Source organism: Bicyclus anynana, chromosome 25 (genome assembly GCF_947172395.1).
Source record: "Bicyclus anynana chromosome 25, ilBicAnyn1.1, whole genome shotgun sequence".
Classification (NCBI taxonomy): domain Eukaryota; kingdom Metazoa; phylum Arthropoda; class Insecta; order Lepidoptera; family Nymphalidae; genus Bicyclus; species Bicyclus anynana.
In genome coordinates this window covers 9,703,846-9,775,934 of record NC_069107.1, presented here as the reverse complement: position 1 = coordinate 9,775,934, position 72,089 = coordinate 9,703,846, and the positions used below count along the sequence as shown (strand labels likewise).

At 38.0% G+C, this 72,089-nt stretch overlaps 1 protein-coding gene across 1 annotated transcript; it reads left to right on the top strand.

The window, feature by feature from the left end:
* Positions 1-16,891: 16,891 nt before the first annotated feature.
* LOC112054229 (zinc finger protein ZFPM1-like) lies at positions 16,892-70,393 on the top strand. Its single transcript, XM_052889306.1, has 3 exons — positions 16,892-17,262; positions 67,297-67,357; positions 67,418-70,393. The coding sequence occupies exons 2-3, from the start codon at positions 67,313-67,315 to the stop codon at positions 69,083-69,085; spliced, it is 1,713 nt and encodes a 570-aa protein (XP_052745266.1). The 5' UTR covers positions 16,892-17,262; positions 67,297-67,312; the 3' UTR covers positions 69,086-70,393.
* Positions 70,394-72,089: the final 1,696 nt, after the last annotated feature.

Sequence of the window (72,089 nt, the reverse complement as noted above, 5' to 3'; positions counted from 1 at the left end):
TCTCATACATCTATCATTTTATACAAACGTACTTATAATAATGGATTTTAAAAAGAAATCGGCCTGTATGGATTCTTCGCCGTTGGTTCTTTATAAGGTTCTGTGTTGTCGAGTTACGAGTTACCTAAATAGTTCGCTTTTCGCCAATTTTTCTTAAAATTATATTTCCACGAGTTTCCTTGAGGCTCTGAAACACGTGCTACTTTACAGTTTGTAAAGCGGACGCCACACTGCCTCCAACTTGCGTCCACTGCGTCCGTGGTCATTATTTAATTTAATTTCATCATCGTTATCATCATTATTAAAAGCCGATGGACGTCCACTGCTGAACGTCCACAGTCCTCATTAACCAAGTGGTTGCAGATAGACGCAGCTTAGGCCAACAATAAGTTAGACGCGTCATTGAGATATAATCACTCTGAAGGACACGTTTTATGTTGTTGTTTAAAGGTGGACGCTATGTGATTGTAAGATGTGTCGGTGACCTACAATGGAGCCAAAGAAACAATTTAATTTGATGGATGCAGGTGAACGCATATCAAACGTGTCTCGAAACTTTGGGACCTGTTCGTTTTTATTCCTTGACGCAAAACGAGGGTGTTCTAAACGTGATGTCGATGTTTGTTTGAGGCATCGTAGCTCTCAAACGGATGGATCGATTTCGATGCGATTTTTTTCATTTGAAAGCCAGTTTCTTTGCGGTGGTTCCTACCTATGTTTGGTTAATATCGGTCTAGCAGTGTAAGAGTATCAGACCTTTTCCAAAACGATGTAAGGCGGATGATTGCCCGATTAAGTGCTTCAATTAAGTTGTTTCTTAAACTTTAAATATTTTTTTGCTTCGAGGGCTTTTTAAATTTTTAATTTAATTTTCACTTTATATACCTATCAAATAGATAATCGAAGTGGCGCAAGGCTGTCAGCTCTTCCAAATATCAAGCGCAAACTTAGCTTAAACAGGAATAGAATGCGGCTTGAAGTGGACGCAAATTAGACGCAAGTCGGTCGCATTTCTGCCTTAGATTAAACGCTTCGATGTGATGAAATACTTAATCATACTTAGACGTGGTTTTATTTGTTCGTGGACGCATGTCTGACGTATGTCGGACGCACCGCGAAGGCGTAGGAGCCGTTCAATTTGTACATATCTTAATATTCGGGCGGATATCAACAGAATGTAGGGCACGGGGAAATATATTTTAAAGCGAGCGAAATAAGCGTCTGGGGACGAGAGGGGTGGCGTTTATAGGGGTTAGTGGCGGTGGCCACGAAACACGCGGTGTTGTCTGTTGTTGACAGTCCGGAAGAAACAGGTTTATCGGGGAAAGGATTTTAACCGTCTTCCTGATAGGAGGTTCTATGTTAAACTGTATGTATGTTTTTTTATTCTTCTTTAAGTGCCTTCTACTATGGAGGTTGGCGTATATCAAATAGTCGTAAAGGTTTACGACTATTTAAAATTTTGAAACAGCAGTTCGGAACACGGATTCGATTCTCGAGATTTTAATACAGAATTACAGATTTCAATTAATTAATTAGCTTTTTTGGGTTACAACTTACAGAAAAGGTAGGTGTTCGATCATTTTACTACAATTAAACACAACGCTCTTTTGAATTAACTTTTATTTACTCACTTCACTTTATATATAGAAACTAATATCAAATATCAACCACGTGGTGGGCTTATTTGTTCAACTTATATGATATCGAAACGGAACAATGGTAGCGTGAGTTAGACGACTACTAACGACATCTATCGGCTGTCATGATAATTTTTATCGATTTAAACAGTAGGTATTGTATAAACTTTGTTCTCAAATAATAGCTGATATCAGGATAGATGAGTTATATACCTTTTTTTTCACCTGTGTGTAGCTATAAAGCTGTTCAATTTAAATTAGCATTATAATATTTAGATAATCTTATTGCTTGGAGCATGACTGTAATGTTAACCTATTATAACCCTATAAGTGGCCAACCATTTAGCATTGATACCTTAAACATATTATTAAAATATTATATACTTAGCTTGTAAGAAATGTAAGGTTGTTGGTTAACCAAATAAATGAAAAAAAAAATATATATACATATTTGAGTTAAGCCTAACCATAGTGCAACGTAAACCACAGTTGGTTTTACTTAGATTATTAAAATTATTCTAGATCCACGTTACGCTACTAAGTGACATAAATCCATATCCATATCCATCCATAATCATTGAGCACATAACTATAAGTATATGACTTACTTATACTCGACGAGACGCAGAGTAATTTTACTGCATTTACGTACAGTACCAAAGTTAACGCTCTCAAATCGCTTGTTTCGTGGCCCCATGCATATTTCCATCGTCTAGGCTCTATAGATCGCAAACATCTTCCCGCGAGGCTATTTTTCGCACTTAAATATCTGTAGTTATGTAATTCATTTCATTTTTGAACTTGCAACCTGCCCCGGCTTCGCGCGGGTTCAATGTACTTGAGAATGTGAAGTTAGTTCGAGAGCGTAGAGTACATAGATGTGTAATTATGGTCTAAGACCCGGCATTAGAAATATATACCCTCATCTATTATTTCTTAGAGAGAAATCATCATCATCATCATCATCATCATCATCATCATCAGCTGATGTACGTCCACTGCTGGACATAGGCCTCTTGCATGGACTTCCAAACACAAAGGTCTCGAGCCGCCAGCATCCAGCGGCTCCCTGCAACCCGTTTGATGTACTCGGCAGAAGACATCGGTTTCTTGCATGCCGTGCGATGTGTTATTCAATTATAAGCCTTGGTTCTTGACCTATCATTACTTGACTGGTTTTTGATACGTAGGCATAGATTATGCTATCCATCTGGTTGACTTAGTGCCATGGATGATAGGAGGTGATGGACCTGCCAATGCATAACGTTAAGCAATGTGTCAAAAAACATTTACTTAGTCGAGGTTACTACACCATTGATGAGTTCCTTGGATGCTTGGAGGCCATTGGATCAGCTTCCACCTTTACACAGGAAGTAAATCTATAGGAAATTGTAATGTTGTCATCAATGGTAAATTATAATATTGTATGATTTTTTTAAAAAGAGCAACTTTTGAGTTTCTTCTCAGCAGAACCTGCCTTCCGAACCGGTGATAGATTCTTTACAAATAGTCAAATGACGTATCAAAAGTGCTTGTAAACTGAGCCTACTTGAAAAAAATTAATTTTGAATTTAGAAGCCATGGTTTTTGACTTAACATCTGGTTAATACAATAATGTTTTGTTCCTTTATTTTAATATGAAAAAAAAAAGATTTAGTTGAAGGTCGAATTATTGTAAACATGGAACACGTGGAATAAGGAAGAAGTACCAATGTCGCGTGGATTATTTTCAGGGGGTGTTTGATAAAGATGAAAATCCGTTAGTACCTTCTCTTCACTGATGTTTTTGTACTTTCCTCTGGTGCGGTATGATGATTTTTGACCTCATACTGAAACTTTATGTGAAGCGGTACGAGGTCGATCGACATCGTAAGTCTTGCAGCAGCTACATGCACGAGGTCAATTGACCTCGTACTGCAGCGAACGTGTTAAACTTAGAGTAAGGCAACTAGACTTTAAGATTTTTAAGCCTAAATAGCTGCATGATTCAAACTAAAATCTGAGAAGTCGGTTTAATTTAAGCCTGCTTTATAACTTATTGTTGTACGTGCTCTTGTGTGAGGTTTTTAGTTTAGTCGACCACAGCAATCCCAATAGTTCCTATTGATCAACCATGAGGACTTCTACAAATGTCCATTGTAAAAATAGGTGCAAAAATAGACCCGGTTTACAATTATATAGTTTATTATATATTATTATATAGTTTACTATCAGCGCTGCGCATTGCTTTCCAGCGATGAACGGCTAATGCTGAGCTGTAAACCCTTTCTGTTTGGTGTCACAGACAGTCATGTGATATCTAAGATAGGATGTACTGTTTGTGACACTAAAACGTGAATAAATTTATTTTCTTTCTTTCTTTCTTCTTTTTATATAGACAACGCGTTAGCTAGTATAATTTTGTACTACATTAGAATAATAATTGATTCACTTGCTATAGACCGGTACATTGAAATGAAAATGCTTTTTATCACTTCTATAATATTCTACTCTATATTATTAATACCCCCATAAAAGTACCCACACCCTCTTAGAGTATTCTTTCAGATAACACAAATCGAATATAATAAATAATAATTAGAGGCTTTAATTCTATATATTTTAGGGTACCGCAGACGGTTGTTTTTTTCGACTCATTGATAATAAAAAAAATAAAAAAGCTGTTAGGATAAAAGATATATTATTTAAAAACCCGATTAGGTACAACCTCAATATTTGAAACAGAATTTAATGACCTCATTGTTATTAAATTCTAATGACTCATATCTTCAGCTCGAATTCGCAAATTCCGGCCGCCATTTTCATATGCCAACAATGGCAGCAGAAAAATATTAATAATTACAAAAGATCCTTGTAGCTCCTAAAGCTTTTTTTAATTGCATATCGAGCAACAGGTTAAAAAAATTAAACTATCTACAAAATCTACAAAGTTCCATAAAAACTTAATATCACAAAACTATAAATTGTTTACAAAAACTAAAGAAATAAGATGTAGTATTTTTAGGGTTCCGAACGTACGTAGTATAAAAAAAGATCTCACTCGCGCACATTTTAAGGTCCGTCTGTTTTCTCCTAATGTACTGGACCAATCCAATTGAAATTTGGTATTTTTTGGTAATAATTATTATTGATTATTATATTATTTTTATGTAATTGTTGTTAGTGTTAAATTTTTAAATACAAATTATGAAAAAAGTGTATATAAACATGTCCATGAGACGCGTGACGGTTATTTTTTATGGGTTTCACCGGATTCACCACGCTGCTTGTAAAGACTCATTCTGGATCATCTTTATTCTGTGAGTATAACATAGTAAGTATCAAAATCAATGTTATAATTTCTTACGTTCTATTAGGGTGTAAAAAGCCTTCCTGTAAACGATTAAGGCAGCATCACTCCAACCGTTGAAGGGGCGGTGAAATTAAATGCACGTCAGACAAAATAACATGCCTTTCTATATTAAAATCTATTTTAAACGAGCAATACTGAGATCAAACAAACGCAATTGTATGAATGAATGAATGATATTATTAATTCTGCTTTATTTATTTCTTTCTTTAATCTTCGGTAATTATTTCATGATAATTATCAGAATGATAGGGACCAGAACTGATGAGTTAACCTCGAAGAGCAGGTACCGGTACTTTAGTAACTATGCTCTGAAAATTCGCACTGAAAATTACTAGAAAGAAAGAATAATCAATATTTTTATTTTTTTCAGGTACTGAACCAGGGATCGAACGATCCAAAGCCACTTTAACTAACCAACGAGACAGTTATTATCACATAATAGTGTTTGTATTATATGTATCTATACTAATATATAAAGCTGAAGGGTTTTTTTGTTTGTTTGGTTGAACGCGCTAATCTCAGCTACTGGTCCGATTTGAAAAATTATTTCAGTATTAGATAGCCCATTTATCGAGGAAGGCTATGAGGCTATCTCCGTATTCTTACAGGAACGAGAACCACGCGGGTGAAACCACGCGGCGTTAGCTAGTAATATTATATTTTTTTGTTAATAATAATTATTATTAATTTAGTAGGCTCAGAGTCACACAGCGGGCGATGGATCGAGCTATGTTTATATCTCTGCGTGATCGAATCAGAAATGAGGAGATTCGCAGAAGATCAAAAGTCACCGACATAGCTCAACGAGTCACAAAGCTGAAGTGGCAATGGGCAGTACATAGTTCGAAGAGACCATGGACGTTGGGGTCCCAAGGTGCTGGGATGGCGACCCCGCACTAGAATGCGCAGTGTTGGCCGACCCCCCACCAGGTGACGACATCAAGCGAGTCGTAGGGATTCGCTGGATGCAGGCGGCTCAGTATCGTGATGTTTGGAAGTCCCTACAAAAGGCCTATGTCCTGCAGTGGACGTCTATCGGCTGATTTGATGAAGTCAAGTTAAAAGAAGTTTTACTTTAAAAGTATATTTTTGACGGCCTCCGTGGCGCAGTGGTATGCGCGGTGGATTTACAAGACGGAGGTCCTGGGTTCGATCCCCGGCTGGGCAGATTGAGATTTTCTTAATTTGTCCAGGTCTGGCTGGTGTGAGGCTTCGGCCGTGGCTAGTTACCACCCTACCGGCAAAGACGTACCGCCAAGCGATTTAGCGTTCCGGTACGAGGCTGTGTAGAAACCGAAAGGGGTGTGGATTTTCATCCTCCTCTTCACAAGTTAGACCGCTTCCATCTTAGACTGCATCATCACTTACCATCAGGTGAGATTGTAGTCAAGGGCTAACTTGTAAAAAATAAAGAAAGAAAGAAAGTATAAAAAAACAATAAAAAAAATGCCAATTAGTATGAATACGGAACCCTACAGACTGCGCGTCAACGCGTTCTTATCCAGTTTTCCTTTTATACATCCACCGTATAGTATCAAAGTCGGCGCGGAATTGCTTAATAACATTTTCAATTTCAATTTTCTACTAAAATAAAGCGAACGAAAACATTTTTGTGCTTAAATAGGAGGAAGATCTCTTACAGCGTTACACGTGTCTGAGTTTAGACGGTTAACTAGTGAGATATCGTGGTAGGGGCTGCTTTTTATCTAACTGACGAGGGAAAGGAAGAAAACAATTTTTATTTTGTCATTTAAACTTAAGACTACAGGTCGTTTCATGAAGAATGGTGTATGTGATAGTTCGCTTATCTCTTGAAAGTTTGCCACGATTCACGATAACCATCGATAAAATCGTTAGATGGGCCCCTCCATACTAAAAAACGCACAATTTTATGTCATTACATACATAAAACATACATACATAAAATAAAAAAACTAAATTTTGAATACGTTACGTTTGAAGGCACTAATATCAGGGATTTTTGGTTTTAATTGAAAATATAATTTATTGGATAATCATTTATCGAGGAAGGCCATAAGTGATCTATTTACACGCTATGAGGACCCAAGCAGCGGTGAAAAACCGATCAAGTGCAGGTCGGACCATTCGCAGTGTAGGGTTCCGTAGATTAAATTTGCACTTTAAATCCTTTATTTAATGCACTCTTGACTCTAACAAAAATTAGCTCTTAAAACCCTAACATTAATATTTTACAGACGGGTTCCTAAACCAGTGGTAGAAGACCCCTCGTATTAAAGACCTATCCAACGATACCCCACACTATGAGAGAATCGAGTAAAAAAAAATCATCCCCAAATTATTAAAAGAATCGCGAAGCTGAAGTGGCAATGGGCGGGGCACATAGTTCGGAGAGCCGATAGACGTTGGGGTCCTAAGATGCTGGAATGGCGACCCCACACTAGAAAGTGCAGTGTTGTTCGACCCCCCACCAGGTGGACTGACGACATCAAGCGAGTCGCAGGGATTCGCTGGATGCAGGTGGCTCAGTATCGTGATGTTTGGAAGTCCCTACAAAAGGCCTATGTCCTATAGAGAATGTCCATCGGCTGATATGATGATGATGATTAAAAAAAGTTATGATTAAAAACACAGTCGTAAACTTAAATTAAAATTATTGTTTAAAATTCACCTTGATCGTTTCTTGTTAGATCGCGTTTGTTGTTGTAATCACCATTTTTAAATCATTTTAAATTAGTTCCTAAACTAACACGTGTATTGTACAATTAATTTAAATATTGGAGCCTTAATATTATATAATAATTAGAACTCCTGATCCCAAACTGTAAGCATGATTGTGTCGGTAAACATTAAAACACGTGTAGTGTATAGGGCTGCCACTCGTCTCAGTATAGCTGTAAAAACTTGAAAATTTTCAAAAACCCTCGAATATCATGAAATTATTAATTACACTCTCGATCAAAGGAATACTGAATAAATATTTGAATAATTAAATACTTAATAAATAATTTGTATGCCAAATAGGGATGATGACAGTTTTTTAAATTGTATATAAATTAAGACTACGCTAATAGTAAAGCAATTTTGTAAAAGGAACAGGGTATCTACGATCATTACTTTCGGATGAAAGGATTTAAAGGGTCAGATTTGCGGCGCTGCCGCGGATCCCTGAAAAACGCCCCATACAAAATGGCACAAACTAATGACGTCGTAGGCATTGTAATGATCGACTAATATCTTTGATATTTGTTCGTTAATGTTTATAGTTCATATATTATAAAATGTCACATTTAATGTAAGGAAGCTAAAACTGTATGAATTTTCATCTAACTACGATAAAAGATTTTTAATAGATTTTGAAATTTTATAATCTCATTTATTTTGCAAATATCTAGATAATCTTTGCTTTTTATATATAAATTAGTTAACAATGACCCTATTTACCCGAATGTATCATAAAAATCAAAATATTCAAACCTAGTCATCATCCCCATTGGCAAGATACATTTACCATCTACATCTACCGACCACCTGTATATATAATGCATGTATCTGCAAATAAATAAATTGATTGATTGATTGATTGATAAATATTATCTTTCAGTGCGTTTTCAATTGAGACCCCACCAGAGTTTATTTGCAGACATTCGGTTGTTTTTCACCACTTTCACCCCCCACAACTTTTGAACGGCTCAGCCGATTTCCATCAAACATGTCTATGAACTCGCATATAAGTCACCTTTAAAAAAAAAAGTAAATTGAAATCGTTTCATCCGTTCGGGAGCTATGGTGCCACAGACAGACAGACAGACTCGTCAAAATTATAACACCCCTTTTTTCCAGCCTCCCTAAAAAGCTGGATATTACCATCACTGGCAACTTGCTGGATCCTATTACAGATCCGAGACTTAGTCGCTAAAGTCGGGCAAGTTATGATATGCGGGCGACAGGGGGAAAGACTGCGCGGATGTGAAATTGTGCGTGCGGGGACGTTACGTGCATCAGTCGTGGGTTTTTCATTCGTCGCTACATGCGTTACGAATGAAGTTGCTAAGCTCTATGAGTTTACTACTCGTATGAAGGCAAGTCACACAAAGTTCGAATGAGTGAGCTATGCTTGTAGTATCCGAGTGATTGATGGACGAATTTTGACGGCCTTCGTGGCGCAGTATTAAGCGTGGTGCATTTACAAGTCGGAGGTCCTGGGTTCGATCCTTGGCTGGGCTGGTTGAGGTTTTCTTAATTGCTCCAGGTCTGGCTGGAGGGAAGTTTCGCCCGCGGCTAGTTACCAGTTACCACCTTATCGGTAAATGACGTAGACGACTTACGTTTCACACAAAAATACTAAAATAGCGATTGCAAATTAGGTATAGGAGTGTGAAAAATTCTTTAAGACCTTTCATAAAATATATACAATTTATAAAATATATTGTTTATTTTTTTAAAATAGTGTAATATTTCGCTGGCAAAATGGTGGCAACCCTAGTTGTATAAGGAAGTGTCCAAATCTGACGGAAAATTAGGCACCGACTGTACCATAATGTATGGCGTTTTCTTATTTGGTCCAGGCCTGGCTGGTAGGAGGCTTCGGCCGTGGCTAGTTACCAGCAAAGATGTACCGTCAATTGATTTAGCGTTCCGGTACGATGTCGTGTAGAAACCGAAAGGTGTGTGGATTTTCATCCTCCTCCTAACAAGTTAGCCCGCTTTCATCTTAGATTGCATTATCACTCATCATCAAGTGAGATAGTAGGTAGTCAAGGGCTAACTTGTAAAATATAATAAAAAAAATTCAAATCTCGCCAAAGTAAAACGCTCTACCAATGAGAATACCTTTGGAAAATAGAACACGCTGTATATAATTTTGCGGGCCGAGGCAGAATTTGGATCCAGGACTTCTCTACAAGTAGTTAAGTCCAAAAAACAAATCAATTAAACCAATAAGGGCCGAGTCAGAATTCGAACTTATAACCTCTCAACATGTAGCTATAACCAATATATAAACCACTAAACCAATAAGGAATGACCTTTGAAAAATAGAACACGCTGTATATAATTTTGCGGGCCGAGGCAGAATTCGAACTTAAAACCTCTCAACATGTCGTCATCAACCCATATTAGGCTCACTGCTGAGCTCGAGTCTCCTCTCAGAATGAGAGGGGTTAGGCCAATAGTCCACCACGCTGGCCCAATGCGGATTGGCAGACTTCACACACGCAGAGAATTAAGATAATTCTCTGGTATGCAGGTTTCCTCACGATGTTTTCCTTCACCGATTGAGACACGTGATATTTAATTTCTTAAAATGCACACAACTGAAAAGTTGGAGGTGCATGCTCCGGACCGGATTCGAACCCACACCCTCCGGAATCGGAGGCAGAGGTCATATCCACTGGGCTATCACGGGTCTCAACATGTAGTTATAACCAATATATAAAGTACTAAATCAATAAGGAATGACCTTTGACACGCTGTATATAATTTTGGTATGATTTCTCTGTTATTTTCGTGAACCAATTCGAGGGAAACACGTGTAACTGTTTTATTATATTCTTCATAATAATACATTTTTTAGAAAGCATTGAAATTGAGATGTTTTTATGAAAGATTTTCTGATACTTTCTAAGGTTGACCTTCTTATTAGTTTCCTAACAGGAGTTCGGTTCGATTCCTTGCTGATAACATTCAATATATCAGTGGCGTTCACAGGGTGTTTAACTATATGTACGATTTGGTTACAAAATGGAAAATTCCTTAATGCTCAGGGAAGGTACTGCATTTCTGTATCTATGAATTGCATGCTTATGCAAAGACGTACCCCCAAGCGATTTAGCGTTCTGGTACGATGACGTGTAGAAACCGAAAGTGGTGTAGATTTTCTTCCTCCTTCTAATAAGTTGGCTCGCTTACATCTTACTCGTAGATTGATTACTCGCATCATTACTTACAATCAGGTGAGATTGTAGTCAAGGGCTAACTTGTAAAGAATTAAAAAAGCATGCGTCAGCTTCGACGCACGGACGGAGATGTACTATACTCTTTCAGATCGACTGTCTAAATAGGTGTATGTTGTCCCGCAGCATACACTATGTACGTCTCAGTACCTACGCCTGGGAAGAGAAAGGTGCGCAACCGAGGAGCAGCGAGCCGCGGCGTGCGCGCTAACAACGTGTACATGCGTGCCCAGCGCACGATGAAAGGTGCGCAGAATAGGTTGCGCACAAAAAACGTGACGCTGTCATTCGTTCATCGAATTTTACTGCCCATATTTTTTTCATACCGAAGCTATATATTATGAAGAATCGATTCTTAAGGAGTAAACTCCAAAGAAAATAAAATAGACTATTAGGTACTTTTTATCCCAAAAAAATCCAGAAGACATTGTGAGAAACTTAATTTCAGGCGGACGAAGTCGCGGGCGACCGCTAGTATGAGATACTCATCATAATTTGCCTATTTTTAATAGCAGGGACCTGGCCAAGTTTTACAAAGTCTATTTAAGTAAACTTGTAACTTTTATTGAAACTTTGAGGGTTCCAAAGCGCCCTGTTCGAAAAATATACAGTCATTTATCACCATCTTACAGAATTGTAGAATACTAAAAAGTATTTTATTCATTTCTTTATTCTTTGCAAGTTAGCCCTTGACTGCAATCTCACCTGATGGTAAGTGATGATGCAATCTAAGATGGAAGCGTAAGCAGGCTAACTTGTAAGGAGTATAGTATGATCAAAATCCACACCCATTTCAGTTTCTATGACATCGTACAGGAACGCTAAATCGCTTGGCGGTGCGTCTTTGTCGGGTAGGGTAGTAACTAGCCACGGTTGAAGCCTCCCACCAGTCAGTCCTGCACCAAATAAGAAAACCTCAATCGGCCTAGCCGGGGATCGAACCCAGGACCACCAGGACCACCACGCCACGGACGCCGTCAAAACAAGTATACAGGTTTACGTGAATATGCAGCATTTTACTCCTACATTTTTGAATCGTTTACGTAATCTTTTGTTTATGCCACTATTTCTTTTTTTTTCATTTTTCACAATTTAGCCCTTGACTATAACCTCACCTGATTGTAAGTGATGATGCAGTCTAAGATGGAAGCGGGCTAACTTGTTAGGAGGAGTTCGGATTAATTACATTACTACACTTACCATGAAGTGTGGATAGCATGAATCCAGTTTGAATTAAAAAAAAATCAATTACACGTGCCTCCTATACAAACCATTCCGAATTCTGAGTTTAAACAATTTAAATATTATATACAGGTTGCTCCAATAATAAACGAATAAATTAAGGGCATGGAGCAGCATAAAAAAAAACAATGAAGTTTTCGTTCAAAAATAAATTCAGACGAGGCGCGGGCGGTTTAAAAATCGAATCAGGCCCGTCCTTGAGCAAGAGAAAAGGAGGCGTTCTTGCCGTCAACATATAAATCATATTTCTGGAGAATTTTTAAAAGTCCTATTGCTTTCGCGTATTTGCCATGTACTCCCCTAGGGGGGTGGGCCGTGTGTACTTACCCCCTCGTTTCCTAGTTCTGTTGGGATATACAGGGTGCGCGCGCTCGTTACTGGTGATTTGTGGCCTTGGGTGGTTGTAGTTCTTATTGTGATTCAATATTATTTTCGACTCATTTTTACGCCACTTAAAAGATGGGATATAGAGTTTAGACCCACCACGCTCCTCTAATGCGGGTAAGCGGAATTAGGAAGATTATTTTGTCTATTTGACGATCATTTTTAGATGCTAGGATTACCGAGTACTTTCGTCACATTGCCAGGTGAGCAGGAGATAACTTAGAGAAATTCGTTGTTATCACTGACAAAGTGAAGAGACCTTGAGGAGGTAGCCCGATGCGTTGGTCAGATCAAATTCGCACCACTCTCGATACAAAAGTAAACGAAGCTATACAAGTCGCAACATCGTGCGGGAAAAAGTCGTGAATAGGTGATAGGGGTCACGACCCTCAGTGATGAGGAACACGACGCGGAGAGAGATTAGATGTTAATGTCAATGAATGAGACCGTCGGCTTTACGTGCTCTCCGAGGCACGAGTAACACCACCAACTTCCTAATTCTGGGCTAAGATTTTTTACTGTAAATTCTTACTTAAAAGAAAACCTTAGTATTTCATAGCTCGACTCAAGATTCGAACATAATACGTCGTAATCCGAAGCTAAGGTATGAGTATTATTGTGATTGGATGTCCCTAATTTGCTTGCTAAACTGAAGTGCCTCATTGCTCTAGTTAAATACTACGCGGCTTCGTTTCGTAGGGACTAGGGTTCTTCAAGTCCTGAGTCCAATTATACCCACATATTGTATGAACACATTAAGCCTTAATCTTAATTATTAAGTCCTGGACCTATAGTCGTGTGGCACGTCGATTTTCTTTTTACGATCCTACCTATCCTATGATGATCAGTCTACTTTTGTATCGCAGAATTAAATAAAATCATATTGGTTTTCAACTCAACTCATAATTATTTGACGTGAGGGAATTCTCATAGACTCTATGAGAATTAGGCAGGTACTCTATGACATAGAGTACCTGGTCGCCTTGGGGATTCACTTATTTTTTTTTGTATATATATATTTTTAATTTAAAATTTTCAAAATTTCAAATAATTAAAGAATTGAACTAAAGTTCAAATAAATCATATTCAGAAATGTTTGTATTGTGTTAAGAGAATTTTAATATTTAAAAAAATATCAATCATCATAACAGAATTTGTGGAATAAAAAATACAATTAAATTAATAACTGGAGCACGCTGTATAGCGGTAAGGCGCTGAGGGGGTGAGGGCGGGCGGCGCCCGCACGCTTCTTGCAGTATGTGCTAACTCAAGAGATAAAACTTATTTAATTTTAATAGTTCGTGGTATGATTTAATACATAACTAAATTAAGATTAAAAATATTATGAATTCTTTATTAAATTTTCGTATATGGTTGTTATTTATACTCTTATTATTTATTATTTCTTTTTTTTTTTAATTTTTAACAATATAAGTATAAAATACAAAACATTATTAAAAATTTATAAAAAAAAATTCACCCTCCCGCTGCGGGACATTTGAGTGTCCAAGCAACCGGTGGTCAGGGCTCCAGAGTGAGGAACCTCCTCACAATACGCGCCGTCTCAAGAATCACTGCCTTTTGTATCCGACTCTTGATCCAACAGTTAAGCTTCTTAAGGTGTTGGTCGAAGCTTTTCGCTATAAGACCATTGACTGAAACAACTATCGGATATTATATTATATTATTGGTGCTGTTGAATTTGGTATTATCTTTTTTATGTCATGTCTTAAAGAGTACCTCCGTCTCTATGGGTTATTATACCAAACAATTGAATCACGTTACCTTGTAGTCGGAGTAAAGAAATCTATTGGATTATTATAAACTAGCAGACACTCGCGGTTTTGCCCGCGTAGTTCCTGTTCCCGTAGGAATAAGGGGATAAAATATAGCCACTCGCAAATAAAGTGGCTTTCTATTGCTAAATTTTTTAATTTTTAATTTTCAAAATCAGTTCAGTAGATATATTAGAGGTTACCCTATACAACTTCACAATTTCTAAGTCTTTATAATAATAGGTACAGATAATTGCAAATCTTGTTTTGAAATACTTAGCCTGTTAACAGAATAAGTACGTAAAATAGTTAGCAACTGGCACATAGTTAGCCCGAGGCATTCGTGTAAAGTCTCTATGTCTCTAATTTTATCAACCGTCTTACTGGAATTTAAAAAAATAATTTAACAGCAGAAATAAGCATATTTCTAGCCTGGTTGTTGTTGTATTTTGTCCCTTTGCGTATAATAACGAAACTACTCGATTATTCACTAGCCCGCATATTACCCGCAGCTTTGTTTCATCTCTAACAGGAATCAATAGATTTTTTTCCGTCACTCGGGAATCATAGATTTCTTCTGTAACTCATGTAACTGTACTGTACTCATGAAAATATGTATGCGAAATGTTTCATGAAAGAATTTCATGAGGTTCATCGATTATGGCGTAAACAGCCAAGCCGTTTTTGCATTTAAAATATTAGTCTGGATTGATCAACTTAATGCGATAAAGATTTAAATGCACTTAATATTTGATACCGGAAATGGAGTTTGTTCTGCAGATTTTACCCGCACTGCCCCGGCACACATGTGGTGGGGCACTAGGAAGAAAGCCGGCGAAGAAAAAATGAGGGAGACGAAAAACTAGAGCGGGACGGAAAAGTGGGCGAAAAACGAAAAATTTTACCCCCCTCCGCCCCCCGCCGCGCCCGCCGACCCCCTCACACGCACACATGCGTGCGATACTCCGACAAGGCAGTCTTGATACTGAAAACTTTCACTTTTTCGTTCTACTTTTTTTACTTTCTTTGACAATTTTTTTTAAATCTTTCGATTAGTTTTAGATAGATTAATAATAATTAGTTGTCGCTTTATGTTTAAACTGTATAATATTTGTTTAAATAATTTAAGGATAAAAAAAAATTAAGTTCTAAATAATTAATTAAGTACCAAATTATTCGTCGAAGTTGAGTTGAGAAATAGTTTCTACAGTTTTTCTTCTGTTAAGACCGATTATTCGGAATTTCTTCGGTGAGCAGGACATGCCGCCGATTCCGGCCGGCATTTATTCCAGTGGATGGTAAGTGCAAAACCTTGCCTATATACATAACTAGCTGACGCCGTGCGGTTTCACCAGCGTGGTTTCCGTTCCCGTAAGAATACGGGGATAATATATAGCATATAGCATTCGTCTATAAATCGGCTATCTAACACTGAAAGAATTTTTCAAATCGGACCAGTAGTTCCTGAGATTAGCGCGTTCAATCGAACAAACTCTTCAGCTTTATAATATTAGTATAGATTATAACAGATTGCTCTGGTATAGGCTATGGTTTTCTACTATGGTATATGACCTTAACGAGGCCCATTAAAGTATTTATTTATGGAGATTCTTTTCCCGTTTGTGCAAGGACGTAGGCTCCTTAATGGGGACTTCAGCGGCGTCACCCCACTTGGGCGAGCGCAGAAGCATCTATCGGCGAGGCTCCGAAGGCAGAAGATGAGAAGTCGAGATGACTCTCTAAAGGCATCTCCGGTTACATCATCGGGTTAGCACCGCCTTCAAACTGATCAGTAGGTAATATGATAATGATAATGTAACATAATATGATGTTATTTTTTGCTTTTTCGGTACTTTTAATGTTTTTTCGGTTGTATTTCTTTATTATTTTTTTTTAGTCTTTCAAGTCTATCACTGAAAAGATTAATAAAAAAATCATATATATCAGTAATAGAAATCTACATTAACGTTGAGTAACATAAGCTCCCGTATTACTCATTATTTTACCCCCATATTCCCATGAGAACGGGAAGTAGGAGGTTGAGGTCCGTTAGTATTTTATATTTAAAAATGAGAAAATGGTGTATTTTTTTTCCTGTTATCAGTAGGTTCTCCGATTCAGCGAATCTCTTGTCTCTCTGGTCTCTGACGTATTATTTGATTTTTCAAAATTCCTTGTAGTACTGCTATTTATACTGTTTGTATATTTCTATTTGAATGAAATAAATTCGATTAAAATTAAAATTGTTGTGAGTGCTGTTCATAATAATGAAAATTCACGTTCATGACTACGGGCCCCGTATAAGTTTGAAACTGGTCGGACATACTACAACAATAATCATGTAAATTTTAGACGTGTTTTAAGTATATAGCATTAGTTTGATTAGATTTGAGGATTTTTCTCAAACAAACGTACATACGACCTCAAAAAAAGGCTCGTTTCCGCACGCGTTAGCGAGGGAGGAAGTGCCCTCCAAGTATCAAGAGGGTTCGCGCCTCCCGTAGGCTATTGTAGCATGTTTTTATACCCAAAAATTTTAAGTCAGTAGGCGCTCGCACTCTGAGCGGAGCGGAATTGACGTTTTTATTATTATTATTATTATTATTAAATATATATTTATATTTCGTTTTAATTTACAAGTTTTTGGCCATCATTAATATAATTTTTTGTAATATTTTTATACCGTTTTATACAACTGTGTTACGTAAATTGACATAAATAGTATTAAAGTAATCTGACGACAACAAGCGCGGGGGGGCGTATTTAAGTTTGATTGAAGTTTTACGGAGTTTGACAGTTCGTGGGTTCGAAATTTGAAATTTGACGTTTCGAGGAAGATGGCGGATTGTGTGTTCGTATGTTTCGCCGGGTTCGTCGACCTCGCTGGGCGGCAGTAGGATGCTCAACTTTCAAAATATTTGACGTTTGCTTTACCCGTGAGTACTATTTAAACACTTGCCATTTTTTTTATTTTGTAAAGTGCACTGGCGTCCAGTCTTTTTGTCTGCTTATAGTTTGATTTTTTTTTCTATTTTGCTAAGGGATTTACGGCCAGTCTTGTTTTTAATAAACCCCGCAAATTCATCCGAATAGTTTCTGTTCTTGTGAGAATACGGGGATAATGTAAAGCCTATTACACTCACAAATAACGTAGCTTATTAATGATAACAAAATTTTCAAAATCGGTTCAGTAGATCCAGAGATTACCTCCTACAATTCCAGAAACTTTACTTCTATATAATATTAGTATGAGTCAGTGATAGCCCAGTGGATATGACCTCTGTCTCCGATTCCGGAGGGCATAGGTTCGAATCCGTTCCGGGACATGCAGCTCTAACTTTTCAGTTGTGTGCATTTTAAGAAATTAAATATCACGTGTCTCAAACGGTAAAGGAAAAACATCGTGAGAAAACCTGCCCACCAGAGAATTTTCTTAGTTCTTTGCGTGTGTGAAGTCTGCCAATCCGCATTGGGCCAGCGTGGAGGACTATTGGCCTAACCCCTCTCATTCTGAGAGGATACACGAGCTCAGCAGTGAGCTGAATATGGATTGATAATAAATAATTACATTAAATATTATTGTGTTTGTTGTCTATGCTTATTATAATACATAGCAAGTAAAATGTTAATTTTATTTCCGTTTCCGTTAATTTTCTACATATTCTTCATATTAGGCGTACAATCACGAAGGATGTTTCGGACCAACTTTTAAAAGAAACATTTTATAGTGGTGAAAGCGGTGAAAACCATAAAAAAAACAAACGTCACGCGTCTTCTTGACATCCGCATATACAAACTTTTTTCATAATTTGCATTTCATAATTTAAATTACGTAAATTAATATAATAATTAATAATTGCCAATAAAAAAACACTCCATCTTATTTCTTTAGTTTTTGTGAACAGTTTTTAAAATATTTTAAAACATAACACGCCATATTTCTTGAATAATATTGAAAGTTACTGATCGACGCTTCGTGTCGTACTGACTCGAGAATGTATTCGTTTTTGAATTTTGTATTCGGAGCGGCTACGACACCGTCGTGTTCCGTTTCCTGCCTATTATTCTTAATCTATGTTTCAAAATACCTATCTAATGTTATCAGCTTCTTTCATCTGCGCAAGCTATTAATATATAAGTCGCTGGCTTAAACGGCGTAAGATCGTGGTTTTCATACTGGAAGCTACGTCCAAGTGAATTTCAACTGACATGTATGCCTTATCAGCCGATAGACGTCCACTGTTGGACATAGACGTCCAAGCACAACGGTCTCGAGCCGCCAGCATCCAGCGGCTCCCTGCAACCCGCTTTATATCCTCGGTCCACCTAGTGGGGGGTCGACAACACTGCGTTTTCCGGTGCGGGGTCGCCATTCCAGCACCTTGGGACCCCAACGTCCATCGGCTCTTCGAACTATGTGCTACCTATTGCCACTTCATCTTCGCGACTCGCTGAGCTATGTCAGTGACTTTGGTTCGTCTGCGGATCTCCTCATTTCTGATTCGATCACGCAGAGAAACTCCAAGCGTAGCTCCATCGCCTGAGTGACTTTGAGCCTTCTAATAAGGCCCATAGTCAGTCATGTATACTTTAATTTTATAAATTTGAAATTCATTTAATTATCAATAAGGCTTAGTTTACAAGCTCTTTTAAAACGTCAAGTTATGTCATGATTTAATGGTGGTAAGTAAAGTCGAAAACTTAAACTTAAAGTTATGAGGGTTCCAAAAGCCTTGGTCCGAGAAGAGTCTGAGGGAATAATAATTTGAAGCCATGGTAAAGGGTCTCTGGTCGTGGGTTCGATTCCCGCTCGTTGGACTATTATCGTACACACTCTTTCCGGCTCTTTGGAGGAAAACGGGAATTATTGATTGTATTTAAAAAATATGGCCAATATTCATCATTAATCTTTTTTACATAAAAATGGAAATGTCTTCAAGGACGTATTTCAGTTATTTTGATTATAACATAAAATTACTGAACCGATTTTCATTAAAATGCCCTTGACTACAATCTCACCTGATGGTAAGTGAAGATGCAATCTAAGATGGAAGCGGGCTAACTTTTAGGAGGAGGATGAAAATCCACACCTCTTTCGGTTTCTACACGACATCGTACCGGAACGCGAAATCGCTTGGCGGTACGTGTTTGTCGGTAGGTTGGTAACTAGCCACAGCCGAAGGTGTCACGAAGTGTGAAATTTCGCCTGTGTCAATAGTTCATTACCAATGATCACACTTTTAGCCTCCATTAAATGATGCATGTATGACCATCACAGGCCCATTTTGCAATATTAACGTATAAAGGTCAGTCCACACTAGCGCATGGAAGCGTAAAGGTGCGTCAACACTGCGGCATTATTTTATCAGGGCAGTAAATGAAGGCGATAGTGGCCGATACTGAGTAGTGGTGGTATTGATTTTTTTCCCTCATTCCGTTAAATTTCATTTATTTGGGGGAGCGACCGGCCAGCGGTGACGTAGGGGCTATAACTCGGCTTGTTTGACCGCAACTTTGTGCTAAGAAACGCACTGTTTGAGATATGTTTATAGTTTTACTTACATTGTCAATTTATACTTTTCGCGGTTATATTATTCGGTTTCCTTTTTATCCTCCGATGTAAAAAGAGGGGTGTTACAAGTTTGACTGTAGCACCATAGCTTCCGAACGGATGAAGCGATTTTGATTTAGTATATTTTTTGTAATAAAGGTGCCGTGATAGCCTAGTGGATATGACCTCTGCCTCCTATTCCGGAGGATGTCGGTTCCAATCCGGTCCGGGGCATGCACCTCCAACTTTACAGTTGTGTGCATTTTAAGAAATTTAATATGACGGTGAAGGAAAAACATCGTGAGGAAAACCAGAGAATTTTCCTAATTCTCTGCGTGCCAATTGGGCCAGCGTGGTAGACTATTGGCCTAACCCCCCTCATTCTGAGAGGAGACTCGAGCTAAGCAGTGAGCCGAATATGGATTGATAATGATGATTAAAGGTGACAAATGGGCGAGGGTTTTTAGAAATGTTTGATGAGAATCGGTTTAGCCGTTTAAAATGTGGGGGTGAAAGTGGGGGAGAATAACCGAATGTCTACAAATATACTCGAATGGGGACTTAAATGAAAGCACACTAAAAGAGAAAGAAGAATTAATATTGATGACTTGATCGAGAGTGTAATTAATAATTTCAAGATAATCGGAGGTTTTCAAAATTATCAATTTTATACTTTACAAGTTAGGCTTTGACCACAATCCCACCTGACGGTAAGTGATGATGCAATCTAAGACGGAAGCGGGCTAACTTATTTAAAGGAGGATGAAAATCCACACCCGTTTCGGCTTCTACACGACATTGTACTGGAACGCTATATCGCTTGGCAGTACGTATTTACCGTTAGGGAAGCCTCCCACCAGCCAGACCTGGGCCAATTAAGAAAACCTTAAAACCCAGCCGGGTATTGAGCCCAGGACCTCCATCTTGTAAATCCACAGCGAATACCACTGCGTCGATGTAATTCCCAAACAAACTAAACGAACACGTAATAGTGTTACTGTGCCGTGGAAGACTAACATTCCGATAGATTAACATTTCGAAGGACCACAGTCACAGAAAACATATGATAAAAGTGAATTAATATACCCAATAAATGAACTAATTCAAAATGGCTATGTGGTTAGTTTGTGCACCATAGAAGTGGGTGCGAGAGGATTACCAGCATATTAACTTAAAGTCCTTGACCTCACTAGAACTGTAACAGGTTCTATATTGGAACGGGTATCTAAAGCTGCTAGTAGAATCTTACTTTGGCTAGACAGAGAGAACAACACGAGTAGAGAAGGGGAGTGTTAGTTAACTGTCAAGGATATCCTTAGCCTTACAACCATTGGTCAAAAGTCCAGGACTTTGCTTGGAGGTTTTCTTTGCCACACGATTGACCTGGTACGGTGAATCCATACGTACTTAAAATTATAGCTTGGCAAGTTCATTGATGACACTCCATGATATGCGGGCGACGTGGGGAAAGACGAAAACGTGCATGCGGGGAAGTGAGGCAGTCGTGGGTATTTCATTCATCGCTACACGCCTCCCAGCCCGCGCGTACTATCGGGAGTGTTACGAACGAACTTGCCTAGCTATAGCGGGATATTGCAGGGATGGCATGGAGGGTTAACAAATTTACAACTTTTTTAGGGTTCCGTGCCCAAATCATAAAATAAGACTCCGCTTTCCATCCGTCAGGCTGTATGTCATGAACCATGTATTTGTTAAATGAAAACAAATATCTATTAGCAAACAGAATAAAATAAATAATGAAAGGCAACGATATTTTATACTATATAATAATATTGACATTGTATAATATATTCTGACAGTTTAATAATTAATGATCTTCTTCTTTTATGTAGTAAGTAACATTAAAACTGAAATTGGTATATTTTTATTGTTGTTGGGAATGCACAATCAAATCATGTTACTTATTCTTTTTAGTTTTTATATTTTTTTTTATTTGCTTAAACCATGTTAGCATAAGCAGTTAGTAATATAACATTATTTTTAATATTCATACACCTGTTAAGGTAGAAAGTATAAGGGCATCTAAAAGAACAAACTGTAAACCTTGCATTTTCAAATGAATAAACGAATTATTATTCTCTCATTTATTTATTACTTCTTTTTTTTTAAATTTTTAACAATATAAGTATAAAAAACAAAACATTATTAAAAATTTATAAAAAAAAATTCACCCTCCCGCTGCGGGACATTTGAGTGCCCAAGCAACCGGTGGTCAGGGCTCCAGAGTGAGGAACCTCCTCACAATACGCGCCGTCTCAAGAATCACTGCCTTTTGTATCCGACTCTTGATCCAACAGTTAAGCGAAAGCTTCTTAAGGTGTTGGTCGAAGCTTTTCGCTATAAGACCATTGACTGAAACAACTATCGGAACAATAATAGTTGACTCAACATTCCACATGGCGGTAATCTCGTGAGCAAGGTCCAAGTATTTTGATACTTTTTCCTTTTCGGCTTTAACCAGATTATCGTCATGTGGAACTGTAATATCAACAATTATTGCACGACGCACTGACCGATCGACTAGCACTATATCAGGTCTATTGGCTACAATATACCTGTCAGTGATAATCGTTCGGTCCCAGTAGAGCAATGCACTGCTATTTTCAAGAACTGACGCTGGGTCGTACCTATAGTAAGGCATCTCAAAATCGATAAGGTCATATTGAAGAGCAAGCTGTTGGTGGATTATCTTGGCTACTTGATTATGTCTGTGCAAGTATTCGCCGTTAGCAAGGTGAGAACACCCGGACACAATATGCCTGAGGGACTCCCCAGGACGATGACACGCTCGACAGATGTCTAGAGTGCCATCTTTCATAATGTGTTTCCGGTAGTTTCTCGTCTTTATAACTTCGTCCATAATTGCACAGACAAAACCCTCGGTTTCCCCAAAGAGGTCACCGAATTGCAACCAAGATACAGATGTTATTTGATCTACATCCGGCCCAGTAAGGGCCTTGTAGAATCGTCCATGCAACTCCTTGCTCTTCCATATTGCCACACGATCTGAGTTACTAATTACTATAGGCTTGCGCCAGTTCTCTTTGCCTAGGGATAGCGGGGTAAGTCCCTTATCCACTGCAACGACATCCTGAAACATACTCACATTCATCTTGAGAAAATGATCTCTGAGATTGCACACCTCACGATTATGGAGGTTCTTGGCGTTTAAGAAGCCACGTCCTCCACACTTGCGTGGGATGTACAATCTCATTACAGATGAACGGGGGTGATGCATCCGGTATGACGTCAGCAGTTTGCGGACTTTACAGTCCAGGGAATCCAGTTCGGTTTGAGTCCACTTTAGAATGCCAAAAGTGTATATGAGTAAGGGCATGACCCAGCTATTGAAGGCACGCACCTTGTTACCGCCTGATAAAAGACTTTTTAGGACTTTTTTCAGGCGGCCAAAGAAGCGTTCCTTCACTACCTGTTTCATATTCCCTGTCTCAATACCAAGTGCTTCTGTCATTCCAAGGTATTTATAGGTCTCGCCTTCAAGGAGTGATCTGAGAATGATAGTTTCTGAAATAACTATATTCTCGGAGCTCACTATCCTTCCTCGCTCTACATTGATGACCGCACACTTGTCTACACCAAATTCCATCCTTATGTCATTGCTAAAGGTTTGAGTAATCTTCAGCAATGACACTAGGTCTGTACGCTTTGATGCATACAGCTTGAGGTCATCCATGTAAAGCAAGTGGGATATGAGCTCACCACCCCTGCGAAGGCGAAAGCCTAGCCCTGAATCCCGCAGTAAAGTACTGAGAGGATTAAGGGCTAGACAAAACCATAAAGGGCTCAAACTATCGCCCTGGAAAATACCTCGCCTAATCCCTATCAGTTCATTCGATTCAGAACACTCAGAAGCGCCTGGATGACGAAGAACTGTCATCCACTGTCTCATACATGACTCAAGAAAAGAGCATAGTGTTGTATCGACCTTGTACAACCGCATGACCTCCATGAGCCATGAATGAGGCACCGAATCATAGGCCTTCTTGTAGTCTATCCAAGCAGCCGTGAGATTTTTTCTGTTTCGCCGAACCTGTTGGCAAATAGCAGTGTCTATGAGGAGAAGTTCCTTTGTACCACGAGACCGGGCCTTACATCCATTCTGTGTTGGGGCCAAAATATGATTTGCATTTATATGCATCGTTAATTTTGATGACAGAATGGATGTAAGGAGCTTATAGATGGTGGGTAAGCATGTTATCGGTCGGTAGTTTTTGGGGTCTGTGGTACTTCCGGATTTGTGTAGCAGGAACGTGACACCAGTTGTTAAAAATGCCGGTAGCGATCCAGTGTCAATGGCATTTTGAAATTGCACTGCCAAGATAGAATGGGCGCTACGAAACCATTTTAACCAGAAGTTGTGCAATCCGTCCGGTCCTGGGCATTTCCAGTTTGACGCCGGACGAATTGCACAACTTACATTTTCTGTAGTAATGGATATCGGAATCATTTGTTCCACCATTGCACACTCTTCCTTGACAGTACTCATCCAATCGCCTTCAGTGTGGCCTACGGGGGCCGACCAGATGCTACGCCAGAAATCTGACATAGCATCAGAAGTCGGAGGTTCCCCATCTGTCACACAGGCACTGGATCGTTCCCAGTTCCTGTACACTTTCCGTTGGTCACTTTGGAAGATTCTATTCTGATTATACCGGTCTATGCGCTCTTTATACGCCTAATGCGTTGTGCCCATGCATAGACTTTCTGCTTCAAGAAGTCAATGCGTTCGGTGACACAAGCCAAGTACTGGAACGGACGTGTGTCAGTCCCAGCAAAAGCCTGATTCACAAATCGCAAAACTCTAGGGCGATTGTTGCCCTCCTTGAAGCAGATTAGCTTAGCTATGAGAGTTCTAGTCAGTGTGATACGCCTTTCGATTCTGGTCCGCCAAGCTGGTGCTTGACCCGTCCTCTGCGGAACCGTGCGTGGTTCAGGGAATTTAACACCCGCAATACGACACGCCGCAACGGCTCCACAGAATAGAATCGAATGCGTATCACTTAGGTCCTCAGATGTTACGAGATATTCACCTAAAATCTGATCTAGAACCCCCACTAACGCCATATTTCGTCTATGTACAGGCAAACGAGGCAATTTTGGTCTTAGAAAATTGGAATTATTATTATTGTTATTATTATTATTATTATAGATATGTTACATGCCTACAAAATCACCGCAAAAGAATGATCCGAATTTAGTTACTCCACTTAGCGCATACATGCACAATTTTGTGTTTACTTACATTATATATTTATGATAGTTTTTACACTTCCTGAACACACAACTCGACATTGTAAACAATATTTAGGTATTATATGTTTAAATAACTTTCATCGTTTACAATGCGACAAAAATTAAGACATTATTAGCCACTTTTGTCCGCCTCAGTTTCGACGGTTGTAACAAATCTATAGAATAAAATCATTGTTTATAGGGGCTCTGATATAACAAAAGTGCAAAATGGATCACATCACGGCTTTGGTAGCTTGTAAAAATAACAACATATAAAATGGGAAACAGTAAAACAAGATATTATAAATAGTTCAATATATTTTTTTTTTAATAAATTATTAAAGCTTCATATGGCTTTCTTATCACATAACTTAAATTATTATTTATAACTTAAATTCATTACAAATTCGTAGCTATAACGAAGTCTTGTTTCTAATTACTGCAAAAGTTATTACACATTTTAGTTTTATTAACTCAGAAAATATTTTTTAAAACATGAAAATTACTGCGATAATTATACAGAAAATGTTATGAAAAGTCCGTCATTTATTAGTGACTCTAGTTTCATTTTAAATCTAGACGGTTTTGTAATTTTGATGCATATTTCATAAATTCACTAACTTAATATTATTAACAAATATCATAATGTCTTCCTTATATTTAATGGTCTATAATCCGAATAAGAAATGCGCTCTTTCATCCCTATGTCTATTGAATGAAAAGTGTATTAAATCATATTTAGTATATCCATATAGTTATTTATATATATTTCTTTAGTATATAATTCTGAGAGGAGACTCGAACTCAGGAGTGAACCGAATATGGGTTGATAATGATGATGATGATGATGATGATGATGATATCTATATTAAAACATATATTGCGAGTATAATATTGCCTAGTCAGTCAGTAAGTTAGGAGTTTTTAGGCAATCTACTAGTTAAAATGTATTATCAAACATACTAAATTTGTTTAAAAAAAAAAAATGTCGTTATTAGTTGGAATTTCCTACTCGTACTATAAACAAATAAATAATGACGCGAAACTTATATCCACAGTCATTGTTAAATAAGTAATGACTCTAGTAATACTGTGATCGCTTACAATTCGTTTTTTAATTGTAAACTAAAAACCACGTTAGTCCAAAAAGGGTCGCAAAATCATAAGAAAATTAAAAAAAATCTAAATAAAACGTTAGAACAACTAAGTAAGTACGGTATCTGATTTTCTACGGATTTAAAAAGCAGTTTTTGCAGATTACCTACCTAACTTGATGTACTAAAACGAGAATTTTAAATACAGAATTAATATTTACACTTTCTGCACGACTTTTACACCAAATACAAATAATTTGGCCCCTATAGGCTTTTTTTTGCGCAAGTAACACAAACAAAAATGTTAAAATTGTACCACTACAAAATTATTTTTTTTTCTCTATTTTTTTTTTGGTTTTTTCTTAGTTTGCCTGTTTATGTTATTTTATTCGTCAAATATCGTGAACGAATATAATTAAAATACCTTTTTCGGGGTTTTCATGGTGGTCAATCAATTTTCATTCTTCAATTGACTGTTTCTTCTAAATTAGCGTTTGTTTTGTTCTTGATCTTCTTGTTTTTTTGTCTTCAAATTTTGTTTTTTTTTCTTAAACTGGTACACATAAGTTTAAACCAGGGATCGCTCTGTGGCCATATGGGCATATCACCTTCAGCTTGGACGGTCTCCGTCTTGAGGGTTTCCTTTGCAAACGCACGTGATGCAGTTCCTCCGGCATTTCTACGACCTTCCTTTTAGTCCTGTCATTTGAGATACAGTTGCACACATACGGGGACAGCTCACCAGGTAAAATAGGGTATTTGGCATATTCCTGATCCTTTGAAAGTTTGAAAAGGAATTTCTTAACATCCTCCACATATTGCTGAGTTTTTTCGTCCCTGCACTCACAATCGCAGTACACTGTTACGAGCAAAGCGCAAAGTATTACAATGTATTTGAGAGACATCTTGCCTGTTAGAACGTTAGCTATTGATTGAGGTAAATGGCTTGGGGGGATCCTTAAATACTCGTTTGTGAATTGTGATATCCAGTGAGTCACAGTAAGTCCCTATTAAATTAATTACAATGACGTATGAATGCGTCTGCTGTATTATCGGTTTCCCTGATTGGTTACTGACGTAATTAAACGCGTCTGTGTACATTACCTAATTTTGTTCAATTGTTGCAAAGTTGATTTAGTTACATCATCAATTGTAAGACAGGATTCGACTCAAATATCAACAAATATAAATATAACATAATAAACTTCTCAATAGCTCAGCCGTCAAACTCATCACCGAGGGGTGGTGGTTCGATCCCCGCCCTTTTGGTCTATTGTCGTACCTACCCCTAATACAGTCTTTAGAGTTTTAGTTAGATATGGCAAATATTCTTTAAAAAAATCGTTAATTTTTGGTATAGTTTGTTTAATGAGAACGTTTAAAAGAATGTAAATGCTTCGACGAAGTCTTCTTAGAATTAATTATCATTAGAATTATTATTTTGCATGGTTTATTGTTTTGCATGGTCTATTGTCGTACCCACTCCTAAGACAGTATTTTCCGACTAGTTGGAGGGGAATGCAATGATCATATAAAAAAGGCGAATATTCTTTTTTTTTTTAAAAAAAGAGCTCAGACGAATAGAGGATGCAATATTGCAGTGATTCAAATTTTGAATTGAGTTAACCGTGTCAAGTGGAACATTGTTTGAAAGTCAATGATAATTTTATACTATAGATCGGTTACGTCCCTACAAAAAGTAATCCGAATAATACACTACACTGCTACAACACAGAGCGCCAAATTTTTCATGGGCTAGTAACACATCTAACAGCATTTAATATCATTGATGAAAGAGCTTAATTGGCAAATAGATTCATAATAATTATTAGCATATTTATATTGTTTTCCATTTATGTCGAAGAATAATTTCTACGGACCCTTAGTAGGCGAATACGACTCGCACTTGTCCGGATTTTTAATAACTTGGGATTTTAACTGTTTTGTATTGTTTTTAAACCTGCTGTCGTATGCGTGAGAGAAAAGGAAACCAGACAGAGTGGCGCCGTAACGCGTTACGTTATTAAAATAAGCATGCGTTGAAATAAATTAATTACATCTACTTATAAAACTAAAATAAAACTAAAACTAATACCTACTTAAAAAAAAGGAATTGGGATTTCAAGACAGAAAAACCCAGTGCCTATTTTTTGACCCACACGAGAGTTGAATTTGTAAATGGCAGGAAATACTGAGGAAATAAAAAAAAAACTTGTCTTCAATAAAAAAATACTGTACTATGACGTTAGACCTTGACCAATGGAGGTAAAGAATTCTGTATCAACATGCCTGCCGTGATAGCCCAGTGGTAATGACCTCTGCCTTCGATTCGGAGGGCGTAGGTTCGAATCCGGTCCCGGGCATGCTCCTCCAACTTTTCAGTTGTGTGCATTTTAAGAAATTAAATATCTCGTGTCTTCGTGGTGAAGGAAAACATCGTGAGAAAACATGCATACCTGAGAATTTTCTCAATTCTCTAGGTGTGTGAAGTCTGTCAATCCGCATTGGGCAAACGTGGTGGACTATTGGGCTAACCCCTCTCATTCTGAGAGGAGACTCGTGCTCAGTGAGCCGTATATGGGTTGCTAATGATGATGATAATGGATAGTCAATGACCTAGAGTAACTTGCGGATGCACTCGGTTTTGTCCGATTATAGTACGCGCGTTAACAACTGAGTCTTAGGGCCATAAATCATTTCTCTATATCTATCTCGCTTGCACTTATGGGTCTTATGGAGCCGTCTAGTGAAGGGTGTAACAATGAAAGACATATTATCGATAAGTAAAGTTTATTATCGTATCTTGTTCACAAAATTAAAAAAATTAACAATATTTGATTTAATATAATACATATTTCATATTATATAATTATTAACTAAATAAAATTAATCTTCATCTGAGTCTTCATCATCAGAATCTTCGTCTTCTGCCAAATTTATTATAAGCGGCGCGTGATCTCTAATTAGAGCTTTTTGTAAATCTTTGTTTTGAAGTTCTTCGGCATGCCTAACACATTTGGCCCAGTCTTCTCGTGTGACATTTTCTATGGCTCGGTGGAGGTGATTTTCGACATCTGCTATCTTGAAGGTATTATTATTCTTCGCAACTTCTCCCTTTACTTGTGCCCAAATTAATTCTATTGGGTTATATTGACAGTGATATCAATACCCAATCCAATCAGAATCGTCCAAATCATTATTGACTCATCATTAGCACGTGCGCAGGTAGCCGTTTATCGATAATTAGGGTGCGCAGGTAGGCGCGCTGCACATTCCTATCTTTTTTGACTTTTATGACCGGACGACTCAGATGATAACGCGCATACTATAGTTTGGGTTTTTTCGGGTTATTTCTACATCAATTATACAATGTATGGTTTTTTTTTGGAAAGTATTCAATACTTTTTTGATTGTCATCAAAGAGGAAGGGAAAACACAGAATGTTTGACATGTATGTACTTGTTTACTTGTAAGGCAAAGATTTAGGTACTTATCATAAAAAAAAACGTTTTAGCTAATTGCTTATTCATTTTTGTTCACACTCAGTAGGTATACTAACACTAAAAATGAAAAAATAAAAAAATTAACAAAAAAATTCAACTTACTTCCAACTCAAAAATTAACCTAAACTAAAAAGCAAAAAACCGCACCGCCTTCAAACTGATCAGAAGGTAACACATAGGTAAGATGTTATTTTTTGCTTTTTAGTTTAGGTAAATTTTTGAGTTGGAAGTCTGTTAAATTTTTGTATTAAGATTTTTATTTGACTTCAAAAAATGAGGAGTTTCTCAATTTGACGCGTATGTATTTTTTTGCGTTTGTTACTTCATAACTTCGTCATTTACTTACCAATTTTGAAAATTGTTTTTTTGTTTGGAAGTGTATGCTTCCAGATTAGTTCCATTACATTTTCATGAAAATCGGTTAAGTAATTTCGTGTTAAAATCAAAATAACTGAAATACATCTTTGAAGCAGGTCCCATTATCATTTACGATAGAGAAAGTCGTGGAAGCTTGCTAGTATAGCAGCGGGTTAGTAATAAATATTTGACCCTTTTTCATCTTCCTGAACGAGGGGCATAAACAAGGCATTGGACCTTTAGTCTTTCTAAGATTAGTCTATAGAAATATTAGCATATAGACTTACTTAAGGTCAGAGGTCAAATACATTTTAGAGGTCGCTTCTATAACCTCTTGCTATTACGTTTGTATCCGTATTATTATTTTTTTATTCTTTACAAGTGACTTGACAACAATCTCGACTGATGGTAAGTGATGATGCTATCTAAGATGGAAGCGGACTAAGTTGTTAGGAGGAGGATGAAAATCCACATCCCTTGCGGTTTCTACCAGACATCGTATCGGAACGCTAAATCGCTTGGCGGTACGTCTTTCTCGGTAGGGTTGTAACTAGTCACGGCCGAAGCCTCCCACCAGGGCAGGCCGTGAAAATAATGGCAAGCGTCCACAAATCAGCATCGTACGTATCGGATTCATCGCATTAGATGGATTTAAATATTCTTTGTATAGAGATTCATACAAGTGCGTCCACTGATGCGCATCGTACGGATTTTGCCTACCGTAAAATTAAAAATCCGTTTGATGCGATGCGTCCGATACCTATCAGCGGATCAGTGGACGCCTACTATAATACGTCTATTTAAAAATCATCTTTTATCCTATTTTGATTGACAGCCTACAAGGTCAGGCCTCGGTGGTAATAGAAAACGGATATGTTATGGAGTTTAGACCCACCATGTTTCTCCATTGTAGGTTGGCGGACTTAGGGTGATAATGTTAAATGTTTTAATGACCACTACCAGTTAATGATAGTGACCGGGAGCGATGGCTTTAGGTATCGTATCGTACTCGTATCGTATCGCACTCGTATCTATTCTCTTTCTACGATCGCAAACGCTTCGATGTAAGCGGGCTTGTTAGGAGTAGAATGAAAATCCACATCCCTTTCGGTTTCTACACGACATCGAACTGGAACGCTAAATCGCTTAATACGTCTTTGCTGGTAGGTAACTAACCACGGCCGAAGCTTCCCACCAATTAAGAAAACCTCCGGCCCAGCCGGGGATCGAACCCAGGACCTCTTGTAAATCCGTCATCCAAATCAATGTATGTCAAAGTTAACAAGGTAACTAACCACGGCCGAAGCTTCCCGCCAATTAAGAAAACCTCCGGCCCAGCCGGGGATCGAACCCAGGACCTCTTGTAAATCCGTCATCCAAATCAATGTATGTCAAAGTTAACAAGGTAACTAACCACGGCCGAAGCTTCCCGCCAATTAAGAAAACCTCCGGCCCAGCCGGGGATCGAACCCAGGACCTCTTGTAAATCCGTCATCCAAATCAATGTATGTCAATTGACCTCTGACTATTGATAACTTACAATACTTGCACTGATAACAAACTAATGAATCTATTTATTGATGGGTCAACCCAGATGATGACTTAATTGCGACTTAGCTACATTACGTTTTCCTGTTTATGACAGTTTTGACTTTCAAATAGGACTTTAGATATACAGGGTGCTAGGGAGTATTTTCCATAACTTCAAGGCATTGATGAGTCCACTTATAGGAGCCGAACTGTATAATTAATATTTTTTTAACTAATAAATAAAAACTTTTTATGTTTTCATACAAAGTAATTCAAATAATTCCGATTATCCATATAAAACACGCCTTTATCTATCCTTGCATTTTAAAACACGTAAAACTTGGCTACGTCATAATTATAACGATGCGTATAAGGGACAAATTTTAAGATATATTATTTACCCCGAAGATATTAATTTTAGAACAAATGTTCCTTGAACATTTTTAATAAATTTTCGGTAAAGAAAATCAACCCAGAGTTATGAGAAACTAGCTGACGCCGCGCAGTTTCACCCGCGTGGTTCCCGTTTCCGTAGGAGCACGGGGATAATATATAGCCTATAGCCTTCCTCGATAAATGGGCTATCTAACACTGAAAGAATTTTTCAAATCGGAACAGTAGTTCCTAAAATTAGCGGATTCAATCAAACAAACAAACAAACTCTTCAGCTTTATAATATTAGTATAGATTAGTATAGATACTCCCCAGCACCCTGTATAAAGATAGGTCTCGCACAAGATAGAAATAATCAATCATCATCATCAACCGATGGACGTCCACTGCTGGACATAGGCCTCTTGTATAGACTTCTAAAAATCACGGTCTCGGGCCGCCAGCATCCAGCGGCTCCCTGCAACCCGCTTGATATCCTCAGTCCACCTAGAGGGGGGTCGACCAACACTGCGCTTTTCATTGCGGGGTCGCCATTTCAGCACCTTGGGACCCCAACGTCCATCGGCTCTTCAAACTATGTGCCTTGCCCATTGCCACTTCAGCTTCGCGACTTGCTGAGTTATGTCGGTCATTTTGGTTCTTATGCGGATATCCTCATATCTGATTGTATCACACAGACAATAATCAATACATATGTAAAATTAAAGTATCTGTCTGCCATTTCAAAATAACCGGGTTTTTTCTAGTGCTTAAAGTTATTTATACGATACTAAAACACAATCAAACTTTATAAAATTTTCGTTTGTCATTCTGTTTGTCCGGGCTAATCTCTCGAACGGCTGAACCGATTTAATGGAAATTTCACTGGAAGATAGAGGAGATTATGGAGCAATATATAGGCTACTTTTTATCCCGAAACATGGCTCACACATGGAGCATAGTTCGCTTCATCGCCTGTTGAGTAGCTCTGAGTTTGTTGTGGGCTCATCTCGAAGTTTTCGACTTTAATTACCACAATTAATTAAATCATGACATAACATGACGTTTCAAAAGGGCTTGTTTCATCGTCATTATCATCATATCAGCCGATGGACGTCCACTGCAAGACATAGCCCTTTTGTAGGGACTTCCAAACATCACGATACTGAGCCACCTGCATCCAGCGAATCCCTGCGACTCGCTTGATGTCAGTCCACCTGGTGGGGGGGTCGACCAACACTGCGCTTGTAAACTAAGCCTAATTGAATTTTTCTGAGCCTACATATGAGGTCCGTTTAGCGACCAATTTTAATGCTTCTCAGTTTAATTTGGTATATCCTTATTCCTTATCCACATTTCCTGCCTAAACTCGAATTCCGATAATCCCGAAATGTTGATAATTTCAGAGTTCAAACGAAATAATTATTGAGTTCAAATTAATTAAGATAAACAAGTTATCCTTGTTACCATGCGGCGTGCAACTCATAGATGCAAAAACTCACTGCTTACCGTGACGATTTAGAACCTACACTTAAAGAAAAACTTAAAAAGTTTCTGATACAAAAATGTTACTTCTCCATTGAAGAATTATATTTCTTTTAAACTTAATGTCATTTAATTTTAACTTATATGTATAATTTTAATTTTATTAATTAAACATTTGTATACCTATTAATGGTGAAACATTATCACCTAATACATAAGAACGTCTTTGTTGAACTAAATTTAATGTTTCTTGCAAATGAACGATTCTGATTCTGATTCATTCTATACCTATTGGATCCCACCTACTGGGACTTCGCTTAAAAGTAGAAGAAGAAGGAGACATAATTAATGTTTTTCGTTGAAAAATATTATTTACCATATCTTTTTTGTAATAAAATATATAAAACTCAAAGGTGACTGACTGACATAGTGATCTATAAACGCACAGCCCAAACTACTGGACGGATCGGGTTAGATGTTATGACGTAGACATAAAGGATTTTGATCAATTCTACCACCAAGGGGATAAAATTGGGGATGAAAATTTGTATCAAACTTTGTCAATTTTAAGCCGATCGGGCTGAAATTTTGCATGCATAAAGCTACTATGACGTAAGCATCCCCTAAGAAAGGATTTTGATAAATTCATCCCCTAAGAGGTTAAAATAGGGGACGAAAGTTTGTATGGAAAGTCCTTCATTGTTAGAGTTACAGTTTTAAAAATTTGTTCATAAATCAAAAAAAAAAATACGAAATATAATGTGATTCCAGAATTTTTAAAATTCAACCCCTAAAGTGTGTGAAGTAGGTGTTGAAAGTTAACAATGATTTCCACGCGGAAGAAGTCTCGGTCGTTCGCTAGTGACCAAAATAGAAAGAAAGAAGAAAGAAAGAAAAAAAGCTTTATTAGAGAATTATGGCAAACAACACAATTTGTTCTTTGACAATATCCTGCGATGTGAGGCATAACCAAGTGAAGGGATCCAACTCAGCATAATGCTACATACTCTTTAAATAAAAAGAGCATGCAGCGCCACAAACACAGCACACAACAACCTTATTGACTAAAATAAACAAGAATAATAACTTAAACTTAAAATAATACATTACAATTAACTAAAATTAAAAAGGGAAAAACAATAAAATACCATACTAAGAATAACAACGTGAGAAGAAAAAATAATAAATATATTATAGAACTCAAAAGTGATTACAAATATAAGAAAACTTCAATTTCACAACAATTGTCAGGACAACTTAATTAACAAATCAAACTGTAACCAAAATAAGACCCTAGAATGGCAGAGAATGACCTTGAGTGGAGTCACGCACTTGTGAAAGATGTGGGTAGGGTTAAAGGATCCTTTGACTGATATCAAACACTCCCCTTTTCCACTCAAGTCACTCTCCCCGCCTATCCCAAGTAACCCATAAAGAATCACACAACAAGAGATGTGGACGGCTCGAACGCCACGAGCACACTGAAGTCAATACGATATCGATCGACGTCATATCCGTCACAGACTACTATTTCCTACACTATTTATTAAAAACATGTAAATTTAAAAGCGGCCAACGCGGCGATAACAAATATAAAATTATATCATTTAAACAAAGGTATTTACAAATTTACGCAATTCTTATACAGTATTATTTACCTATAAGAAGGAAAATAGGGAATATTCTTCTCCAATTAACCGGAAAAAATGTGTTAAGACGGGCGTGGGTAGAACGATAATCCCCGATCGAAAAGATATTGTGGTCTTAAAACCCGTGTTTAAACTAAACACCGTTTTACTGATTTTACTTCATACCCCAAAGGCGTCTTAATAAAACCGCGTGTCCAATTTTCCGGTATATTTTTCTCAATAGTGAGGGTAGGGGGGTTACACACACACATACGTAATCCGTAGGGGGGTTGTGGCGGCTCGAACACTGTTAAACTAATTATCGTTTGGGGGGGCACATCTTAGTTGTGTGAATTTTTTTTCACATAGGGTGTGTTAGTACTATTCAACTGAATACATCCATACTTCTTATTTTTGGAGTTCCGTACGTCTAAAAGGCTCAAAAAAGCTCAAAGTCACTTAGCGGGCGATGGGGTGAGGTAAGCTTGGAGTTTCTCTGCGTGATCGAATCAGATATGAGGAGATCCGCAGACGAACCAAAGTCATTGACATAGCTCAGCGAGTGAAGAAATAACATCGTGAGGAAGCCTGTATACCTGAGAATTTTCTAAACTTCTTAAATGTATGAAGTCTACCAATCTGCATTGGGCCAGCGTAATGGAGCCTAATCCCTCTGATTCTGAGAGGAGACTCGTGCTCAACAGTGAGCCGAATATAGGTTGAATATCAGAAACAAAAATTATTACTAAATAATTTACCTATATCACAGAAAACATACTTTACCCTAGTTGAACCTAATTGAATTAATTTTGTTTAAATATAAAAATAATAAGTAGAACTCGTGCGGAGTAACTTGACGCCTGGGTCGAATGTTGTTTGTACTGTGTTGTATTTGGTAGTCAGGTGCCAACTTAATGCGCACGAGGTATAGTTTGGAGCAGGATACACGTTGTTTGTTCCGAAAATAGAAAATTATGTACACATGAGCGAATCGTGGGCAGTATCGTTTAATAACATATAATTTCGTTTATTTTATTGTTATAAGCCTATATAAGGGCTGACTCGTTTATGTGATTATTACTTTACTTGCTGTTATATTTTTTCATTTTTTTTATTTTTTTCATTATTTACAAGTTAGCCCTTGACTACAATCTCACCGGATGGTAAGTGATGATGCAATCTAAGATGGAGCGAGCTAACTTGTTAGGAGGAGGATGAAAATCCACATTCCTTTCGGTTTCTACACGGCATCGTACTGAAACGCTAAATCGCTTCGCGGTACGTCTTAGCGACGGCCAAAGCCACCCACCAGCCAGACCTGGACCAATTAAGAAAATCTCAATCGGCCTAGCCGGGGATCGAACCCAGGACCTCCGTCTTGTAAATCCACCGCGCATAATACTGCGCCACGGAGGCCGTCGAATTGCCTGGAATGTATTAGTTTTTGAATTTGTGTTTGGAATAGTTGGAATAGCCGCTCTATCTGCCTATTATTCTCTAATCTGTCATCCAGGGTAGGTATAATCTATTTCCACAGCCAAATCGGTCCAATAATTGCGGTGTAAACTTACAAACAAACACACACACATACCATCGTATTTATAATGTTAGTAAAGACAAACACATTAAAGTTACGAGTATGTAAAATTCCGTAGCGTTATGTAATTGGAAATTTCTGTATATGTAATATGGGGAACATAGTTTTCCTCATTACGCTTTTAACAGAGGAAATCCTAAAATTTATGGAAAATTTAATCGGATATTGCGTAATGTGTTGATTTTTATTTTAATTGTGAACTAGCGAATGCCCGCAGCTTCGTTCGCGTATAATCTGTTTTTTTTTTAATCCGTAGATTATTTCGCCTTTGTTCTGCTCTAAGTTGCATTTTATCTCTATACCAAATCTATATTAATATTATAAAGCTGAAGAGTTTGTTTGTTTGTTTGATTGAACGCGCTAATCTCAGGAACTACTGGTCCGATTTGGAAAATTGTTTCAGTGTTAGATAGCCCATATATCGAGGAAGGCTATAGGCTATACATTATCCTGGTATTCCTACGGGAACGGGAACCACGCGGATGAGACCGCGCGGCGTCAGCTGGTTTCGTTATATATACCTATACGGTTCAGCGGTTTAGACAGACAGACTTACTTTCGCATTTATATTATTAGTATAGATTTTTGTTTGGTGATAGTCTTCGGCCGTGGTTAGTTACCGGCAAAGACATACATACAAGCCATTTAGCGTTTCGCTACGATGCCACGTAGTAATCGTCAGAGGTATAGGTAGTAACTTGTCATAAAATAAAAAAGTTGATAGTATTCACTATCTTTGACGTATGCTAGTTGACATACGAAATTGAGATTCTATGTAACAAATGTCATCCGGTGCTTACTGGTGGATATCTTATAGTAGGTAGATGACATTTTGTCAATAGATTTGATGTTTATTTTAATAGGTTGTTAATAAAGACCAAAATAGTGAATAGGCCAGCTGGTTGAGCTTTGGAGTTACATTACAGAGAGCCAAATTTTTTATGCGTCACGCAAAAATATGAGCAACTTAAAAAAAACATTAAATTGGTTAATAAATCAAGAAGTTACGAGATATAAAACAAACATTTAAAAGAAATACGTAGTTCTCATTCGCACGAGAGTTTTTTTCGAGTAGTGTGGCATTTTAAATTTTTGGCGTTGGAAATTGATCTTTATTTAACTTCATAGTATATTTGTACGCTCTTTTAACGTCCGTTAAAAATCTCTCGTGCGAATGAGGGCTGCGTTTCGAATGGAGAACCTCCTCCTTTTTTCGTCGGTTAAAAAAAGTATTGTTCCAGTCATTAATCCAAATTTACAAGGAAATAAATCAAGATAACCCGAGGATAATACGACATTCCTGTTCATGTCGTTATCTTCTCAAACTAGGGTTCCGTATAAAAATACAGTAAAAATAAGGCCATGGTCTCACACATGCAGATATCTCCATATAAACATTTCCCATAACTTCAAGGCGTTGACGAGTCCATTGTCCATGTCATATAGAGCCGAACTGCATAACTAAAATTTTTTTGATATACTCTTTCAAACAAAAAAATATTTTTTTGTTTGAAAGAGTATATTTTCAGATTGGTTTCAGTAATTTTGTAAAATTAAAATTTGACGGCCTCCGTGGCGCAGTGGTATGCGCGGTGGATTTACAAAACGGAGGTCCTGGGTTAGATCCCCGGCTGGGCAGATTGAGATTTTCTTAATTGGTCCAGGTCTGGCTGGTGGGAGGCTTCGGTCGTGGCTAGTTACCACCCTACCGGCAAAGACGTACCGCCAAGCGATTTAGCGTTCCGGTACGATGCCGTGTAGAAACCGAAAGGGGTGTGGATTTTCATCCTCCTCCTTACAAGTTAGCCCGCTTCCATCTAAGACTACATCATCACTTACCATCAGGTGAGATTGTAGTCAAGGGCTAACTTGTAATTAATAAAAAAAAAAATAAATAACTTGACGAAATTGCCCGTACTGCGGCACTGCCAAACGCCACAGTACAGTAAAAAATATTTTTCGATAATTCATTTTACGACTTTGTCGACATGTGTCACATACTTTTTATAAATTACAACTTTCTATAGTAATAATAGTCTGCGTTAAACTGCAGACAGTCAGATGGACATGACGAAACTATACGGGTTCCTTGTTGACTACGGAACCCTAAAAACATGTGGACGTCACCTAAGACATAAGGTCTGACACATGTTTAAAACTGACCCCACGGTATCGAAATGCCCCCGTATGTGATTAATCTCACGAGTTAATAGCCGAGGTCCGAGAGTTACGTACATATAAATATTTATTAAGTCTATCTGTTAGTAAGAACATGTGGTTTGACGAACCTTAGTTTATACAACGCCATAGAAATAAGAATAGGAATGACTTTTACCATATATTATAGCGATAGACTATAGATAGATTATAGAATAAGTCTTGTTCTTAGATACATAGATAATAGGTCTTGTTGGTAGAGGTAGGTAATTGAACAATTTTTTTGTTATTAAAAATATTTTATTTTCTGTTTTAGTGTGTCATAGTCATAAACGCCACAGTACGGGAAATTTTGATTAATTATTTTTTATTTTTGTTTTTTATTATGTTATGATTTTAACACAAAATTACTGAACAGATTTCCGTGAAAATTAAATGAGACCAATCTGGAACCAATTTTTCAAACAAAAAAAAAATTCAACCGACTTCAAAAACAGAAAACGTACCGAATAAAAATAAAAAATAAAAAATAAAAATAAAATAAAAAGCGAAAAATAACATTGTATTATGTTCTACCTACTGATTAGTTTGAAGGCGGTGCTAAATCGGTTTCGTATTAATTTAAGCCGTCATCACTTATCACTCAAAAGGTAGCTAGGCGCGGTTCTTACGATTTTTGAAAGTTCCCCGATTTCTCCAGGATTCCATCATCAGATCCTGACATGAAGAAAATGTGACCACCTCAGGAGTATATACCCTTTCAAACAAAAAAAGAGTTATTCAAATCGGTCTAGGCGTCTTCGAGTAATCAGATAAATAACATATATACAAAAAAAACACACTAGAATTGAGAACCTCTTCTTTTTTTAAAGTCGGTTAACAAAGTCGAAATTCAAGAAAGGCTGGCCCGATTTTTACGATCTTTCATTTGTTAGATTTGCTTCCACCACGAACAGCAAATACAAAAACTATTAAAACAATGCGAAAAGACTTCATTATTGTTACATCTGATTTATTATATATACTCGTAATTATATATATGTTTTATTTTATAATAGTGTTGTTGAAAATTGATGATTTTTTTTAATTACACTTTCTCGACTACAATCTCACCTGATGGTAAGTGATGATGCAATCTAAGATGGAAGCGGGCTTACCTGTTAGGAGGAGGATGAAAATCCACACTCCTTTCGGTTTCTGCACGACATCGTACCGGAACGCTAAATCGCTTGGTACGTCTTTGTCGGTAGGGTGGTAACTAGCCACGGCCGAAGCCTCCCACCAGCCTCAAATGATATGTCAATGATCCTGTCTATAAGCTTCCATGCATTTATGCAGGCTTTTTATTTGTGCACTCTGTATGTAGTTAATTAAACAATTAAGCGCCGGTCTTGTGGTCGGCGGCCATTTTTAATTAGTCAAATTGTTGTCCAACAATGGTCCATCATTAGAATATATTGCTAAATTTAAACACGGTATTTCCAGTACCGGAACATTGGGGACTTTCCGAATACAAACTATAAAAAGTATGCAATATACTAGGTATGATTAAATAGTATAGTATTTATTTTTTATATATTTAATTTTTAATTAATTACGAATTAATATGTTGTTATCGTCGTTATCAACCCATATACGGCTCACTGCTGAGCTCGAGTCTCCTCTCAGAATAAGAGGGGTTAGGCCAATAGTCCACCACGCTGGCCCAATGCGGATTGGCAGACTTCACGCACGCAAAGAATTAAAAAAAATTCTGGTATGCAGGTGTCCTCACGATGTTTTCCTTCACCGTTTGAGACACGTGATATCTAATTTCTTAATAAGGAAAAAGAGTTTTCAACAAAAAAAGTATACATGATTATATTGCAGGTGATTTTTATTTGTATCAATAATTTTGTTTTTCATCGTTATGTTTTAGTTTTCTGTGTTTTTTTAGATCAATGTACCTACCTAATTAGTTTTAATTAGTTCTTAATAATTATCTATAATAGTTTAGAACTTTGTGCGTGGCGACACCTGAACTGGGTCCTAACTGAAAATCAGTGCTGCATACTTTTTTATTGAAAGTATGCGGCAAAATGCTGAGTTGGCTCCTTTTTTTAGGTTATGCCACCAGGACCACGTATTCTGTGCTAAGACAAACTGAAATGTCTACGATTTTGAAAGCCTTATATTAAAAATTCTCGTATCAGAGTTTTGAAAGATTTTTTAAATCAAATCAAAATCAAATCAAATCAAAATTTGTTTATTGCGAATTCAGGTTACAGTCAGATCTTATTGAAATAAACACCAAATTCCGCCTTACAGCTTGCAATATCATTATAAAAATCATTATTATTTACAATAATCAATTCACACACGTATTTGTACAGTGATTAATTAATTAGTAGGTACATTGAATATTTTAAAGAATAATTCTAATGATGCCTTGCTTACTTTAGACAATGTTTTTTCCTTAGAGATCACTCAGTTTTACAATGTCACTCACAGTTCTTAAGTTATTAAAAAAAAGCTAAGGCTTATCATTTTTCCCCAGAAGAAAAAAGAAATACATCTTTTACAGAATTTTATTCCGCGTGTAATGAACTATTGCTTATAATTTTCTTTTCTTTCTAAAGATTCTTTCACTTCTCTACTAGACTATACAATATAGAAGTAAAAGTAATACATGTAAGCTTCATTAGAATTAAGTTCCTCGGAATCGCATCCGATTCCACATTATATCGATTTTTCCACCCCCTCCCCCACCCTACCGCGCTGTCGCGAAATTATCGAAATCTAACAAAAACATCCCCGAAACCGGCAAGAAAACTAATAACCGGACTAACACCAAGGGTTGCCAACCCCTGTATCATATTGTACGTCACGCATATAAGAAAAACATTTCTACCAAATTAATGAATTTTTTCGTTTATTTTTTTCAAATGTCAAGTAGGTAATTCTAAAAGCAATCTCAACTGATGTTAAATGACGATGAAGAGGGATTATTTGTTAGGTACAAGTAATCTACCCATACTTCTAAGGGTTTTTGCGACATCATACCGGAACGCTAAATTGCTTGGCGATACGTCTTTTTCAGAAGGGTGGTACGATGCCAAATGAGACTTGAGTCAATGTAGATAATATAAAATCCAAAACTTACTCGAGCTGAAAATCGAACCCAGGACCTCTTTGTTGGGGATTACAGCACTACCAACTGCGCAGGAGGTGGTAACTACTACTGTAGTAATAATGCCTGTATTAAAAAATACTTTGACCAGTAGACCGAGTAGACCAGTAGACCGAGTAGAGTAGATAAATAAGTATTTCTTTATAAAATTTTAAACTGACCGGAGGGAATCGAACCTAAAACCTTTAATATAAAACAAGGCAATCAAGCTTGCTAACCTTAACTGAACATTGAAAAAATTCGTCAATTAAAAATCGTCCCTTAGACCTGGGCGTCTAGCCATGTTACTTAAAGATTCTCTTTTTACAATCGCTAACGCTACGAAAATTAAAATATGCGTGGGAATGACATGGACTATCACGTGACCTAACGATAACGAATGTCAATCGCATACATTTAATAGTTTTTGAAGCTTTAGTGGTTGTAGAAAGAGAATCTGTAAATGCACCATAGCTAGAAGCCTAGGGTTGCCAACTGGTTATGCAATTTATTTTGCCTTTTCTATATGTATACGTTTATATATATAAAAGTAACTTGAGTATGTACTTACAAAAAGAAATTAAAAATTGTAATTTATTTTCGTTTTGTAACAAAATTATAAATTTTATTAACCTAATTCTACATATTATCCACTATAAGATCACTATGTATAATTTTCTTTATTTTATTTTATTTTATTTATATGTATACGTAAGACTTGCAAAGCAACACTCTGCACGCAAAAAATAGGTGTATTTTTAATCAAATTTTTTTAACACAATCTATCAACACAAACAAGTGTCCATTACTTCATTGAAGCTTTGAAACAACCCTTTGGAAAACATTACTGAAGATCAAACTTTTACAGTCTATAGCGAAAGGTTGGCATGAAGCTAAATAACTTCTTATGATATTTGAAAATTTTAAAAGTATGTTTTATTAAAAATAACGTACCTAAATTAGTAAAATCTTTTTAACGAATCTATTTTCATCGATAAAAAACTATTCATTGCTATCGATGAAAATAGCTTTCTTTTAATGATGCTTCATTCTTCTTCGAAAACCTTTTTCTACTGAGTCTTCTTGAGTCAACTAAATTAGAGAAGAATTGTTGTTCTTAGAGGCGTGAAGCGATAATAACTGAGTCACATTTTGAATTATTATGTATTCCGTGGTCATATGTGACTCACTGTCGAACTGTGGCGCCTGTTTTTCTAATGAGATACATTAGTCATGTTTTTCATGTAAGAAACGATGTCCACGCATTTTTAAGAAGATTTACGAATTAGTAAAGCAAAATCTACTACTTTTCTTACTACTACTTTACTAACTATGTACTTCTTTACGTACTTCTTTACGTTCTTTAACTTTTCTTCTTTACGTTCTTTAACTCGTACTTCCTTGCTCCTACTAGAAGTTAGTAGTGGGGATAAATTTTGTATAGGCTGTCGTACAATAACAAAACACTGTATCTCAAAAACATACACTTTTGAGGAATCGCAGTTTTGTCTTTTTATTCCCTACACGCTAGATACAGTATATATTAGTAGATTACTCTATATTTTTAAGATTTAAAATAGTTATTTATGTAGCTGTCAGGTTATGAGGACCATTGTAGCACGAGTACTACAATGGTTAATTACGTGGAGTGGCATACAATACTTTTTCTACTAACAAGAAATAAAAGAATTAACTAATCTTGGTAAATAATATATTATTTGGCATATCCTCCTTGATTTTTTATCGGCGTGGTCTCCTAGATAGCCAGATGACAATGCCATGAAACTATTTAAAATTAAAAAAAATCATTTGCATTTTCAGTTTTGTAAAATGGTTTGAGGTTTTATATTGAGTTCATTACGAAATGGGAGTACAAAAAGTCATTTAAATATACTTATATTTAATACATATAATCAAGTGCGAAGACCTTATTTATATTGAGTTGATTACGAAATGGGAGTAGAAAAAGTCATTTCAATATACTTATATTTAATGCATATAACCAAGTGCTTATTTATGTGTGTAACTGTGTCTGGAGATACAATGTAATAGCAATATAATGTCATAGCGAGGCAGTAAGAAAGTATTCATTAAAATGACCTCCAAAACACAATAAAACTTCTTACGTTACCATTTCCGCCAATTCGGCAGCCCTATTTAAACCACCCTGTATAGTCTCACACACGGCACACACGCTCAACACAACACACACACGCGTGAACACCACGCACACACGCGCGCTTCGTCTAATTATATACGTCTACAGAAAGAAAATAAAGATCGGGGAAAAATTTTACAAGAACAAGTAAGCCGGACGCAGGGCGGGGCGATGACCGCTCCCCTCTATTACCCCCCTTCCTCCCAGGGGGGTTAGTTCCACCCTGGATGTTTAATAATATGAAGAATTGGAGATAATTTGCGCGAAACTAAATAAGAAACGCCGGACGAAAATTGAAAGGTCGAGCGAAGGAGACGGCTGATGGTTTTGTTTCATACAAACTTTCGCATATCTGTGGGGAGGTTGTACTGCATAATTGGTTAGTTAGTGCCTGCCAGCTCATATTGGAGTGGCATGGTGGGACTTGACTCCAAATCACTCTTTCGTATAGTTGGTCCAATGCAACCCGTATTCGAGCAGTATGGTGGGTATTTTTTGACGGCCTCCGTGGCGCAATAGTATGCGCGGTGGATTTACTAGACGGAGATCCTGGGTTCGACCCCCGGCTGGGTCGATTGAGGGTTTTTTTTAATTGGTCCAGGTCTGGTTGTAGGAGGCTTTGGCCGTGGCTAGTTACCACACTACCGGCAAAGGCGTACTGCAAAGCGATTTAGCGTTCTAGTACGTTGTCATGTAGAAACCAAAAGGAGTGTGGATTTTCATCGTCCTCTTAACAAGTTAGTTCCCTTCCATCGTAGATTGCATCATCACTTACCATCAGGTGAAATTGTAGTCAAGAGCTACTAGTAAAGTATAAAAAAAGTGGGAGAGCGGGTCCTTAAATATCCCTCTATCTATCTACAAATTAACTGAAAATTATACCTTTTTTAGGTCATTACCATCATCATTATCAGCCCTTTCTAACGGCCCTCTACTCCTTATAGGAGAGGGGATATGGAGAAAAGACACACCACGCTGCTTCAAAGTGTGTTGGTGAGTTTAGGGTGATAATGTTAAATCCAATAATAATCGGGACCGACAGCTTTAACAAGGTCTCCGAGGCACGGGAGATTAACACCACCAACTTTCCAACTCCGGGAATTTTAACTGAAAATTTCTTAGAAGAAAGAAATTCAGTAGCTTATTACCTGACCTAGGATTCGAACCCAGGGCTTCGTAATTCGGAATCATTTAGCTAGTAACTGGAGCAACGACACAGTTAAACCCTAACGATCTTATTTGTAATCATAGACTAGAATTTAAACCTCAAATTTCTTCAAAGTAAAGTGAACTTAAAGCAGTAGCTGTTAAGGTCTACGTTACTTTGAAGAAAATTGAAATTTAGATCTTCAAACACGTTTAACGAGTAGTAATAGTAATAATAATAGTAATAATAGTTAATAGTATAGAGTAAAAATATTATAGGTAATTTTCTCTAAGGTTAAACCCAACATGTCGATTTGCATAGAGGTTTTTTGTAAAAGTAATTTTCCCAGTAAACCGGAAATTCCAGCACTGTTAGTAAACGTCGCAGGTTTTGAATACAAAACCAAAAAAACCACAAATTTTAAATTTTTTATGCAAACTTCGTACTGGCTACTACAATGGTGGAATCTAAAAATAATGGTGATAGTGGTTTGCATTAAGTTTTTAATCAAAGTAAGGTCATGAATACTTTTGGGTTTAGTAGTTTTAGTTTCCGAAAGTGCGCAAGGATACTAGAGTATAATATAAAATCATCATTTGAGCCACACTTTTAATAATATGCTCCCGACCGAATGGTTTTTTTTATCGGCCGATCTCATTTTCGAGATTAACGCAGTTATACGCAGAAGATATTATAATGCACAAGTGTGTGCGCTAGCACAGGTGCACTCTCTATTCCCTCATTCTCATAGTCCGATGAGACGGCAGACCGACACGACCGGTGAAAGATCTGAGGGCCTAGTGGCAGTTTGATACTGTTACCGTCACGTAACGTAAACGCGAATTTCTAAGGAATTGAAACAGCGCCATCTAGTGGCACTACTGCACAACTGTTTCAATTCCATATACATTTTCGTTTACGTCCACGCGATTGTGAAAACTCCCACTAGGCACACAGGCTAACTTCCCAACTCCAAGCTGCTAATTAGATTTTTCTTGAAATAAAATCCCAATAACGTATTTTTTGTTGGCCTGACCCGGGATTTGAACCCTGGACCTCAATGTCCGTAACAGCTAACCATGGTACCAATGAGGCAGTTTGATAGATTCAATCATCAACTGATGTACGTCCACCTGGACATAGGCCTTCTGTACGGACTTCCATACATCATGGCCTTGTGACTTGTTGAGCTTCGGTTATTCTGTAGATCTCAATTTCTAATTTATCACGAAGAGATACTCCGAGCATAGCTCGCTTCTTCGCCCGCTTGTTCCGAGCCTAAAGGTCGCCATTGACGGTCAATTAATCTCACGTTTCTGAAAAGCAAACGGCAGTACCCACGCGGCATACTATACAAGTCATGTACCCAGTGACCAACACACGATCAATTATAGTCGTGGGTGCTACAGAAACGTGAGAATAATTGACCGTTTGTGGCTAGCGTTATGAGGCCAGTAGGTACTTTACTTTAACCGGGAATCGAACTCGGACCATGGCTGTAATCAGGATGTAAGTTGATTGTGACAGCAAGGTCGTCATAAAGTCTGAAATGTTAAAAACTTTTCCTTCATTGTGGGGGAGTACAAGAAAATGTAATAAAACTTTGATTGCAGAGCATTTGACATTCTATAGACAACGAGCTTACAGACGGGCGGCGTTTCAACCGCTAGTGATGAGTACAACACGTGTTTTAAACGCTATCTCATAATTAATTATTTTTTAATTTTTTGATGTTGGAATGAAAAAGAGACTTTAATCTATATACTTGTAATATATTAAAGTGAAAGGTCAGTTATCACAAAACATTGAAAACCGCTAGATTTACAAATATGAAATTTGGCAGGGAGGTAGGTATTTAGTTTCACATTCATAAATTTATATCATTATATCTGGTAATTTTTAACCGACTTCAAAAAAAGGAGGAGGTTATCAATTCGTCGGCACCTTTTTTATCCTTAACGATTTACGAGTTATTAAAATCAACTTACATATTGCAGCAGGCTATATAATGTGTACTTACATATGTAAAACTTTATCGATGGGGCCTTTATTTATCAGCTCTTGAGTCACCCGCATCCAGTCTCTGTAACTTGATCGATGTTATCGCCATTCTTACAATAATAATAATTAAATACGCGTCAAGCGGCCTCGACAAGATCGCCGTCAAAAATTAAAGTTTACACATCAAAATAAGTATATTTAGTTATTTATTTTAATGTTTTATACATTAAAATAAATAACTAAATATACTTATTTAATTTTTATATAAGTATTTAATAACTTAATATACTTATTTAGTTTAATTTTATTTTTTAAAGAATATTAATCATATTTTGATTAATACGACAAACATTCCCTTTTCCTCTGAAATACTATACTAGGAATTGGTATGAACGTGTTTGTGTGACAATGACCAACTAAAGCCCTAGATATAAATAAGCTCAGCGTTTGAACGCTTCTCGTGTGAGCTGCCTTTATACAAAGTCAGTCCAGTAGTACGAAGGGCCCATCTTCTATTTATGAATGTGTCTGGTGACAGGAATGCCGAACTAGTTCGCATTTTTACGAAATAGATGAGCAATGAGAGTCTCTGGTTAATTGCTTAAGTTCCTTTCCATTAGAGAAATAATTTTAAAAGCAGCCTAGAAGTTACGGAGCAAATTTTAATAAAAAAAATCGGTTGTCTGTAAAGTCGGATTACTGACGATAGTTGAACGTGACAACGTCATAAAAAATACAAATGGAATGGTTGCATTTTACAAAAGAAAATGTTCGTTTTTGTAAAATACTGTTTAATAATCTTCATAGACCAGAATATACTTTATTTCTTGTAAAAAAAGATGGCAGCCCTAGAGCGAGGGAACGACGCATGACGTCATCTTTTTTCGAGTTTGCATCTGGCTTCATCGAATTATAAGACGTTGTCACGTCAAAAAAAAAAAAACAAAAAAAAAATCTTATCTTCTCATCTTAATATTAGTTTAAATAAACTCAGCGTTTAAACGCTCGTCGTGTGAGCTGCCCTTACACAAAGTCGGGTCGGTAGTACGAAGGGTGCGTACCGTCCGCGGCCGATCCTCAATTTATATGTCGGCTGACGGAAATGTCAAACGAGCTTACTTTTTTGCTGACTAATCGTTTACGTAGTAGTTCTAGATAGATTATTACATATCTAGTCAAGCTTTTCTTTGATAGTGACGCTAGCAACTAAACGCAAGAAAGCATCGGCGACAAACAGAGTTTTTATTCGCTTAAATAGCACGACATACTCAGGCTGATAGCCGATATTAAGGCTTACCAAAATCTATACTAATATTATAAGGCTGAATGCTTCGCGGTTTCACCCACGTAGTTCTCGTTTTAGTGGGAATACGGGGGTTAACTATAACCTATGATACTTACAAATAACGTGGCTTTGCATGGGTAAAAGAATTTATAAAATCGGTTCAGTAGATTCAGAGATTACCCTCTACAACCTTACACACTTAACCTGTTTATAATAGTACCTTATAACAGATTGATTATTATTAATTATTATGTTTATATTTTGCATTGTTAGTAATTTGTGTTCCAAGATTCAATATTAATTGCCAATTAAATTATTATTATTATTTATTGTTGATAATTTTGAAAATTCGTAGAGGTTGAAAGGATTCATTTAAGTTTATAATTCAATTGAGTCATAACTGTCATTGTTTGACGTAGGCCATTGACGAAACTTGCGTTGGTCATTCGTTGTTCATGGTTTCAGCATAATTAGTGACATATGTGGCATTCGCATTGATTGTTTACAATAACAAACGATTTTCCTTGTGCAACCACAGGGTCCTTCAACTGTGCGGTTCGTTTTTTACGTAGACAGAGAAATAAATAGACAATTGAATGGCGAGCGCTGGACGAACTAATATTTTCGATTTGGCATCACAACTAATAGCATTAGGCATAAGCTGAGCCTAAAAGCGTTAGGCTTTTAGGCTCAGCATATGCCGATGCTGCCGGCTCAGCAGCTCGATGTCTGTTCTGTGTGCTGAGCTGTAAACCCTTTTTAAGGGTTACAGACAGACATGCTGTCTTAAGGGTAGGTACTGACTGTAACATTTAGATTTGCATTTTATTTTCTTTCTTTATAATAGAGTTTCGAATTAGAAATGACCTTCACACATCTCTTTATTGGTTACTAGGCAACGGTTTTACCCGCGTTGTTCCTGTTTCCGTGAGAAAACGGGATTAAAATATAGCCTAACATTCACAAATAACGTGGTTTTGCACTGGTAAAATAATTTTAGAAATCGGTTTAGTAGATCTAGAATACCCCCATCAATACTACAAACTTTACCTCTTTATAATCTTTTTTTAAAATCTTTTTTTTTTAAAACCATTTGATAACGATTTGAATTACAAAACTGAAATTTGGCAGGGAGGTAGTTTATAGGTATCCAATAAGAACGGATTTTGCGATATGGCCGGATTAAAGAGGTCGCGGGTGTCCGCTAGTTTTAGTATAGACACCGGGCGTGGCCTGACACGAGTTTAAACGGGTTTTTCTTTATTGAATGAAAAGTGCTTTAAATCTTAGTTAAAAATTATATTGCTTATATAGCTTTGATCCTTTTGAGCTATTTACGGAACCCTAAAAACCTCCGACCTCAACCCATTTGGCTATGACATCCTTAGCGACCGACTTCGTCTGCCTTAAGAAAGGGTGGGCTCATAATGTTACCTTCGTGTCACATTACCAATAACATGTTATGAAACTGTATATTACAGTGAAAGTGTTATTGTTTCATGAACAATAGTGTCATTTTCACCTCACCATGGGAAGGATTGGTTTACCTCTAAATATGTTTGTTTCTAATATATAAAAGGATTATTTAGTGATTGACATATTAACGCCAGTCGAATCAACTATTAAGGTTATGTCAGTCGCTGACAATCAATTAAGTCCACATGCCTGCAGCATTAACGGTTTGATATCTGATAAAACTGTTCGTGTGTTGGTCGCGATCGGCATGATGTCATGCAAAACAAAATAACACACAAAACATAACACATAAAACTGAAAGGCAAATAACAGTAAACAAGACTTGCCATGGCAGACAACGTTTTCGGACGTTTAATTAAAAAATGAAATTTGGCAGTATTCAAGTCTCAAAAAAATATGATATTTTTTACGAAAACTGGTGAGAGGCTTTCGGCCATGGCTAGTTACCACCCTACCGACACAGACGTACCGCCAAGCGATTTAGCGTTCCGGTACGATGTGTAGAAACCGAAAGTGGTGTGGATTTTCATCCTACTCTTAACAAGTTAGCCCGCTTCCATCTTAGATTGCATTATCACTTACCAGAGATTGTAGTCAAGGGCTAACTTGTTAAGAATTAAAAAAATCTATTAAGTAATTCATTGATGTGGAAATCGAATCTACGACTTTTTAATTCCCATTGAGCGATGGAGGCTTTATAATGTAGTCCAGTCAGCATTAAGTGGGACGTTGTCGGCAATTTGTAAAGGAAACCGTACAAAAGTTCCGTAATGTAAAACGGTTCACCAAATCGCATTATATTGTGTATGACAGAACTTAAAACTCAAAACACAAACTTACAGGCTTCCTTTTGTAAGCCTAATTAACCATTTAATAGACCAAGAATAAGTATATCTATTTTTATTACATTATTAACTTATTTATTTTTAAATAAGAAAATGGTTGTTGTGCCTCTCCCGACATATATAGGTATAGTGTGTCGCGGACTTTCTTGTAGATATTTATTTTGTAGATATTAGAACATTTTATGGTTCTATCGTTTATAGTTTAGACAACGTAAGCACAATAAGTAACTTTTCTGGTTGATTTTTACACCTTGTGTCAGAAAACCCCAAATATCTTACGGAACTCTGTTTTTTTTCAAAATAAAATTTAGCCTAAGTTACTTGTGGATAATGTAGCTTTCGAATGGTGAAAGAATTTTTAAAATCGTTCCAGTAGTTTTTGAGCCTATTCATTACAATCAAACAAACATACAATCAAAGTTTTCCTCTTTATAATATTAGTATAGATTTATTTAAGCCTGGAATCAAGTCATTATCATTCAAATTTAGAATTATTCATTCTAATACTAGAGATGCGCCGCGGTTTTAGACGCGTAATTCCTGTTCGTCTTGTTGAATACGGGGATAAAATATAGCCTATGACATTCACAAATAATGTGGTTTTCTAGTGGTAAAAGAAGAAGGAGTTATTTAACACTTTCATATTGCCCGGGTACAATCTTTAATGATATAATATTGTCGAATATTATAAAGCAATGAGAATTAATTTATTGACAATCTATATTCAGCTCATTGTTGAGCACGAGTCTTCTCTTAGAATGAGAGGGATTTGGCTCTTTTGGTTTGAATAGTCTACCACGCTTCACACAAGTAAGAAATTCTCAGAGATGTAGGTTTCTTCACGATGTTTTACCTTGGCCGTTTGAGACACGAGATATTAAATTTCTTAAAACGCACATAACTGAAAAGTTAGAGATGCAAGCCCCGGACCGGATTCGAACCTACACCCTTCAAATCGAAGGCAGGGGTCATATAAAATAGGCTATCAAGGCAGCGCATACTCTAGTTTATATACCTAGTTCACGCTATAACCCCCTGAGGTAACAACTGACCTCAAGGACTTGTCGTTAAAAAAAAATAACGAAACATAAATGAGTCAATACGCCATATTGACACGTGGTAAACAATTTCCTATTTCTCCTTATATTCCTTTCCTTCAATTTAGCAATTCTAAACAAACACAAACATCAATTAAACCCAACGTCCGAATCTCCACAAGGGCCCGCCATATTAATCTAATCACACTCGGTTTTCGCGAAGAATGTGTGAGTCTACGTCTTTAATAATAACCGGGGGGGTGCCACCCACCCCTAACTCCACACTAGTGAAAAAATATATCCCAAGGAAAACAATATTATAAATTGGGCGCTGGCGGGCTTGTGTGTGTTGTATTCGTACGCGGTGCGAGTGTGTGTGTATTTCTTCTTGCGAGTTTTATTTCATTTCACTTTCTCGTGTGATACTGCGATGTTTTTAGGGTTCCTCGATCAATGGGTGCGATACTTTTCAATTCGTATACATTTTTTTTTTCATGATAACATATAACCAGACGTTAAGTGAATTTTGAAAATATTGTTTTTAAAAACACACGCGGAAAGCAATCTACGCGAAGCTCTCATTCGCACGAGAGCTTTTTTAATTGACGTTAAAAATACAACAAATGTTCACACGACAACGTTTTTAAAACACAACGCTTTTTTTCAAGCAGTGCTGCATTTTCAATTTTGGGCGTTGGAAATAGAGCTTCATTCAATTTTTTTATGCAAATAGGCTCAAAGTCACTCAACGTGCGATGGAGCTATGCTTGGAGTTTCTCTGCGTGATCGAATCAGGAATGAGGAGATCAGCGGCGAACCAAAGTCACTGACATAGCTCAGTGAGTCGTGAAGCTGAAGTGGCAATGGGCAGGCCACATAGTTCGAAGAGCCGATGGACGTTGTGGTCCCAAGGTTGCTGGAATGACGACCCCGCACCGGAAAGCGCAGTGTTGGTCGACCCCCCACTAGGTGGACCGAGGATATCAAGCGGGTTGCTGGATGCTGGCGGCTCGAGATTGTTGTGCTTGGAGGTCTATTCAGGAGGCCTATGTCCAGCAGTGGACGTCTATCAGCTGATAAGGTAAATCGTTTCGTTCGAGTTGCCTGACATTAGGACAAACAATGTGTGGATGCCACCGTTCACGACGTCTTGCTGTTCTGTGGTAGAAAGGAGAAGGAGAAACTAGATGGTGAAGTTCCTAAGCACACTAACCAAAGTCTCAGACCAATTATCGTATAGGACCTGCCTCGCTAGACTTACTCGTTACTTTTCTGTCAAAGTATATGATCAACGATCTAATGCGATTATAAAAACTGTCTCTATAGAATCGATGTTAAATAGTTGTAATCGTGTTTGTCGGTTAAAGATCTTCGTAAAAATACCTTTTTGTGTAAGAGCATTGTGTAAAAAACGGGCAAAAACTTCTAGTTTAGTATAAGATATATACAAAATCTGAGCTCGTTTTCCTTAGAAAATGACAGACAATTTTGTTCGTGACTATGAGTGCGATACAGGTCCTTCTGTAATTGGTCTGAGACCAAAGTATATCCGGTAAAAAAAACAATAGACAAGCTACATTGCGACGACGTTTTAAAGTCTGCAATTTCGCCTGTGACAACATACTATTTTAGAACGCTTTTTAAATGTCCGCTAAAACAACTCTCGTGCGAAGTCTTAGTCCTCATAATTTTCCTTGAGAATTTCTCAGAATAAAGAAAACTCAGGAATCCTTTGGCCGACCCGGGCATCGAACCTTATGATTCGAAATCGAAAATGCTGACCTGTGGTGTGTGAAACCGCTTACCAATCTATACCTATTAATATTATAAAGAGGTAGTTTATAGTATTGTACGTAGGTAGGATGTAGGTGGGTAATCTCTGATTCTACTGAACCGATTTTGTATATTTAAGCTGGAAAGCAACGTTATTTGTGAGTGTCATAGGCTTTATTTTATCCACGTATTTTAATCGTGAAACAGCAAGGCGTCTATTTTGTATAGAAACATATTTAAATTAATTATGTTTAATAAAATTATGTTTCTAATTAGTCAGTTCTAGGTAGATCGGTATCTTAATAAATTGTCACGTGATGCCTGCTATATAATTAAAAATATGAAAAAACAAGAAACTTCTTAGTTTTATAGTTTAATTTATTTTCATGAGCGAAAAAAGTGGCTTAACTCACGTAAATTTATCGGATTTTTTAATTTTAATTTTATTTCGGATACTTTCAAAATTTTAGACGACTTCACATTCACAGTATATTTCACTATTCACATTTTATTTCCTGTAACAATTAGTTATTGACTAAATTTTTACGAAAGTTTCATAATAAATATAAATATATTTCAAAGGTAGTCGAATACAGAGGGCCTAGTGGCAGTTTGATACTGTGACGATCGCGTTAGCGTAAACGCGAATTTCTAAGGAATTGAAACAGCGCCATCTAGTGGCACTACTGCACACTCCATATAAATCGCGTTTACGTCAACACGATAGTAACAGTATAAAAAATTGAAAACTCCAACTAGGCATACTGCTTTATTAGAGCTTTTTTTGCGGTACAGATCTGTAGATCACCCCTCCTTAATTTATATTCAGGCAGTTGTATTTAAAAAAAAAAGGAAAAAAGAAACTAGTTCGCTAAAAAATATAGGCATGAGCCGTGGAAGCCGAAGTCGGGAAATATATTAAAAAAGATTAAACTTTGTAAATTTACATAATTTTCCTGCGAGGACGCGCCGCCCATTATAGGGTTCGGTGACCCGGATATGATAAATGTTTTAAGAAAAATTGGAAGAATACATGTTTTAATGTAAACTAACAGATGACCGTGGCTTTCCCTTCAAGTTAACTTGACTCACCTGAAGTTTTTTAAAGTCAGCCATTGACGATCAAGTAAGCTCACATGTCTGTAGCGATGTGACCAACACACGATCAGATTTATCGGCTGTCAACCTGTTAACGCTGCAGGCATGTGAGCATACTTGATCGTCAGTGGCTGACTTAAAGCATTCATTGACGGAACGGGCAGATAATAATCATAATCATGATCATCGTTTATTTGCACAAAACATGTAAAAAGATGACAAAAAAAATTGTACAATATTTTCGCCTTGAAGGGAGTGCAAATTTTACAAAAATATTACTTAGCTATATCACTGAGGAATGATTTATAATACGAATATTAGAATAATTAAAACATTTAACATTATGTAGAAGTATCGTTGTAGGATCATTATAGTTGTAGTCTTTTACATAACCTACCTGATAGTTAAAATTACCTATAAATATTGTATCACTTCGTTTATCTTCGACGCTTTAACAGCTCAGTGGTAAAGAGGCCCAACTCATTACCGAGAAGTGGTGGTTCGATGCTGGACTTTTGTCATACCCACTCCTAACACAGTCTTTACCGGCTATTCGGGAACGGGTGTATTGGTCATATTTAATCAAAGATATGGCAATATACTTAAAAAAACTCATTAACCTGACGATCAAGTAATCATATGCCTGCAACGTCCGCTTGACAGCTTGACGTCCGATAAAACTGATAGTGTGGTCACGATCGGCATTGTGTCATACACATCGAGATTAACACACGGTCAATTTTATCGGTTGTTAAGCCGTTAGCGCTACAGGCATGTGAGATTGCTTGGTCGTCAGTGGCTCACATTAGTTAGACTTTTATTCCTTTATTGACATCAAGTAAAATCGTGACGTCACATAATATGGAGCATGTCTGGCTATCACAGACTCTTATTCTATAGTATAGAATAGAATATTGAGTTTGAAATTGGAATACAAATGACGTCATAACCACGATCCATCACCCCCGCTTTAAAAATGGTTACAATTGTCAATGATAATTATAAAATGTAGGCACCTGGCGGGGAGTGGCGACTGATTGAAAATAAATACGAGTACGACACGAGGCGCGCACAGGGAGAGCATGGAGTCGCCTTGCGTGTTGAAAATTTAGTTTTTTTTTTAATTTTTACTAATTACACTTCATACATTTTGAAGTTTGACATTTGAAGTTTAACATTTGAGTTTGTGTATATGTAAGTGTTGTTACTCCTTTATTGCAAATACTGAACCGATTTGGTTACAATTTGCAATGAAGATTACCAAAACTTTACTACTTACTTTGTGTTGTACTTTGTGTTATACTTTTTGTCTCAGAAATCCATGGCTTACGTTAACAGAGTCGCGGGCGGTCGCTAAATGCGAAATAACACTGTTCGTCTGAATTGTCTGTCTGCTCACTTTAACTTACATAACTAAAGTCCTTTTCATGAGAGAAATCCCGCGGCAAAACCTGAACTAATACACAAATTACAAGTATGACCGCCATTACCAAATGACAATGAGTGCCATTAAGACATTCGCGCTGAATCTGGGGGACTTCTTTCATGAGAAGGACTAAACTAAACATGCATAGAGGTCGCCATTGACGGTCAATTATTCTCACGTTTATGAAAAGCAAACGGCAGTACCCACGCGATATACTATACAAGTCATGTACGCAGTGACCAACACACGATCAATTATAGTCATGGGTGCACCAGAAACGTGAGAATAATTGACCGTTTGTGGCTAGCATAGCTTTCAATGGTAGTAACATTTAACTTTCAATTGACGTAGGGAAAAGCTGACGTGAGTTTGTTCACCGCTGTTCTAGTAATAATACAATAAAATAATAACCACAAACCACGGTTAAATTGCGCCCATTCATCCAATTCCGCAAAACAACTTCTAATTTGATTAACGGAATTCGAGGAAATTAGGTCAAGCTGCCCTTAAAATTTTCAGAAGAGGAAAAACTAGACAAAAAATACAACTATAAATAACCAAATGACATTTTGTCAATCCGACTCGACTAGAGCCGCCGGCGTGGCGCCCGCATGTCATTATTGTGGCCATTATAAAATGTTGGCCTTTTTCTTATTGAATCTACCCTCATTCGTGACTTGGTGTTGTATGCATCATGTATATATCAAAATTAATAAAATCACAGTCTATTTTACTACTATTTTTATTATATTAACTGAGATATAATAGCCTAGTGGATATGACCTCTGCCTTTGATTGCGAAGGCTTAGATTCGAATCCGATCCGGAGCATGCACAACTATCCAGTTGTGTGCATTTTAAGAAATTAAATATCACGTGTCTCAAACGGTGAACTATTGGCCGCCGGAAACTATTGACCTAAATCCAAATATGGGTTGATAATGATGGTGATGAAATAAATTTAAATTACCTACAATAAAATTTCAAGTATTTAATGGTATAAAGTTAATAAAGATTGACAAAACATTATGTAAATTATTAGTAGGATGGTAACTAGCCACGGCTGAAGCCTCCCACCAGCCAGACCTGGACCAATTAAGAAAACCTCAATCGGCCCAGTTGGGCGATCGAACCCAGAACCTTCGTCTTGTAAACCCACCGCGCTTACCGATGCGCCACGGAGGCTGTATGTACGCCGTAATCAAAAGCTAAATAAACTTCCAAAAGTAGATAAACTATACTCTATACCATCACACGGCCCATCTGCTTAGTCACAATTAAAATTAACTTGTAAAAAAAAAGTATTTTTTGTTTCCCTAAAAATAGAAAAAAAAAACAAATGTGCTTTAGACCACACGACTGAAGTAAAACATTTTTTCTCAACGTCCGTTTGCGTCACCGATTACACTTGTAACGCATTTTCTTTTGTAACTAGCCACTCCCTAACTCCCTAAGTCTAAAGAAGTTTTTCCTCAAAAATGTCAACACAAAACACCCTCTACATGTAACTATAACTCAATAATACAATCCAAGACAAGAAGGAGGAAACTGAATAAAAAAAAATATTCCTTACATAACCAAATGACATTTGTCAATTCGACTCCACGCATTCCGCCGCCGCGGTGCCCGCATGTCATTCCCGTGCCCATTATAAAATGTCGGCCTTTATTTTTATTTTATTTGCCACCCCCACCCACCAACCACCCAGCCCCCTACCCCCTCCACCCCCACCCGCCGATATTTCAAACTTAACGACTGCGTAAAAATATAGCACTCGAGTTTGAAAATTTGGGATGTTTCGATGTGTTACGTAATGCTCTCAATAGTTTTGTTCAAAGAATTCTCACAATCTTAAAAAAACTCGTCATCATCAAACATCTCAATATATACTTTTTTTTTAAATCTCTACAAGTTAGCCCTTGACTACAATCTCACCTGATGGTAAGTGATGATGCAATCTAAGATGGAAGCGGGCTAACTTGTTAGGAGTAGGATGGAGTACACTCCTTTCGGTTTCTACACGACATCTTACCGGAACGCTAAATCGCTTGGCGGTCTCTGTCGGTAGAGTGGTAACTAGCCACGGCCGAAGCCTCCCACCAGTCATATAAAGGCGAAAGGTTACTTACACCAAGAAATCTCGAAAACCGCTTGATGTACCAAGTTAAAATTTGTCAGGGAGGTAGTCTAAAGTTGGTAGACGTTGCAAGTACGGATTTTTGAACTGGGCCGGATTAAAGGGGTCTAAGTCCTCATTCGCACGAGAGCTCAAATATACTATGAAGTTAAAGGAAGGTTTCAACGCCCACAATTGAAAATTCAACACTGCTCGAAAAAGCGTTGTGTTTAAAAACGCTGTCGTGTGAACATATAGGTACAATTGTGGTATTTGAACGCTTTTTTAACGTTCGCTAAAAAAGCTCTCGTGCGAATAAGTGCTAAAGGTACTTATGATATTTTTATCATATAATGATAAAAATATTGCTTATTAATGTTCTTTTATTAATAATTAACGGTCCCATCCCTTGCTGTTTCCGTTCTTTCAAAAATGGTTCAACTTTTTCAGAATACATAATTACAAGATTTAGTCTAGTGGACCAATATTTTAGCTATACATATATTGATAGGCTTTTCTAGCGTTTATTTTTTCAATATAACTTTTTTGTTTATAAACCGATTTTTTGGAACTAACACTAAATAATACGTGCGTGAATCAAATACCAATACAAAGCTACATTATCAGCGAGTAACGTAGACTAAATTTTATCTTCATATTTTCACAAATATAATAAAAACAAAGGTGTAACCGCGCGTTGTCTGCTATAGAGACATTAAATAATAAATAAATGAATTATTTTTTTACTTTTTCGACTTTTTTGACTGTTGGAGGGTTGAAATGCTACAATAAATAGTGGTAAAAAATTCGAAATCTGACTTATCAAATATTTGCCCTGATAATAATATTATCGACAGTCGATTTGGTGGGTTTTTAATTTTCCCTTATCGCGTACATTATCTTCAAAAGTGATGGCGGGTGATAAAAATGAAAAATACACATTTTCGGCGGAAAAATCAATACACACATCCGTGGCTGGCGGCGGCTGTCCTTCGCGATATTGATATTTTCCCCATATCATACCGATTTGGTGAATTACTTTAACCCATTTTTATTTTTATCGGGATTTTCTAATCTAGAACTTTTGCACTCGACTGCCGAATGAGAATTATTTCGAGTGTATAGAAAGAAAGAAAAAAAGAAAAAAAATATTTATTAGTACATTATGCCACACATCACGATTATTTAAGAATAATACCCTGCGATATGTGGCATAACCTAGAAAAAGGTCCTAGCTCAGCATATTGCTGTATGCTCCCCATAAACGAAGAACATACAGCGCTGATTTTCAGCTAGGACTCTATTGTATCTATCTATATTAATGTCCATAGCCAATAGATACGTGATAGCCCTGTGGATATGACTTCTGCCTCCAATCCCGGAAGATGTGGGTTCGAATCCAGTCCTGGCACCTCCAACTTTTCAGTTGTGCATTTTAAGAAATTATCCATTCCAATCCTCCAAGGTGAAGGAAAAACATCGTGAAACATATCAGTGAATTTTCTTAATTCTCTGCGTGTGTGAAGTCTGCCATTCCGCATTAGGCCAGCGTGGTGGACTAAGGCCTAACCCCTCACATCCTGAGAGGAGGCTCGTGCTCAACAGTGAGCCAAATATGGGTTGTTAATAATGAATATTTATTCACTTAATGCAGGTTTCCTCACGATGTTTTCCTTCACCGTTTGACACGTGATATTGAATTTCTTAAAATGCACACAACTGAAATGTTGGAGGTGCATGCCCCGTACCGGTTCGAACCTTCGCCCTCCGAATAAAAGGCGGAGATCATAACCAATGAGCTATCACGGCTCTCGATGTTTTTACAGTTTTATTTATTGTATAGATTTTTAAATAATATCTCTATTATATAAAGGTTAACCACGTTGCTAACTAATTCAGAAAGTTAATCGGTTAATGACTAACATGAAATTAAGTAACTAAGCTTTATTTTTGAACGAAGGTCGAACTAAATTGGCTGAAACTATCGATTGTTTCACTGGCGATAGTTGTACGTCGTGTTCACTCTACTGTGTTTAAAGTAGTGTTGTTATGTGTTATATTTTTTTTTAGTTTGTCCCCAAACGAATAGACAAAGATCTTTGATCATACAGCTTCATTATTTCGCTTCCATCTTAGATTGTATTATCACTTAGGTATCATTAGGTGAGATTGTAGTCAAGGGCTAACTTGTAAAGAATAAAAAATATAAAACGTAGGTAAGTCCAAGTTGATGATGATGCTGTCCTTCACCAAGTATGTGCTCTTAATATTCGTTCCCGCCAATTTTGAGTACAAATCATTTGAAATATTGCCTAACGTTTTAGTGTTATTTGACCTTTCTTTTTTTAAATTTTGTTTTTGAGATTTTTCTAATTGGTTCAAATCGTATAGTTTATTAAAACTCAATCTTATCTGATGGTAAGTGATGATGCCATCTAAGATAGAAGCGGGCTCACTTGTTAGGAGGAGGATAAAAATCGACACCCCTTTCGATTTCTCCACGACACCGTACCGGAACACTAAATCGTTTTGCGGTAGGTCTTTGCTGCTAGGTTAACTAGCCACGGCCGAAGCCTCCCACCAGACAGACCCGGACCAATTAGGGAATCCTCAATCGGTCCAGCTGAGAATCGCATACAGGACCTACCTCTTGTAAATACACACACAGACAGACAGACACCATCGTAAAAATAGTCAGGGTAGCTTGAAAACGTCGAGATTCGACGAAAACTCGATTTTAACGAAAAGTTAAGTGTTATACAAAATCATATTCATCATATTCCTAATAACAATGTTGTACAAAAAGGTCTCTGTAACCTGCAGGTTACAAAAAACGTTACAAAACATCGCGTTACAAATTGTAACTTGCGATGTGTAATACATTGCGTTACAAATTGTAACTTGTAAAAAACATGGCCACCCGAGCGACATTAATGCTGTCCGCAGGGCCTTGTAAATGTCAAACGTAAACCTTTATTAGACCCTACTTATTGGGATATCGTATTGAAAACTATTAGATCATTTTATTTTTTCCATCTTAGATTTAATCTTTACATATTTTAGCAAACTCAGAAGTGATTACAAAAATAAGAAAACTAATATCAAACAAAGGTTTCCCAAAAAATTTTGTCAGGAAACTTAATTAACAAATCAAACTGTAACCAAAATAAGTCCCTAGAATAGCAGAGAATGACCTTGAGTGAATAAACGCACTTGTGAACGATGTGTGTAGGGTTAAAGGTACCTTTGACTGTTAACAAACACTCCCCTTTTCCATTCAAGTCACTCTCCCCGCCTACCTCCGTACCGCAATTCGTTGCAACGCGGCGATAACACATATTAAAAAACAAAGTCCTGCGCTATGTCCATCTGTATGTCTGTTGAACGGATTTTCATAAAGTTTCCACCTTTTTTAGAGTTTATGAGGAAAGTTTATATAATTTTTCTTCTGTTTCCTTTGTTATAGATTTTTTTTGTACAACAAAGTATTTACATTATTAATTTGTCACGATTTTGTATAAATTGGTTGAAATAATATGACGATAAAGAATAATATGAAGCTGAAGTGGCAATGGGCGGGGCACATAGTTCGAAGAGCCGATGGACGTTGGGGTCCCAAAGTGCTGGAATGGCGACCCCGCACTAGTAAGCGCAGTGTTGGCCGACCCCCCACCAGGTGGACTGACGACATCAAGCGAGTCGCAGGGATTCGCTGGATGCAGGCGGCTCAGTATCGTGATATTTGGAAGTCCCTACAAAAGGCCTATGTCCTGCAGTGGACGTCCATCGGCTGATATGATGATGATGATGATGAATATGACGATAATCGTAGGAAGTGTCGAAAAACGTCAAGCCACCTACGAAAACAGTGCATGCATGGTAGGATATTTTTCTTTTATGTATTTAGAAAAAGTCGCGTGGTTTTAGTATTTTTGTATCAAAGATTATTTAGGGTAACGTTTGCCGGGTTAACTAGTAATACATATACGAAGTCCGAGTGGCACAGTTACTATTGACCCTGCTTTATGCACCCATGGCCATGGGTTTGATTCCCACAACTGGAAAATGTTGATCAACCTGAGATTAAAGAAACCTGCCCCCCTAGTCAAGCGGCACGTCGATTCTCTTTCTACGATCGCTAACGCTTCGGAAACTAGAAATATGTATGGGAATGACATTTGCTATCGACAGGTCACGTGATCAATATCTGTCATAGAAAGAGAATCGTGATCGAAAATGGCACATCCACTTGGCTAGGGGGGCTGGATGTTCTCCAGTGCATGGGTACCATTATTAGTAATAGTAGGAGAGTCTACGATGCTAGATGGTGATGTAGTTCAGCGTCGCGGGCTATCTATGAACGAGAGCGGATTTTTTTTTCTCCACGGCTGTAAGCGGAAAAGCGACACACTACCCTTTTCCGCTTCCAGACGATATAAATTAAAAAAAAAATCCGCTCTCGTGCATTGAGCAACAACACAACAGTTTTATATTGCAACTTTTTAAACCTCCCACAAACCATGGTAGTTCAGTGGATAAGAACTCTGCCATCGTTTCGGAGGGCGTAAGTTTGGTTTTATTATCATAACACTTTGAGAGGAGACTCGTGCTCATTAGTAACCTGGTTATGCGTTGTTAATGACGAAGAAGAAGAAATACTTTATTGCACACAAAATACAAAAATAAATAAAAGCATTAAAAATTACTTAATGATGATGGTGATTTACTTTCTTAGATTAAGATCAAAATGCACACTTTTTGTTAACTAACCCTTACCTTACTTAACCTAACGTGCTGGTTGAGTATATCTGAGATTATATTTTTGGGTTACCCTAAACTAATATTAACGGCCCATACTTGGTGGAAATATTTAACAACATGCTACGTATCCACGATGCCTATACGCATGTATATAAGTATAGGCATAGTGGCACTATGTATATACGTATCCACTTCTCCTTGGATTGTATAAATCCAAAAATCCTTTCTTCGGCTCCTTTACTATAAGGCAAGGCGACGTTCGAAATAATTTCAAAAACTTTATTTATCTAAAGTCAGTCGTTTATTGTGTTGGCAAGCCAAATAAAGCTATTGATATAAACATTTTCTGAAGTAATTAAACTTGTTATGAACTTAATATAAAAACTTTATACGCGGGCTGCGGAGGAAAAAAAAAAACAACCGCCTAATGAAAAAAAGGCGCCAACAGGCTGCCCGCAGTTTGTTTATAAGCCAAATAATACTTCCAGAACTTTCCGCGTATTTTTCCTTAAAAGAAAAAACGTGAAAAAAATATTTCGAAAGAAGGCTGAACTTAAATTTATTACGCTATTACTCTTAATCATAATTGTGCGAGGGAAAAGCAAAATAAAGCGAGACGGCGACATGTGACGTCATATGTGTGAAAAGGATGGATTTATCCGCGACATGTGAGAGGAAAAGGGACGTTGTTTACAGAACGCGCGCCCTTTTGATAGTGTTTCCAAATTTTAGGAAAGCGATGTATTGTTTGTTGTTAGAGACGGCTTACATGGGGTAGATTGATTTTTATGGACGTCTTTATTATCTCCGCAGGATTTGGTCGGTTCTTGATATTGCTTTTCGGTTGATCTACATGTGTAAGTAAACATGTTAGTTTTGAGTTAAATTTAAGATATTACCCAATGAAATTGCATGCACCTAAATCTATTATGTGTATTACCAAGTCTTTTGCGAATCTCTTGCTATAAAAAGCATCGAATCTTTACATGCTGAAGAGTTTGTTTGTTTGATTGAACGCGCTAATCTCAGGAACTACTGGTCCGATTTGCAAAATCTTTCAGTGTTAGATAGCCCATTTATCGAGGAAGACTATAGGCTATATATTATCCCCATACTCCTACGGGACCGAGAACCACGCGGGTGAGACCGCGCGGCGTCAGCTAGTTCATTTAAATGAAAATTCAAGTACTTTATACTCGTTTTTCTTGTGTTTAATTTTATTAAGGAGCAAACTTCTTTACCCATGACTATTAAGTTATTCATCATCTAATGCCCCGCGGTTTCAGAAGCGTATTTCCCGTCACCCTGAGAATACGAGGATAAAATATAGACACTCACAAATGAAGTGGCTTACTATTGGCAAAAGAGTTTTAGAAATCGATTCAGTAGATCCAGACATTACCCACTACTGTACCACAAAATTTACCTCTGTAAAATATGAATGTAAATAAAGTATAGATAGATTGTTATTCAAAGACACATTTATTGTGTCATTCAATTTAAATCAAATTATTCATCAAATAATAATTAAAGTTAGTCTTTTAGTTAATAAAGCAACCTGATCTTCCACAATTAAATAAAATAAAAACTTAAAATTTTATTAATAAGTACATAATTACAAATCTGTTATAAAAATATATATAGGTAGGTACAATTCGAGTGCAATGTAACCCGCATCTAACGTAATGCACCGGCCCCCAAACAGGCGATTGATTCGTAGGGGTGTTCGGGTGGGGTGAGATTTTTGCTATTTCCAACAAAAAAAGTACATCGCACGCATTTTTACTTAAAACACACTATTTTTCGACGCACGCGCACCCGGGAGCACGTGCCGTAATTTTTTTTTGAAAAACGAACACTTGGGATCACCTCGGTCGGTGAACTTTTTGAAAATAATAATGTCAGTGATCCTCTTGGAAGTCTCACTTAAATCTTGACCGGCGATTTTTTTTAAATATCGAACAGTCAAGTGTCGCGGACAGTATTTTTTGAAAATAGAACACTTTCAAATCTTGCGGACAGTGTCAGACAGTGAATTATTTTGAAAATGGAACAGTAGTCAATGAAGTTCTAGCAAATCGAACAGCTAAAACCGGTCAGTGAGATTTTACGAAAGTAGAACAGTTTTCTAATTAATTTTCAGTCTTAATAAACTTTTTAAAAATCGAACAGTAGTGCGTCGTTCTGATTGGATAAACAGATGAAGGTGTTGTGACAGTTGTTTTTTTATAATGGTGATAAGATAGTGATAGTGGATACTAATGGAGGAAGCCGTTGACTTTAGAAGTAATATGAGGTGAGGGGAAATTCTAATTAGAATCTTCTTAAACTACGAGTATGATAATTATAAGAACAAGTCCATGTCAATCAATAGTCATTTTTCAATTTATTTCAATTAGGATTAGTTCGTGCAGGACATTTTATTATGAAATAATAGTCGAAAACTTTAAATAAAATTAACGAGGTTTCCAAAGCCGCCTTGGTCCGAGAAGAGCTCTCAACTAACTCAGCCAGGTTTTTTCTTTTTTAGCTTATTACTATTTAAAAAATATATAAGTAGCCAGTCGTGTAATACATTTCATTTCTAAGCTATTTTGTCGTTTATATAGCTATTAACACTATAAGATGACTTTTCTATAAGCTTGCGTTTAATAAAAACTTTGAAGTTGTTGAGAGTGGTTTCATGAAAAGAATTACTGATTTTTTTGTAACCTAGTGTGGTGTGCAACAGTTTTGTTTTCATTTCTGACATTAATATTATTACAATCACACCTTTAAGTTGCCTATGTTTTTACTTTTTATATTTTTATACTAAATTCTTAAATATACTGACTATGCACAGTAACTATTTTTATTTCTATAAGAAGTTAATCTTATATATCGAAAGTAATGTGTGTAATTAATAATGTACTATTATTCTACCCAAATCTCTCGCTCGTCGCTGTGCAGTGTTATTGTACTATAATATTTTGTAGTATAATTGATTAAAATGTCGGGCAAGGGAGGCGAGTTAATAATATATTCTGAAAGGTACCTTTAAACGGCTTTAAACTTCGACGGCCTCCGTGGCGCAGTGGTATGCGCGGTGGATTTACAAGACGGAGGTCCTGGGTTCGATTCCCGGCTGGGCAGATTGAGATTTTCTTAATTTGTCCAGGTCTGGCTGGTGGGAGGCTTCGGCCGTGGCTAGTTACCACCCTACCGGCAAAAACGTACCGCCAAGCGATTTAGCGTTCCGGTACGATGCCGCGTAGAAACCGAAAGGGGTGTGGATTTTCATCCTCCTCCTAACAAGTTAGCCCGCTTCCATCTTAGACTGCATCATCACTTACCATCAGGTGAGATTGTAGTCAAGGGCTAACTTGTATGTAAAACCTACACCGAAGTCCTGTGACCTGCTCGAGATGTTTCCTCTACCACATACCTACTGCATACATCGTTTTTCATCGTATTTTCGTAATTGTGATCATCTAACATAGTTATTATTAACGAAATGTTACGTCATTTTACATCAAATGGCAGTGATTTTTTTGTTTTACGATTGTCTAACATGATTATTTCAACGAAATTATGTAAATAATTACGGAAGCTACTACCACTTCTATATTACTACCACATTACGTAAAATGAAGATACTTATGTCATTTTGTTGAAACCACAATGTTAGATAGTTGCAAAAATGTAAATACGATGAAAACGATGAAGTGACTGAATGTTTGAATTTGTGTCGCCGTTACCCACCTTTTGAACTTTTTTCATTTTTTAAACTTTAATTTCTGAGCTCCAAGTTCCTAGCGCACTCTTATTTATAATACAATTTGTGGAACATTTTTTAATTACAATTGATTCAATGCAAGTTAATTTTACCTGAATAACCTCATCTCGATAAGACGTGCAACTTCACTAAATTTCTCGATACTGACCGTTACCCACCTACCTACCCTCCTGAGTAGATAACCCTGACTCCAGCATCAAGTTACTATATACTATTATATTTTACTTCTAAAAAATTCTGGAGCATACAGCGCTGATTTTTGCGGAACTGGCATTTTAAACCACAAAACTACACAGCAAATAAAACACAAAACCTTACTAAATTGTACTAGACCATACGAATATTGGGAAGTAACGTTGACTTCTTTTCGATTTCAGATGCGGCGGTGACGCGATGTCGGTGGCGCCGGCGGTAAAGCGCGAGCGCGAGTGTGAGAGCGCGGGGCCGGGAGCGGGCGCGGGCGCGTGCGCGGGCGCGGGCGGCGGCGCGGAGGGCGAGGGCGGCGGCAGCCCGGGCCGCAAGCGCCGCAAGCAGGCCGCGCCGGCGCGCGCGCAGCCGCCGCCGCTCGACCTGCACGCCAAGATGCAGGACATCTACAAGAGCGCGCTCGCGTTCGGCGAGCTCACGCTGCCCGCCTTCGACCCGCTCGCCGCCTTCCGCCTGCTGCCGCGCCACGACCCGCCGCGCATCTTCAACCCCGAGGCGTACTGCGACTTGTGCTGCAAGGAGTTCTGCAACAAATACTTCCTCAAGACGCACCGCGCCAACAAGCACGGCATCTACGACGGCGAGCCGCCCGCGCCGCCCGCGCCGCCGCCCGGCTCGCCGCCGCGCCGCTTCTCCGACGACGACTCGGGCGGGGCCCCGCGCCGCCTGTCGCCCGACTCGGCGCGGCGCGCGCGCGAGGCCGCCTTCCAGCCCGACGCGCTGCGCCGCCTCGGCGTCGCCAACCCGGAGGCCTTCTGCGAGATCTGCTGCAAGGAGTACTGCAACAAGTACTTCCTGCGCACGCACCGCGAGCGGCGGCACGGCGCGCCCGCCGAGCGCTCGCCGCCCGCCGCCACGCCCCCCGCGCCCGCACCCGCGCTCGCGCTCGCGCCCGCTCCCGCGCCGTCCCCGCCGCGCGCGCTGTCGCTCCCGCCGCCCTACGACGACGAGCCGCAGGTGAAGCGCGAGCGGGACGAACGAGACGAGTTCGAGGCGGCGCTGCGCGAGGGGCAGACGAGCCCGCTCAACCTCATCGTGGAGGAGCGCGGCGGCGCGTCGCCCGGCTCGGCCAGCGAGGAGCTGCGCAAGCTGCAGACGATGATCTCGCAGCTCAACGAGCTGGCGGCCGAGCGGCTGGCCGACGAGCCCGACGCGCCGCGCGCGCCCTCCGCCTCGCCGCCGCCCGACGAGCGCCGCACGGGCGCCGCCGGCTCCAGCTTCTGCGAGATCTGCAACAAGGAGCTGTGCAACAAGTACTTCATGCGCACGCACATGCAGCGCATGCACGGCATCTCGCTGGAGAGCGGCACGCAGCTGGGCGGCGTGACGTGCGACATCTGCCACAAGGAGCTGTGCAGCAAGTACTTCCTGCGCGTGCACAAGCACAACACGCACGGCGTGCCCGCGCCGCCCGCGCCCGCCGCCGCGCCGCCCGAGCCGTGCCCGCTGTGCGCGCGCCGCTTCCGCGGGCCGCGCGCGCTGCGGGCGCACCTGCTGGCCGAGCACGCGCCGCCCGCGCGCCCGCCGCCGCCGCCCGCGCGCCCGGAGCCGCCGCGCGACAGGCCGTACGCGTGCGCCTACTGCCCGTTCACCACCGACGTGCTGGCATTCCTGTTCGCGCACGAGCGCGCGCACGCGGCGCCCGAGGAGGCGGAGGCGGGCGCGGAGGCGGCCAGCGAGGGCAGCGGCTCGGCGTCGGGCGAGGACGCGTACTCGTGCTCGCGCTGCGAGCTGCGCGCCGACAGCTTCGCGGCGCTGGAGGCGCACGTGCGCGCGGCGCACGGCGGCGGCGCGCTGCTGGCCGTGCCGCGCGCGCCGCGGGCGCCGCTCACCATGCAGCCCTTCGTGCTGGAGGAGGCGGGCGGCGCGCTGAGCCTGCTGCCGGCGCTGGTGTTCCTGCCGGTGCGGCGCCGCGCCACGCGCCGCGCCACCGTGACGCTGACGCTGACGCCCGCCTGAGCAGCGACCGTACTGATACTATAACGCTGTGTGCCTTCGAGCGGTCGCTCGCCCGATCGTTCCCGAGGAGCTGTCCGCGGCCGCCCCGAGCGGTGGCCCCGTTTTTTATTTGACAGAGTCTAACTTCGTATATTGAGAATTATATTCACGGGTGATATATGAAACGTTGCCGCTTATGAATCGGTTAATTTATTATCTCCTCGACGTTGGGTCGGTCCGAGACGAGTTTTTGAAACGTCGATTTCGATCGGGAGAAGAAATACACCCTAGGCTTAGTTATTATTATTTACGATATGTATTGTATCGGTGAGTGCGCACTCCCGTAGTCGTAGTGTGAGATGTTGGTCACTACGACCCAGTACGACCGCTCTACCTCACTAGTAAGCTGTTATGTATTGTTTGAGTCGATGCTCGCCGCGGACGGAGCCGCACGTCAGCCACTCGACACTATTACCGTCGTCTAGGGACGACCTAAGCACAAAGATACGTACTATTGGGCAGTGATCAACATTAAACGTAATGTTAGCGTAATGTGGCGCGGCCCCGCGGCGCAGTTACGGGTATGTTGCGGCGGCGGGCAGAGCCCCCGCCCGCGCCGCGGGCCGAGCCGGTATATTCTATTTATTTACATAGTCATTTATATTTAACTTAATACGTTACTGCGGACGCGTCCTGTTCGTCTCTTGTAAGGCATTATATATTCGGTTTTTGTACATATTCCATTTCGAAAAAGTTAACTTGAATTTATGTGGATTGAAAGCCATTTGTTATAACAAGATATAAGAGTGAGTAGATGGCGCTATGTCCATTCCATACAAATTCAAATTTACTTTTACACGATAAAATAGATGAGATATCAATGGGGTATCAGAGTTTTCTCTGTGACATTCAAATCACACAAATTGTGACTTCACATGTATACTCCTCAAATGTATGAAAAGGTGTTAAATAATACATTTGATAGATCAATACATTTGTAGCCATAAGTATTGCCAGTCATATGAAATAATTAGTGAATTATCTTCTCCAAAGGAGTAGGACAGTAAAAGGTTGGAAAATCATCAGCAATTAACAGGTGTAGTTAAGTAATAAAATTTAAAAGCAGCGATACAAATGATTATGATGTGAAGATTATTATCAAGGAATTGGAATCATTACAATTAATAACAAAATAAATTTAAAAACAATTATATTGTGGGGAGTTTACTCCTGCGTAGAGTGAAAAATTAATATATTTATAATTCAATGTTCAATAAATCGTTTAAAAAAAGGGTACCCGCTTTTGATGCACGCGTGAAAATATAAGTTTTGAGCCTAGATAATCATTTTCATCTCAAATAAATATTTTCATGTCAGTTATTTACCCTTTTGTTTAATGTATTAGTATTAATGTGTGCTTATAGAAGACAAAGTATTTTGTACTATACTTTGTCTTCTATAAGCACACTATTAAAAATTTAAAAAACCCAGCCCTGGGACTTTTGAGTTCCCAAGCAACCGGTTATCACGGTTTCTGGAACCCTGACGAGTTCAAACACGAGGAACTACCTCACAGAATGAAGCCTCTTGTATCCGAACCTTGATCCAACAGTCAAGCGAAAGTTTCTTAATGAGTTGGTCGAAGCTTTTCGCTGTCATTGACTGAAATGACTATCGGAACAATAACAGTTAACTCAGCATTATGATATTAGTTCCTTGAGTATGTATGGTGTTAGGATTCTTAATTAATATTATAAAAAGGAGGTATATATATATATATATATACATGTAAAGTTGTTATATTTTGAAAGTGATATTATAAATGAGAGGGTGTTGGTGACTTAGGTTCAGTTCTTTGTTGAGTAACGTGAACGCCGTCATGCTGCTCGTCGCGTAATTTTGTGCGATAATGTTTTGTAGTGTAATTGATCATAAATCGCTTAGAGTGGGGACGGAAAACATGTCAGGCAGGGGAGGTGAGTGTCAATGTATTCTGAAGCGTACCTTTGAAGCCTACACCCAAAGTCACAAGTCCTGCACCTGCTCGAGATGTTTCCTCTACTACCAAAGTAACAATTCTTATCACCCGCTGCGTTATTATTATTTATTTATTTATTAAGAATGTCGATTCTCAAGGAGTAAACTCCCAACGCCGAACAAGAGACGAATAAAACGAAAATTTTCCCAAATTTTATAATTATTATTATATTATTATATTGAATGATAAAATACCTTATTTTGAAAACAGGTTTGTTTGAATGTTTCATTATTCGGTAGATCATTGTGGAGGTTAGCTTGTATAAACCATGCAGCTTCTAAAGAAAGTTCCTATGTATGTAATTAAGGTGTAACTAGAGGTCGCGCGTGGATTCGCCCCCAGCCCAGACCACGGCTACCTGATAATGATAATACTGTGATTGAAGATCAGGGTAATGCTAATGATAAAATAGATGCCGTTTTATATAAACGCTTAGACGTATTCAATTTATTTGTTATTGGTGATGTGAAAGATGTAGCAACACTTACTAGTTTAGACATTGTAACTTTCCCGAGAAATACAATCTCAATTATTTTGTCATTGATAGATAAAATAGAAAAAAAATCCTATTTTTAAATTTGTATTTACAATGAGATAGTGAGTTGATAATGAAACTTAGAGAAACCAAATAAAGTTTAATTAGTTTGCAAGCGTTAAACATTAAAACATTAGAAGGAATAATTGGATTACCATTCCGCAAAAATACGACGTGTTACGTTTTGGAATTCAAAATTGCATTGTAAGTTTTACAATTTAACATAAATTTACAGTCAACTTTTGCAAATTATATGGTTTCAAAGTCAAAGCTGAGTTCTTTCAATGTCAATATATAATAATTAATGTTTTCTTTATTTGTTTAAAATAGTAAAGCGATTTTTGTATACTGTACGATTACCTTTATAACCATGAAGTAATAATGAAATTATATTGCTAAAAAGAAAGATTGATGAAGAGAATTATAATGTGATTTTAAAAATAAAGCTTTCA

Bases quoted from the DNA above. Each gene is read 5' to 3' on its own strand.
- LOC112054229 (XM_052889306.1), top strand. From the start codon at position 67,313: ATGTCGGTGGCGCCGGCGGTAAAGCGCGAGCGCGAGTGTGAGAGC. The intron at 67,358-67,417 runs GCGGGGCCGGGA...GCGGAGGGCGAG, and splicing joins GCGAGCGCGAGTGTGAGAGC to GGCGGCGGCAGCCCGGGCCG.